The 61,249-nt window shown below is 51.4% G+C and overlaps 1 protein-coding gene and 1 long non-coding RNA gene across 6 annotated transcripts; one reads left to right on the top strand and one right to left on the bottom strand.

Annotated features, from left to right (window-relative positions):
• The first annotated feature begins 1,293 nt into the window (after positions 1 to 1,293).
• On the top strand, positions 1,294 to 46,460 carry PDE4A (phosphodiesterase 4A). Of its 5 annotated transcripts, none has more exons than XM_036313529.1 (16): positions 1,294 to 1,370; positions 2,025 to 2,227; positions 31,760 to 31,951; positions 32,791 to 32,827; positions 32,926 to 32,996; positions 33,788 to 33,837; positions 34,024 to 34,136; positions 37,592 to 37,685; positions 39,376 to 39,593; positions 41,265 to 41,363; positions 41,476 to 41,640; positions 41,820 to 41,919; positions 42,101 to 42,255; positions 42,476 to 42,598; positions 43,114 to 43,296; positions 45,744 to 46,460. In XM_036313529.1, exons 1-16 carry the CDS (start codon positions 1,335 to 1,337, stop codon positions 46,422 to 46,424), a joined length of 2,520 nt encoding a protein of 839 aa, XP_036169422.1. In that variant the 5' UTR covers positions 1,294 to 1,334; the 3' UTR covers positions 46,425 to 46,460. The 5 variants fall into 5 exon arrangements, with proteins under 5 accessions (XP_036169422.1, XP_036169419.1, XP_036169420.1 ...); XM_036313526.1 differs by lacking the exons at positions 1,294 to 1,370; positions 2,025 to 2,227 and adding exons at positions 5,115 to 5,428; positions 13,441 to 13,494; XM_036313527.1 differs by lacking the exons at positions 1,294 to 1,370; positions 2,025 to 2,227 and adding an exon at positions 5,115 to 5,428.
• LOC118658267 lies at positions 45,654 to 51,407 on the bottom strand. Its single transcript, XR_004968263.1, has 2 exons — positions 50,448 to 51,407; positions 45,654 to 46,519 (listed from the first exon to the last, which is right to left on the bottom strand). It is a non-coding gene; the product is annotated as an uncharacterized LOC118658267 (long non-coding RNA).
• Positions 51,408 to 61,249: the final 9,842 nt, after the last annotated feature.

Here is a 61,249-nt window from a genome sequence, read left to right on the forward strand (position 1 = left end):
AAAAATAGAGCAAGATAAGGGGGTTAGGAATCCCGAGGGCATAGCAACTTTAAACAGAGGTGCAGGAGAGAAACGCCTGAAAAGGTGAGCTATGAACAAAGACCTGAAGAATGTGAGGGGCCTGTGATTAGTCAAGGGTAGAGAGTTCCAGGCAGAGGAAACAGTAAGTGCAAAGGCCCTGAAGCTGGACAGTGTCTGGTGTGTCCAGAAATAGCCAAGAGGCCAGGGTGGACGGATGAGAGTGAGCCAGAGGGAGAGTAGGAGGAATGTGAGGGCAGGAAGGGGGTTGGGCACATCTGACAGGACTTCGTGGGCCTCCTGGTGAGTGAGAACTTTGCCTTTTTCCCCTGAGTGAGGTGAAAGCCATGGAGAGCTCTGAGCAGAGTGGGACATGATCTGATTTGGGTTCTAACATGCTCTTACAAGTTCAGATGTTACCAGCATTCATTAAGCACCTACTGGGTGCAGACACTGTTTTCTGAGAATTCAATACGGTCTGATCTCATTTCATTCTCACATGGACCCCGTAGAAATTATCATTCCATTTCACAGAGGAGAAAGTGAGGCTCCGAAGTGTTTAAGTCACTGAGTCACAGCCACACACCCAGCAGCAATTTGCAGCCTTCGGGTAAGAAGTGAGCGAGCCTTTCCCTCCCCCAAGATTTTAGCCAAGGATCGCTTGCAGCAGAGCGCACTCAACATCCGGAGCTGCGTCTGTGTCCCTGTCTGTTTCTATTTCCACGCGTCCCTGTCTGTCTCCGTGCGCCTCTGCCTGCGCGTCCCCCATCTGTGCCCAAGCCGGCGTCTCTCTGCGCCCGGCCCCCGCACATCGGAGCTATTTCGGGTTTAGGCTTAAAGGCCCAACAGCTCGGAGGCGACGCTTCCGCCAGCCTTTCCCTTTCCTCTCCCGCCACCTCCCCCCCCCCCCCCCCCCCCGCTCAGATCACGAGCTGCGTGCGGCCGAATCTGGGAACTCCGGGTCTGCGCTGCGGAATAGATCAATCGATCCCCTGGCCGGGGTTAGACCCCACGGGAGGAAGGGAGCCGAATGTGTGTGCTTAGCGACACCCGCATTGACGCAGTCTGGAGCCTAGAAGTGCGTCAGCTGTCGCTCGGGCAACGGGCGAAACGTCACAGACGGGCAGTGCGTCAGCAGCCTCCTGACGTCACTCCCCGAGAGAGGCAATTGACGTAAGGCGGGGCGGATTCCAGGCCCGGCCGGCAGGGGGAGCCCCAGCTTGCTAATGGTGGATGCTTTTGTCTTGGTCCTGCAGGAGGCGCTGGCTCGGGCCGGCATGGTCCCCGCAGCCCAAATGGAGCTCTAGGTTGGCGGGATGAAGAGGAGTCGCAGTGTCCTATCCGTGGACGAGGTGTGAGGGACGGGGCCAGGCTGGGGGCGGGGCTTGGGCAGCGCGAGTTGGGGGGGGACGGGCGCCCTCTAGTGACCACAGCTGTTTACTAAGTGGTCGCGAGGAGTCAAGACTCCTCGTGCCTCAGTTTACTCCCTTGATTCCATTATTCTCCTGCCGCCAGGATTGAGTCCCTCTGCCCAAAGGCAGAAGGCAGGGGCTTCCAAGGGGCTTCTGAAGTCGCAAAGGATTGTGGGTGGAGTTGTGGGTGAGGTCTTGTGGGTCTCAGATGTGAGAGGGCCCACAGATATTAAGACAAAGAGGGGGCTGCTTAAACGTGGAAGTGGGAAGAGATCCTAAAAAGGGGATGTGTTCGAGGGAGCTCATATGAAGGACAGGGTACAGTCATGAGGGCCCAGAGCCACAGGGCTGAAACTTCAAGAGGGACCCCCACAAAAATTGTGACTGAGAAGGGGAACCCCTCAGAAGTAAGGGATGGGAAAGCATCTTCTGTGGGAGGGATCAGCGAGTGGCTCCGATTGAGTGGAGGACACAGGAGCCTATACCCCCATGAAGCTCTCCCAGGTGGCGAGGGAGGGGCAATATTGTGGGGAGGGGCTCACAGCTAGCTGCCTGGCCAGGCCCTGCACCCATCCCGCCTTTGTCCCTTCTTAGAGGCCAGGGGAGACCCCCGAACCCAGCCATACGAACATGCTGGGGGCCGACCTCCTACGACGCCCTCGCCGTCGCCTCTCCACTGGTCCTGGCCTGGGCTGGGCGGACCCTGAGCTCTGGGACCCTGGGGTCCCTGTGCTCCCACGGCCCACCACGCTGCCACTTCTGATCCCTCCGCGGATTTCCATCACCAGAGCCGACAGGTAGGCAGGAGGGGGAGCAGGCTGGAAGGTAGGGTGGAGGAACAGGGCCAGCTGGGCTAGGTCCAGTCAGCAGCCCTTTCTTGTGCTCCAGGCTCCCTGCCTTTTGCAAAATCAGCTGAACCGTCTCCTGGCGTCTGGTGGGTCAGGCTGTGACACCCCTCCCCCACGGTGCCCCATTACAGCCTCCAGAAAACCTTTCTTCCATTTTGCAGCTGCCTGAGTCAGCAAGGGTTTCGAAAAGGGCTTTCAGCCCTAGTTCCCAATGGTGCCCCCACATTCAGAGAGCTGGGTCAGGCCATGGAGCAAGCCTCTGATCAGTCTGCTGTGCACCTCTATGTACCCTTCTAGGAAGATTCTGTTTCTTCCAGGACTTGAAGGGGAAGGTGGGATCCTGGAGGAGGCCTGGCTTGGCATTTTTCTTTCCCTTGGGGAGATGTGAGAGGTATCTTCGAAACTTTACATTGCACTTTCTTGCTGTTTCTCATCGGGGATCCTCCCAGGGCACTCCAACCCCCATTTTGGCCCAAGGATGAGTTCAGAAGCCAGACAGCTGAGCTGGTCCTGGCTGCTTTCCGGCCCCTGACCCCACTGCCCTCCCCAGGCCACAGTGTTCTGCAGCCTTGATCTCCCCACCCCTTTCATCTGCTCAGTTGGAAGATTTGGAGACTCTGCTTGGAGAATGGTACAAAGGTTCATTGACAAGAGGGAGGAAGAAGTGACTGTCATTCCCCCCTAAGGTGGTCTATTGTACCGCGCCCCACCCACCCCAATCCCTCTCACCTCCATACTTTAGGAAGCTGATCCACCTCAGCCTCAGGCTACAACTCCGACTACAGCCTGGCCTACGGGCTTGTGCTCTCCTTCTGCAACCCCCTGTGGCCTGACACTCGCCCCCCACCCCCACCCCCATCCTACTGTTGCCTCCAGAGCTCTGGCCCCATTCCCCAAACTTCGGCCCAGCCCAGGAGCCTCAATTGATCTTGGAAGGACCGGCAGCCTTTGCAAATCCCCTAGAGGCCGTTTGAGTGTATACTTGCGGGAGGGTCCCTGTGGGGAGTGGGAGACACACTCTGACCTTTGGGATACCCACTGCTGCCGATGGGGAGCCGGTTCTTGCTCCACCTTCGCCCACGCCTGGAGCCCCCTCTGGTGGGGGAGAAAAATGGCTGTGGAGGTTGGAGACAGGCTTTTTTTTTTTTTTTTTTTTTTTTTTTTTTTTTTAATATAAGAACAGTGCGGGGGTGGGGGCGGTGAAACACGGCACAGCCAGCCTGGAGGAGCCCGGGAGGGGGGCTCACGGGGGCAAGGGTCTGCTTTCACGGACTCGCACCTAAGTCGGTTAACGTGTGAGTGCCTCTGCCAGGCGGGTGGGGCAGCGGGGTCCCCCTGCGGGGCTGCCACCAGGGCTCGGCAAGGGCCTGCCAGGGCGGGGTAAGGGGGGACGCTTGGATCCCGCTTGTTCTCAGCTCAAGCTCGCTCGCTCCGCGCGGCGCTTGGGGAGGCGGGAGCGTGAGTCACGGAGACTCCCGATTTAGGTGCCGGAAGGGGGGCTCTGCCGGCGGGGGGCCGCGGGGAGGAGCTTGGCTGTTTACTCGCCTGAAAAGAGCATGGGGGTGCGTTCCGCGGCTTCTGGAGACCTGCCTCAGTTTACCTCCTGCAGATGCGCTTTAAAGAGGCAGCGGAACTTAGAGCGGTGGGCGGGCAGCTGGGGTATTGGCCACAGGATGTCCTCTTGGAGCCACACGGGAACCAAAGAAACACATTAGAAACACCCCAAAGCGGCCCCAGGCCAACCACACACACACACACACACACACACACACACACACACACACACACGGACTCTCTCAGACACGACAGTCAAACAACGGAGGCTGAATCCCGGAGGCTGAATCCCGTGCACAACTCCGCGAGCACCGTACACACCCAGAGGCGTGGGAGCACATGCAGAACCCCAGGCCACCGGGACGGACCGCGCACTTTCCAGCAGGCAGCACATGTGTGCGCACAGCCTTCACCCACAGACACGCAGACACACACACAGAGAAATCCAAAGAAACAGGCAGCCTTCGGCAGCCAACCACGTGCGCGCACACACTTCCAAGACAGCAAAAACACAGACAACCCTCGGAAGGGGCCGCCTGCCTGCACATCCCGCCCCGGGCACACGCCATCCCCATTCTCCGACCCACCGACAGGAGATCCCCCGCACTCCGCCGCCGCCCGCCGCAGGGACCGCGTCTGTGGCACCGGGGCCACGTCCCACTCGTTTGGGCCCCCGGCCAGGGTTAGCGGCGAGGACACGCCAGCACCGGGCTCCGCCCCGCCAAGATGGACGGACTGCCTGACGCACCGGCAACCACTCGGATGTCTTCCCGATCGGATTAACCGTTTAACTCCTTCCTGTCGGTGCGCGCCGCTGCTAGGCTGGGCACTCTGGAGAGAACCGCGCTCCCGCGCCCCCTCCCAGCCCCGAGCCGGGCTCTGCGTGGGCGGGAAGGGGCCCCCCCTCCTCGGGTGACTGCCCCCCACTGGTCGGGACCGAGGAGGAGGGGGGCGGTGCTGACAACCGCGGCGGGCGGGGAGCGGGGAGCGGGGAGGGGCGGGACGGGGCGGGGAACCGGGGCCGGCGCCGAACCCGGCGCCAAGCGCGGAGAGCGCTGCCGGGCACGGAACAGAGCGCCAAGCACAGGCTGGAAGCTTTGGCGCCCGGCCCGGGGGCGATCGGCCCTTAGCGCCCCCGGGTCTGATCCCCGGGGCGCCATGGCCCCACCGAGGCCGGGCGCACCCTCGGGGACCCGGGCACTTCGGCTCTCACGCAGCTGAGTAGGGTGCAGCGTGGAGAAGAGGCCGGGGCCCCCTGGGGTGCAGGTGGGGGGCCGGCGACATGGAGCCCCCGGCCGTCTCCTCGGAGAGGAGCCTGTCTTTGTCGCTGCCCGGGCCCCGGGAGGGTCAGGCCACCCTGAAGCCGCCTCCCCAGCACCTGTGGCGGCAGCCGCGAACCCCTATCCGTATCCAGCAACGCGGCTACTCGGACAGCGCGGAGCGCGCAGAGCCGGAGCGGCCACCACACCGACCCATAGAGCGCGCCGACGCCGTGGACACTGGCGACCGGCCAGGCTTGCGCACGTCTCGCATGTCCTGGCCCTCGTCTTTCCACGGCACCGGCAGCAGTGGCGCGGGCGGAGGCAGCTGCAGGCGGTAAGACTACCGGCGATGTACGCGCGCGGAGCGGATAGGCGCCCAGGAATGATGCAACCCGCCCCGCTGGCCGCAGGGGGCGCTGTGATGCGGCTGGGGGTCAGTGTGACTGGCGGAGGTAGGGGTAGGAGAGTTCTACTGCGGAGTAGCTGGGACCCGGCCCCTGGTAGTGCACTGTATCCGAGAATTACTGAAGCCCATCCTCAGGTTGATTTAGGGCGGCCATGCTGCGTGTGGTAATAACAGGGTCTGGGTTGAGAGCTGCAGCTTTAGGGGCCTGTATCCCTAATTGGTGGCAGTGCAGGACAGTGGCTAGGCTGGGCACCACTTCAAGGGACTTTCCTGGAAGCACTGTACTGAAAGCTAGTGTTTGGGGGTGTCCTAGGGGCACTCTTTAGGGGGGCACCTGCTAGGACCAGTGTTTCTTCCAGGCTGAGGGGCTCTCAGGGTTCTAGGGGGTGGAGGACTATATGGAATGGGGGTATTTGTGGACTCACCCTGCAGCAGATGGAGTAAGAAATCCAGAGAGGGCCTCTTTGGGGAGCACGGTGTTGAGGACTGTGTGCTAGATGGAGCCCCCTTCTCAGGGCAGGAGAGAGTTAGGTTCAGTAGCTGTGCAGAGGAGGGAGACATGCCCAGGGGGTGCATGGTCTCAGCACAGGGTGAAGGAACCCTTGACTCCCCTGGTGACAGTGCTAGTGAGGGGGTGTGTTGGGCTGTCTCTGACTGTATCCTCTCACTGACCTGACATCGCTCCAGCTGTTGGGGTATGACCAGCTGTGGCTGCCTTGGCCGGCTAGGGCTTCTGAGGTCCTGTGATTGTAACCTGGGACTGTGTGGCCTCCCAGGACAGTGCTTTTGTGACTGTGTGCTTCTGGGACGGTGCCTGTGCTACTGGAATACTGTGACTGTGTGGCTGTGTGTGCTCCCCGGGTGTGGTAATTGTGTTACTGACTGTGTTGTTGGGATGCTGTGAGTGAGCCTGCTCCCATTACAGTGATCGTGACAGTGAGTGTGTGTGCTGCTGGGACAGCGACTGTGACCATGTGCATTCCTGGGGTGCAGTGATGGTGGCACTGCAATGTGTACACCCCCAGGACAATGTGATTGTGTCAGCAGGACTGCCTGTTCTCCCTGAGGAAGGAGATTGAGACATTGTGACGTGCTCTCCGCTGCCCGTGAGCCCCGTGTCCGGGAGTCAGTGCTCTGACTTTCGGGTTTGTTCCTGAGTGCCTGATGTGCTGTCCTCTACCCAGCTGGTGTTCTGATGGTGCTTGAGGTTTCACTGTGTGCGCTCTGGTGTCACGTGTGACTGACAGCTGTGACTGTGTGGTTTGCTTGCCACCCCCCCCCCCCCCGAGTACCCTTTTGTTTGGAACATCACTAAGACATTTCAGCCGTGATCTCACTCCAGGAATTCCCAAGGGAGGTCCTTTTAGGCTATTGCCCTGCTATTCTAGCTCTGGGGACCTCTAGCAGGCACCATCGCCCCCAAGGCCACCTCCACCCACCTCAGTGTGGGACACATCCAGCCATAGAACCTTTTCCCAGGAAGCGATTGTCATAGGCTGCACACACAGCCTGCTGTTTCCCAAAGGGAACTGGAGAGGAGCTGAAGGAAAACAAAACTGAATCAACAGGAAATGCCAAGACCAAGGGCAGCACGCCAGCGGTCACTGTCCTGAGAGACCAGGGAGGGGGTGGGGTGCAGTAGGAGGAACTGGACCCTAACCCCCCCCTTTTTTTTAAATCTTTAAATTCTTTATTAGTTAAGGAATTACAAATGTGTCCTCATTACCCCCCTATTAACCCCCATCCTCCCCCCCCATGGACCCTAATCCCTTTTAAGGCCCCGCACTAGGACTCCTGCTAGACTGGTCACTGGGGTATTGACACTCGGGGGATGGGGACCGTGGCTAAGTGCTAATAATCATCATCTTAGTGGCATCTGTTTCCTACTGGCTCGCTCTTGGGCAGGCTCCATGTGGGGGAATTTTTCACAAGTCCTCATCCCCTGTGCCTTTTGAGGTATTCCTGTTGGACAGATGGGGAAACTGAGGCTTAGAATGGCAAAGACCCTTCTTTTTGCCCAAGCTCACATAACCAGGAAATGGTAGAGCTGAGATGCCCGTACAGGGTCGGTCTGACGGCCTGTGCATCCTGGTACAAGGCCTTGCCCTCTCTGAGCCTCAACTTCCCCATTTGTAAAGTGGGACTGTTGTCAGCACTGCCCTCTGGGGGTTGCTTTAAGAGGTCTGTGAGATTGAGGATGCGTGTAAAGGACTCAACATAGTGAGTGCTCAGTAGCTAGTTACTCAGGGACCTGGATTCCGGAGCGGAGGTGGGGCCTGCATAGAACCTGCTCCAGGATGGGAAGGAAAAACAGGAACCTCAACCGCATCCCTCAGAGGCTCAGGTTTCTGTTTCACTGTGGCCTGTGTAGCCTCCAGGGGCTGTGGCAGGAGGGAGGGCACTGGTGCCAGGCAGAGGGAGGAAGGGGGAACTGAGAAGCCTCCAATGGGAACCTCGCTTTTTAGAATGGGCCTTCGGCCAGTCCAGTTCTCCAGACAGGGGAGTCTTACCAGTGCACACACAGGGGTTCCACCACTTTCCACGTTGGAGTTCATGCAGCCACCACAAAGGGGGTCCAAAGAGCCTTCCAGACTTGAGTCATAGGAACCCCCAGAGAGAGGGCCCTGCCCCCATCCGAGATAGCATCCACACCCCACAGCCCCCTCTGGACCTGGGGATGTATGAGACTGTGCTCCTGGCGCCCTGCGGGGCTGAGTCATGGCACCGCCACGATCTGTCAAGAGGCAGATGGAGCTGGAGGAAGAGAAGGACTCTGGTGGTTGGGGGCGGGGGGAGCTTGCCTTAATTGAGAGTGGAGCCAACGTCTCGACTGCCCCACTTTGCGCCCTCAAACATTCCCCACCGAGGGAGTCGCTGCCTGGCTGCCTGGCCCCTGGAGGGGGTGGAGGCAGCCCGACTGGGGTCTCTCTCTGGCCGGTGGTCTCTGTGCCCATTTGGGTCCTCGCCTCCCCTTGTCTCCGGCGCTCCCAGGTCCCTGGATGTGTGCTGGGAGCACATGTCTCCGCGCGCCCCCTGCTGGACGACGGAAAAGGCACAGGCAGGCTAAGCGTGCGCTCAGAGTCCGGACCTGCCGCTCGCACCTGTCCCTGACGAGCAAAGTCGCCGCCGCCGCCACTGCCGCGGCGCCCCGTATTATTATTTCATGCTTATTGAGCGCCTCGGAATGCGGGCGCCAAGCCGGCCGACCGCAGGCTACCGATGAGGTCTGCTCCTTCCCCGGGGGGGTGGGACCAGGCCGCCATCCCCATCCTCTACCCTGAAGCCGAGCGCGTTGGACACCGCCGCCTGGCGGATAGAGAGGAACTTGGCGGAGAAGTTGAGAACCCGGAGCTCCGGTCTGGCCTCCGCGGGCTTGTCCACATCCACGTCAGGGCCTCCTAACACCAACTTGCGTTTTAACTCCCAGCATCTTTGGCTTTCCATTCCTGCCGAGGAAACAGAGACGAGGTGGCTTGCCCAAGGTCACACAGCCAGCAGGGGCGGGATTGGGGTTAAAAACCAGGTCTCCTCGGCTCCAGACCAGTGGGTGAGATTCAGATTGTGCCCCTGCCCTTTTGCTCTGTGTGACCTGGGGCCAGAGATCAGGCCTCTCTGGGCCTCCGTTTTGTTATCAGCAAACCGGCTGAATAAGATCTGCCGTGTTAAGGCTGAGATGGCTGACATCAGGTCTGGGCGATCAAGAGCTGGTGTTTTGAGAACTGCACTTCCTTAAAATGACTTCAGCAAAGAGAAAGGGGGTGTTCTCCACATCACAAGCCCAGGCCCTGGCTGCCAGGGTGTCCCCTCTTTAACCAGTAACAGGTTGACTGCAAGCCCCTCTGAGTTGCAGAAACCAGGGCTTTTGGGTCTGCAGGAGCCACAGACTGGCAGGGTGAGGACAGAGTTTGGGGGGCGGGGAGCATCTGGACCCACTGTTTTCACTCTCGAGTAAAAAGTTCAAATCCAGTCTTTGCCCTTGACTTGTGACCTTGGGAAAGGACTTAACCATCTGAACCCCAGTTTCCTCATCTGTAACAGGGCTATTGATGGAGGATCTTCAGGCTGTGACATACGATATAAGAGACAGATGCAGTGGCTCCAGTTCTCAGACTAGTGAGTGAGGAAGACATAGCAAATAAAGGAATAATGATAATTCCAGATGGTGACACATGGGACATGAAGAAAAGGGGGACCCTGGGGACAGGGAAGGCCTTTCTGCAGAGATGACATTTGAGCAGAGACCTAAGTGAAGTGAGAGGGGGGATGGTATGTGGCTGCCTGAAGGATGAGGGTGATAAGCAGAGGGAACAGCCAGTACAAAGTTCCTGAGGTAGGAATGTGTCTGATGATATGTTGGAAGCAAAGTAGTGAGCAAGGGGTGAGTGAAGGGAAATGAGGCAGGGAGGAGATGGGGCAGCTTGTGTCAGGGCCTTGTAAGCCGGGTCAAGGTTGGCTTCAGGCCTCAGTTTACCTCTGACTTCCTAGGAAGGGAAAAGTTCACTGGGCTGGAAGGGAACTGACCTGTGAAGGACCTAGTGGCTAAAATTCCAGTTCAACTGAATTTATATCCCAGGTCTGTTCCTTCTGAGCTGGGTGATGCTGGCCAAGTCAGTTCCCCTCTCGGAGCCTTGGTTTTCCCATCTGTGAAATGGGCCTGTAAGGAATCTATTCCCAAAGTCTGATGTGCAGGATCAGCAAAACAATTCAGGGAAGTCTAAGGGCAGGTAAACGTGAATGTCTTTCCTAGTTCTGTTTGTACTTGGACCAAGAGGTACTGGTGGCCAGTGATGGGTCTTCATGGGTTTAGAGCAGGAGTTCTCAGCTAGAAGCAATCTGTCCCCCCAGGGACAGATTGTGGCAATGGCTGGAGACATTTTAATTGTCATGACTGAGAGGGTGCTTTTGTCATCTAGTAGGTAGAGGCCAGGGATTCTGCTTCTACTACAAGCACACAGGACTCCCCCCCAGGACAAGAGATTAACAGGCACCAAATGTCAGTAGTGCCCAGGTTGGGAAACCGTGCATTCCCAATGAGATATCACATCCATGGGTGTAAAATTTGGTTCTTGGGGTGGATGTTTAAAAAAAAGTATATACAGCTCTGGCCAGTGTTGCTCAGTAGTTAGAGCGTCAGCCTGCACACTGGAGGGTAAAGGGTTCAATTCCTGGTCAAGAGCAGTACCTGGGTTGGAGGTTCCATCCCCAACCTCCAGTCGGGCATGTGTGAGAGACAACCAATCAATGTGTCTCTCTCACATTAATGTTCCTCCCTCTCTCTCTCCCCTCTCTTCACCTCCCCCCTTTCCACTCTTACTCAAAAAAAAAAAAAATGTACAAAGCCCCCATATTCACACAGTATATAAACAAATATACAGTATATCTGTGGTATTAGCATTTTATGGAGGAGGTGAAGGGGGGATGTCTAAAAAGGCTACTCCTGCCATAACCGGTTTGGCTCAGTGGATAGAGTGTTGGCCTGCGGACTGAAGGGTCCCAGGTTCGATTCCGGTCAAGGGCATGTACCTTGGTTGCGGGCACATCCCCAGTAGGGGGTGTGCAGGAGGCAGCTGATTGATGTTTCTCTCTCATCGATGTTTCTGACTCTCTATCCCTCTCCCTTCCTCTCTGTAAGAAATCAATAAAAAAATAATAATAATAAATAAAAGATTTCTTTAAAATAAATAAATAAATAATAAATAAAATAAAAAGACTACTCCTTAGGGAAGCAATAATAAAATACAGGGTGACAAACACTGGTCTAGAGCCTGGATCAGCCACTCACTGACTGTGTGACTTAGAGCAGGTTTATCTCCCCAAGATTCAGTTTTCCCATCTGTAAAATAGGGACAGCACTAGGATCACTTTGCAGGTGTTTTGTGAGGATTAAATGACATCATGGCTAGAGGCGCTGAATCTCAGGAAGCATTCTGAAGGTTTGTTGCTATGACTGGCATCATCATCATCATCACTGGCTAGTACAGCGGCTGGCACATTATAAGCTCTTCATAAATGTTTTGTCAAATAATAATAATTGTAACTAGCATTTAGTGAGTGCTTACTACGTCTAGAACCTTTTACTTGTCCATCCATGAGATGTGTAGTATTATACCCATTTTACATATGGGAAAACTGAGGCTTAGTGAAATGAAGTGACTGTCCCAAGGTCAAATGGCTAAGTGCCAGAGGCCAGACAAGCCTGGGCCATCTGACTCTAGGCCCCACGACAGTGGAGTCAACAGGTAGAAAGCTATTTATAGAGGTGGTAGCCTAAGACAGAGATTTGCCCACTTATTTAAAACAAGCTTTCCCAACCCCTAAGAGCCACAAACACATCGGAGTAAGCTCCAGAATCATAACCAGTTGCCTGACTTTGTTCAAGGGTGTTCACCTCTCTGACTCTCAGTTCCTTCATCTGTGAAAGGGGGTAATGAGCCCCCCAAAGTCAAGTGGTTGGGCATGCAGAGCCACCTGGAGTGGTGGTGGGAGAAAGTCTCTATGCCTGTGTACTACTGTGCCTGCGAGGGAGTCAGCACTGAGGGGAGGCTGGGTTCTTGGGGCCACCTAATGAGCTGTGGGGGCCCCAATTCTAAGGGGTGCCTCAAAAATTCTAAGGAGTGTCTTGGGGCTGTGAGCACACTCAGATCTCCTAGGGATGCCATAAATTAAGGGAGGTATTCTGGTGGGTTACCAAGGATTATGGTGCATCTTGGTTCTGGGAGTAGCCTAGGGTTGTAGAACTGTCTTAGAAGTTGTGGAGGAATCTAGTTGTACTCCTGGGTTTGGGGGGCACCCCAGGATTTTTGTGGCATCTCCATGTTATAGGATCACCCCCTGAGTCTAAAGGTACTCCTGAGATTATGGGGGGGAGGTCTCTGAATTTGTAGGAGCATCTCAGGGATGCTGTGGAGCCACTCAGGGGTTGGGGGACCACTGAGGGACTGTGGAAGCATTCCTGGGGTCTGGAGGGACCCTAGGCTTTGAAGCCCCTCCTACCCATGTCTGTGGGAATGGTTAGTGACTAGAGGATTCCAGTGGTACTCTGGGGGTCTCTGCATGAGTCAGAGATGGTGGGAGTGTTCTATGGGGTGTGGGGGGACATCTGGGGAACTGTAGCAGTGGTCCTGGGATCTAGGTGAAGGGGTTTCTCAGGGGTTCTCAAAGCACCACTGTCATTTGTAGGTGCATCCTGGGATTCTTGGGGTGCCCTTGAGGTTTGTGAGGATGTCTCACTAACAATGAGGACACTACTAGGGGGCATCTGGGTAGCTTTGGAAGTGTCCCCAGGGGTCTGTGGGGGCCCTCTCTGAACCCAGGGATTTGGGGGTATCCTTGGGTTGTGTGGGGGCATCTCGGGGATATTGGGGGCACTCTCTGGAATTGTGGAGGTGGCTGAGGAACGTTGAGGACGCCCCTGAAGTCTGTGGGGTCTCGCAATACCGCAGGAAGTTGTGAGAGCACCCCAGCGATTGTGGGGGCGTGCCAGGTGTTTGTAGAGATGCTTCCGGAGATTGTGAGGACAACTGAGGGACTGCGGGGGGGCGGGGGCCCTGAGGTCTGTGGGGTGTCCCCGCTGCAGCCCTGCGGGCGTCCCCGTCCCGCCCCGCCCCAGGGGCGGCCCCAGCGGGAAGCCGGAAGGGCCAAGGCGGCCAGGCGGGGTGGGCCCCAGGGCTGGGCGGCCGGCCTGCTTGGGCCACCGGGGCGGGCGGCGCTGCTCCCCAGCGCCCACCAAGGCCGGGCCGCCCCGCGTCCCCTGCGGCCATGGCGCGGCCGCGCCGCCTGGGCTGCATCCCGGAGCTGCAGCTGGCAGCCTTCCCGGCGGCGGCGGCGGCCGAGGACGAGGCGTTCCTGCCGGAGTCCCTGGCCCGGCGCGCGCCCCGCTGGCCACGTTCGCCGCCCTCCTCGCCCGTCTTCTTCGCCAGCCCGTCCCCAACTTTCCGCAGGCGCCTCCGGCTTCTCCGAAGCGTCCAGGATTTCGGCCGCCAGGCGTGGGCTGGGTAAGTGCGCCCAGGTGGGTTCGAGTCTCCATGTCGGGGTCTGGAGTCCGCAGCTGCCTCTGCCCAGCCTCATCTTTCCTCTTCCGTCACAAGGCAGCGATAAACATCATCCCTGCCCGCGGGGTTGCCGTGGAGACATCTGATAGGGCATGCAGTAGGCGCTCAATAAACGCTACGTTCTTCCCACTTCCTATGCAGACCTGAGTCTGCGGTCAGACTTTGGGGGAACCAACCTGCCACGCAGGCTGATCTGAGGACGCTTGTTCCCTTGCGTTGGCCTCAGTCTACCGGCCTGTGAAATGGGCCAGCGATGCACTCGCGGTTGCTTTGCCGTCAGGCTCGCTGGTCAATGCGTGCACCCGGCGCGGAGGGCAAATTGAAGTTCCCTTCCCGGCTATACCCGGGGGGGCTGTGGGGCTGGCAGGCTGACGACCCATCCGAACTGGCTTCCCAGCGTCCCTTTATCCTGGCAGCCCGACGGCGGGCACTGGCTGGAGCTGGGGGTCCTCCTTTATCCTGACTCTCCTTGGGCACTCGTTTAGAACCACAGTCCGGAGACACAGGCTGGGAGAGGGCATTGCGGGGACAGGACGGGGACCCGGCGGGAGAGACGGGGGCAGGGAGAGACGAGGAGGAGGGCCGGGGCCGCTGGGAGCCCCTGTGGGGCCGGGGAGGGCGTAGGGGCAGGGAATCAGTTCCTCTCTCTGGTTTCCCTCAATGTCTCTGTCTCCCCTTCTCTCTGTCTCTTCTGTCTCTGTGCCGACCCCGAGCTCCACCCCCGGCATCCGTCGTCCCTCCGCCTGGTTTTTGTCCCCAGACCCCGCACTCCGCCGGCGCGGGAGGGCGTCTGGTCCCTCCAGGAGCGCCGGGCGCTCTGAGACTTCCCGCGGGCACAGCTCGACGTCAGGATGGGGAGGGGGTGAAGGCGGGGCCAGAGGCAGGGGCGGGGTGGGGGCGGTGGGCCCGGAGCCTGGGAAACCAGAGCTGGGGCGACCCGCCCCGCCCCCCCGCCCGGGCCCGGGGGAAAGGAGGCAGGCGGGAAGTGTGCGCAGAGCTGTGCCGGGCTCACAGGAGGAGGCAGGCGCCGAGCCCAGCCCCGGGCGCTGCGGACTGGAGGACACCCGAACGCCCATGGCCTGGGAAGTCACCCGGAGGGCGGGTGTGAAGGCGGTGCCAGCGCCGCCGCGGGCGGCCCGGGACACCTCGGGCCCGGAGAGCAGCGTCCGCTGCCCCGCGGTGCGTGCGGCCGTCCCCATGCGCGCCCGGAGGGCGCTCGGCAGCCCCGCGCTCCAGAGCAGCCCGCCGCCCGGCAGGCCCCGGCGCCCTGCCCTAGCACTGCCCTTCGCGGGCCCTGAGTCCCTGGCCCACTTCTCCTTCAGTGACGAGGACACCTGTTGGCACTCTCCGGGCAGATCCGTCGTCAGGTGGGTGGCCCGAGGCCAGTCCCCTGCTTTCCCACCAGAGGGCTCTGGATGCGTTGGTGGGGGTGCCCAGGCCGCCTTCGGGAGTCTCCAAAGTGGTTTGCAGAGTCTGCCCGAGCTCCCGCCCCTTTCCCTGTTTCTAAACGTCTGGGTGCCTCTGAGGGCTTCCTGCAGGTGGTGGCTCTGAAAATAGGTGCTGGGTCCTGCCCCCTTTCTGCCCACTCCAGATGGGATCCCTTCACTCTCTTTGTGCCCCTAAACCTGGACTTTTGGCACTCACCCTGGTAGCCAGTATGCGTGTCCAGCGTCACCTGGGCTCCACTCCCAGGCCGCGGGCCTCCAGCCAGGTCCCTCAGGCCTTACCCTTCCTCCCTCCTTGCTGGGGCTGCCAGGCTGAAAGCCAGGCGGGTGGGTGTGGGAGGAGCTGGAACTCCTGGAGGGCAGTGAGAAGCTACTGGACAGGGGCAGAGGAGCAGCTTGTAAATTCTCAGAATTCTTGGGGTGCTCCAGCAATGTTCTTGCTCCCCTCCAGCACCCCCTTCAGATACCTGGACACACGCATGCTCCCCAACAAGGCACATACACTCCACATACACGGCCATACATGACATAAACAGCACACCCACACGCAGGGCAGTCGGGGTTGACCCATGGCCACGGTGACACACAGACCACAGAAACCCTGGCCTTTTAAACCTTGTATAGACTACACTGCTTGCAGGAACACACTCTCACTGCAACACATACCCAGGCCTGACTCCCACCTGCACACCTCATACCCCTCAGGAGTCAGGCACAGTCTCGGCACGTGTGCACCGCACACAGGTACACCCTCCCAAACCCACAGGACTCGGAGACACACAGACCCACACAAGTGCTGTGAACACCCAGACCCCACTCACACACACAGATGTGTAAATCCACACGGACAACCTACATGCACACGGGTGCCCCTGAGCACCCCCTCTGACTCACACATGCACAGACCCACCTGCAACACTTAACCCCACTAACAACTGTGTCACTGGCACCACGCGCCTGCCTGGCAGATACACACCAGCACCCGCCCTTAACCTCCATGTGACCTTCACAAAGCAAATGCCAGGTCCTTCCATAAAGGCTGCCTGGCACCTCCGACAAGGGTGTCAGTTGGCGTGGGGCAGAGCCTGGGGAGCTGCCAGGCTGCCTGGGGGAAGACAGACACCCAGTGACTTAGCATGCTTTATAGCTTTGAGCCCGGCTCCCCGGGTTCGCATCCTTGCTCTGTCACTAGTCACGTTATTCATCCTCAATGTGTCTCAGTTTCTCTCTCTCTCTCCGGAAAATGGGGATGAGTTCGTGTCCAGGCAAAGCACAGTGCTGGAGCATGTGGCATTCCAGAGCAGCTGGCTACTGTCATTGTTGTTATGGTTTTTACCAACTGGGATATGTCCCCTCTCATTGCCACAGCCCTACCCTCACCCCAGCTTGTTTGCTTCCGATTAGCTCCTGCAGCAGGACTTTCTGATCTGCCCCTGGACTGCACAGTCCTCCAGAGGCCCAATTTGATGTTTAGAAGCCCAGGGGGACAGGACTAGAGGCCCCAGAGGGGTGGAAGCAGGTAGCCACGTCACCTGAGAATGCCACCAAGCGGTCAGCCTATCCCAGGGGGAGTCTTGGGCAGGTCATTTCCCTTCTGATGGAGTGTCTGGGCACGTGGCTGTGATGTCAGGGCCTGTTGGCTGTCCTTGACAACACTAGTTTGTGGCTCTGGGCCCCATTGGGACATCTCCAGTGCAGCCTCTAGCCTGATTTTGGGTCACCCTGATCAGTAGCAGGCCAGGGAGGGGTGACTCCCCACAGCCTGGGGGTCTAATTCTGGGGAGTAGCTGAGATCCCCTTATTCGCAGGCTGCAATTCAACAGGCCTAATCTCCTATATGCCCTTCTGCAGCCTCAGGGACATCGCTCCTGGAAGCACAAACAGTGGGGCCCCAGGGAGCATCTTCCCATCCCTGCCCCTGGGCTCCTGCTTGCAGTGAGTTGAGTCCCCTGGGGCTGCCATATCTACCCAAGATGCTAGTTGGTTGTCCTTTGGGGCTTGGGTCTCACCTTCCCTAAACAGCACTTCAGTTCCTGGGGCAGGGGAGGGGTCCTCTCTCCATAGGAATGCTCCGCCCCCCTTCACAGTGGCACTCAGCAGAGTCAAAAAATCCAGCCTGGGCCTTGGGAGACAGGACATGATTCTCAGGTAATGAGGCCACCAATCCCTCGCCACCCCTCTGTGCCTGTCTTTTCATTGAACCAGGAGGTAAACAGAATCCAAATCGCGGAGTTGGTAGGAGTCATACTGGGTTCAGGTATATAAAGCACTCAATGCCACAGCAAGAACTCAGTGTCTTGTTATTATTACTATACACCTAACAGGATTTAACCTGGGACCCAGTACACAGCAGGTGCTCAATAATGGGCATTATCATCAGAGGCTCAAGCTCATGATTAGGTATTCCATCTTAAGAATGTGTTTTTTTAAAAAGATGAACACATATTAAAATTTTTTTTAAATATATTTTATTGATTTTTTACAGAGAGGAGGAGAGAGAGACAGAGAGCCAGAAACATCGATCAGCTGCCTCCTGCACATCTCCTACTGGGGATGTGCCCGCAACCCAGGCACATGCCCTTGACCAGAATCGAACCTGGGACCCTTCAGTCCGCAAGCCGATGCTCTATCCACTGAGCCAAACCGGTTTTGGCGAACACATATTAAATTAACCCTTTTCATATACATCTTCATGAAGTTCTTTTGCAAATTGTTTTTTATTTATTTACTAGAGGCCCAGTGTGCGAATCCGCGCACGGGTGGGGTCCCTCGGCCTGGCCTGTGATTGAGGCCTATGGGGGAGGGGCCAGCAGGCGGGGGCGAGGGGGGGGGTAGCTGGGGAGAGAACATGGGGTTTGGCTGTGGGAGCACACTGACCACTAGGGGGCAGCTCCTGCATTGAGCATCTGCCCCCTGTTGGTCAGTGAGCATCATAGCACTGCTCGACCGGTCATTCAGGTCGTTTGGCGGTAATGGTTGCTTAGGCTTTTATATAGAGAGATTTATATTAACATTTTTTAATGTTAACATTATCGTGGGTGTCTCCCTTTTTCCCCTCTTTGCCCACCTCCACCACTCCCTTTAGCCTTCACCAAACTATTGTCCATGTCCATGGGCTATGTATATATGTTCTTTAGCTAATCCCTTACCTTCTTTATCCAGTCACCCCACACTCCTTCCCTTGGGCGCCAGCCAGTCTGTTCCATGTATCCATGCTTCTGGTTCCATTTTGTTTGTCAGTTATTTTTGTTCATTAGATTCCACATATTAGTGAGATCATATGGTATTTGTCTTTCTCTGGCTGGTTTATTTGCTTAGCAAAATACTCTCCAGGCCCATCCATGCTGTCACAAAGGGTAAGAGATCCTTCTTTTTTATAGCCACATAGTATTCCATTGTGTAAATGTTCCATAGCTTTTTTTATCCACTTATCTGCTGACGGGCACCTGGGCTGTTTCCAGGTCTTGGCCATTGTAAATAATGTTGCTATAAACATAGGGGTGCACATATTCTTTCAGATTGGTGTTTCGGGATTGAAATGTTTTAAATTGTGATAAAATATAAATAACAAAATTTCACATTTTAACCATTTAAAAATATATCTTTTTATTGATTTTTAGAGAGAGGAAGGGAGAGCGATAGAGAGATCAAAACATTGATGAGAGAGGAACATCATCGATCAGCTACCTCCTGCACAACCCCTACTGGGGATCGGGCCCGCAATCCAGGTGGGGGATTGATCCAGTGACTTTGATTCCTGGGTCAACGCTCAACCACTGAGCCACACTGTCTGGGCCCATTTTAACCATTTTTGAATGTACAATTCAGTATCATTAAGTACATTCACATTGTTATGCAGCCATCACCACCATCCATCCCCAGAACTTTTTCATCCCAAACTGAAACTCTGTCCCCACTAAACACTAACTCCCCTTTTCCCTCCTCCAGGCCCTAGCACTCACTATTCTAATTGCTGTCGCTATAAATCTGACTCCTTCAGAGACCTCATATGAGTAGAATTTCACAATTACACAACAAATTGCATCATTTTCTGAAAAGACTGTCCTTTCCCATTGACTTGTCTTGGCACACTTGTCAAAAATCATTTGACCATATATGTGACAGGTTTATTTCTGTGCTCTCTAAGCAATTCTAATGGTCTATTTGTCTTTTGTATTTGGCTTATTTCATTTAGCATACTGTTTTCAAGGTTCATCCATCATTCACACACACACACACACACACACACACACACTGAGTGGCCAGATTGTTATGACTACCTGACGTTTGTAGGCAAATTAGCTATAATTTCGCACTGAAGTTGCTAGAGGGCCAGACCATTATAAATAGGGAAGCAGGTTGTTTACCATGACAGTAGAAATGATTTTTTTCTGAAGATATGGGTAAACAATGCAATTTAACAGCCTTTTAACGTGGGATACACACACACACACACACACACACACACACACACACACACACACTGAGTGGCCAGATTATTATGACCACCCCATCAGTACTTCGTTGGGCCACCTTTTGCCTTCAATACTGCAGCGATTCTTCTTGGCATGGACTCCATGAGATGTTGAAAGGTGATGCGAGGAATCTGACGCCATGCTTGACGAATAGCACTGTCCAGTTCTGTGAGATTTGATGGTTGTGGAACCAGCTGCCTGATGGCTCTTTTAACTTCATCCCACAAATGCTCAATCGAATTGAGATCTGGTGATTGTGGGGGCCACCTAAGCAAGGTAAAGTCTCCCTCATGTTCTTGAAACCACTCCTGCACAATACGAGCACCGTGGCATGGCGCATTGTCTTGTTGGAAGAAGCCATCTCCATTGGGATACACCATCAACATGATAGGAGGAACTTGATCAGCAACGATACTTAGGTATGTTGTGATATTCAGACGTTGTTCCACACGAATTAAAGGGCCCAAATCATGCCAGGAAAACATGCCCCAAACCATAACACTGCCCCCACCAGCTTGAAGGGTTGTACTCATGCATGTGGGGTGCATGCTTTCATGCTGTTTCCGCCAAATTCTCACTCTGCCATCATCATGATGCAACTGGAAACGTGATTCATCGGACCACATGACTTTTTCCCAATGCTCGACTGTCCAATCCTTGTGTTCCTGTGCGAATTGGAGAGGTTTTATCTTGGTAACTGCATACAGCAAAGGTGATCGAACAGGCCTTCGGCTTCCACATCCCATACAATGCAGTGTACAGCTAATTTATCTACAAATGTCAGGTGGTCATAATAATCTGGCCACTCATAATAATATATATCCCACACTCAAAGGCTGTTAAATCGCATTGTTTACCCACATCTTCAGAAAAAATCACTTCTACTGTTGTGGTAAACAACCTGCTTCCCTATTTATAATGGTCTGGCCCTCTAGCAACTTCAGTGCGAAATTATAGCTAATTTGCCTACAAACGTCAGGTGGTCATAATAATCTGGCCACTCAGTGTATATATATAACTTTATCCATTCACCCATTGATGAACATGAGTTGTTTCCATTTTTTTAGCTTTTGTGGACAATGCTGCTATGAACATCGGTGTACAAGAAACTGTTTGAGTCTTCGCTTTCAAATCTTTGGGGTGTATATAATTAGAAGTAGAATTGCTGGATTACATGGTAATTCTATACTCATATTTTTGAGGAGCTGCCAAACCATTTTTCACAGTGGCTGTACCATTTTACATTCCCAGCAGCAATGCACAAGGACTCCAATCTCTCCATGTCATCACCAACACTTAATATTTTGCTTTTCTTAATAATAGCCATCCTCGTGGGTATGCAGTTGTATCTCACTGTGGTTGATTTGCATTTCCCTAATGACTAATGGTGTTGAGTGTCTTATCATGTGCTTATTTGTCCATCTGTATATCTTCTTTGGAGAATTGTTTACTTAAGTCCTTTACCCACTTTTTAATGGCTTGTTTTTTGTTGTTGTTGACTTTTAGTTCTTTTGTATTCTATGTATTAACCTCTGATCAGATATGTGATTTGCAAAAATGTTCTCCCATTCTGTGGATTGCCTGTTCACACTCTGAATAGTGTTCTTTGAGGCACAAAAGTTTTTAATTTTGATAAAGTTCAATTTATTTTTATTTTGTTGCCTTTGCTTTTGGTGTCATATCCAAGAAGTCACTGCCAAATCCAATGTCATGAAGTTTCTAAGAGTTTTATAATTTTAGATCTTACGTTTAGGCCTTTGGTACATTTCGAGTTAATTTTTGTATATGGTGTGAGGTAAGGATCCAACTTCATCCTTTTGTATGGGGTAACTAGTTTCCACAGCATTGTTCGTTAAAAAAGACGGTCCAAGCTATTTGGGGTATCAGAACTAATGAGGAAACTGCTGTTTCTTTTTCACTCTCACAGAACACTTTTGACACCAAATGTGTGTAGGTTCCCCCACCATCACCACCACCACCACTACACACACCAACCAATGTCCTCCAGTTCTATGCAGACACCAACTGGGCAAACTACAGTTTAGTTCAATTCTGACACTTAACTGCCTGGAGTTAGTGCAGATCCCACAGGTGAAGGGCTCAGTCCCACAAGAATGCCCCCACTGCAGACATCAGTCTCAAGTCCAGGTTGTCACCTGTGCTTCTGACCGACTGGCTCTAAATCAGAGGTTACCACGCCCTCCTCCTCAGGTTAGGAAATTTGCTAGTATGGCTCATAGAACTCAGGAAAACAGCTTACTTACTAGGTCACTGGGGTTTTTTTTTAAATGTCTTTATTGATTTTTAGAGAGAGGGAGAGAGAGAAACATGGACTGGCTGCCTCATCCCCTACTGGGAATCGAGCTCAAAGTTTAGTCATGTGCCCTGACTGGGAATTGAACGGTGACCTCTTAGTTCATGGGTTGACACTCAACCATTGATCTACACCGACTGGGCAGGTTACTGGTTTATTATAAACAATACAACTCAGGAGTAACCAGAGAGAAGAGATGTATAGGGAAAGGTATGGGTAGAGGAACATGGAGCTTCCGTGCTCTCTCCAGGTGTGTCACCCTCCCACTGCCTCCATGTGTTCACCAACCCACAAGCTCTCCAAACCCTGTCATGTAGGGATTTTGATGTCGGTTTCATTGTGTAGTCATGACCAATTAAGTCAGTGGTTCTCAACCTGTGGGTCGCAACCCCTTTGGGGGTCAAACGACCCCTTCACAGGGGTCGCCTAAGACCATCGGAAAACACATATATAATTACATATTGTTTTTGTGATTAATCACTATGCTTTAATTATGTTTGATTTGTAACAATGAAAATACATCCTGCATATCAGATATTTACATTACGATTCATAACAGCAGCAAAATGACAGTTATGGAGTAGCAACGAAAATAATTTTATGGTTGGGGGTCTCCACAACCTAAGGAACTGTAGTAAAGGGTCGCGGCATTAGGAGGGTTGAGAACCACTGAATTAAGTCATCAGCCAATCCATTGATGATTAACTCAACCTCTCTCCCTTCCATGGGGCTCCGGGAGTGGGGCTGAAAGTTACAACCCTCTAATCACATGGTGGTCTCTCCTAGCAAGCAACCCCCATCCTGAGGCTATCTGGGAGTCCTTAGCAGGCAGTCATCTCAGTAGCTTACAAAAACACATTTTTCACTGCTAAGATTCTAAGGGTTCCGTTTTCTCCACATCCTCATCAGCAATTGTTGTTTGATTTACGGTAGTGATTCTGACAAGTGTGCAGTGAGATCTCATTGTGGTTTTGATTTGCACTTCCTTGATGACTAGTGACGTTGAGCATCTTTTCATAGGTCTACTGGCCATCTATCTGTATGTCCTCTTTGGAGAAGTGTCTATTCAGGTCCTCCGCCCATTTTTAAATTGGATTGTTTGGGGGACTTTTGGTGTTACGTTGTTTAAGTTCTCTCTATATTTTGGATATTAACCCCTTATCAGATGTATCATGGGTGAATATTTTCTCTGACCTGGTAGGTTGTGTTTTCGTTTTGTTCATGGTTTCCTTTGCTGTGCAAAAACTTTTCAGTTTTAGTTCCATTTGTTTATTTTTTATTTTGTTTCTCTTGACCAAGGAGATAAATTTAAAAAATTACTAAGAGCAAAGTCAAAGAGTTTGCTGCCTATGTTTTCTTCTAGGAGTTTTATGGTTTTGAGTCTTAACATTAAGTCTTTCATCCATTTTGAGTTTATTCTTATATGTGGTGCAAGAAAGTAGTCTAGCTTCTTTTATTTTTTATATGTATCTGTACAGTTTTTCCAACATCATATACTGAAGAGACTGTATTTACCCCATTGTATATTCTTGCCTCCTTTGTCACAGATTAACTCACCATATAGGCAGTTTATTTCTTGGCTATCTGTTCTGTTCCATTGATCTGTGCGTCTGTTTTTATGCCAGTACCATGCTGTTTTAATGACTAGAGCCTTGTAGTATAGTTTGATATTAGGTAGAATGATACCTCCAACTTGGTTCTTCTTTATTAAGATTGCTATGGCTATTAGGGGTCTTTTGTGTTTCCATATAAATTCTAAGATTATTTGTTCTAATTCTGTGAAAAATGTAATTGGTATTTTGATAGAAATTGCTTTGAATCTCTAGATTGCTTCGGGTAGTATGGACATTTTAACAATGTTAATTCTTCCTCTCCTAGAGTACCGTATATGCTTCCATTTATTTGTATCTTCTTCAATTTCTTTCTTCAATGTCTTATAATTTTCTGAGTACAGGTCTTTTACCTCCTTGGTTTAAATTATTCCTAGGTATTTTTTATGTAATTGAAAATGATTTTTTTCCTTAGTGTATCTTTCTGATAGTTTGTTATTGATGCACTAAATGCAACTGACTTTGAATATTAACTTTTGTAACCTGCTACTTTACTGAATTTATTTGTCAGCTCTAATAGTTTTTCGGTGTAATCTTTAGGGTCCTCTCTATGCAGTATCATGTCATTTGCAAATAATGACAGCTTTATTTCTTCCTTTCCAATTTCCTTCTATTTCTTTTTCTTGTCTGATTGCTGTGACCAGGACTTCCTACATTATGTTGAATAAAAGTGGTGATAATGGACATCCGTGTCTTGTTCTTGATCTTAAGGAAAACACTTTTAGCTTTTCACCATTGAGTATGATGTTAGCTGTGAGTTTGTCATGTGTGGTCTTTATTATGTTGAGGTATGTTCTTCTATTCCCACTTTGCTGAGAGTTTTTCTCATAAATGGATGCTGGATTTTATAAAATGCTTTTTCTGTATCTATTGAAATGATCATACAGTCTTTATCCTTAATTTTGTTTATGTGGTTGTATCACGTTAATTTGCATATATTCAACTATCCTTGCATCGAAGAATAAATCCCACTTGATCTTGGTATACGATCTTTTTAATGTATTGCTGAATTGGGTTTGCAAATATTTTGTTGAGACTATTTGCATCTATGTTCATCAGAGATATTGGCCTGTACTTTTTCTTTTTTGTAATGCCTCGTTTCGAAATCGAGGTAATGCTGGCCTTGTACTAGTATAATGAGCTTGGGAGCCTTCTCTCCTCTTGAATTTTTTGGAATAGTTTGAGAAGGATGTTTGAATGTTGGGTAAAATTTACCTGTGAAGCCATTACTTTTAGGACTTATTTGTTGGGAGTTTTTTATTTTTTTATTGCTGATCTGATTTTAGTAGTTATCAGTCTGTTCAGATTTTTTGTTTTCTCTTGACTCAGTCTTGGAAGATTGTATGTTTCTTTTTAAATATATATATATATAATATATATTTATTGATTTCAGAGGGAGACAGACATAGAAACACCAATGATGAGAGAGAATATTGATAGGCTTCCTCCTGCATGCCCCCTACTGGGCACCAAGCCCACAAACTGGGCATGTGCCCTGACCAGGAACCCAGTCAGTAACCTCCTGGTTCATAAGTTGATGCTCAACCACTGAGCCACACCTGCCAGGCAGATTATATGTTTCTAAACATTTATCCATTTCTTCCAGATTTTCCGATTTGTTGGCATATGATTGTTCATAGTATTTCCTTCTTGTAAACCTTTGTATTTCTGTAGCATCAATGGTCATTTCTCCTCTTTCATTTCTGATTTTATTTATTTGGCTCCTCTCTTTTTTTTCTTGCTAAGTCTGGTTAAAGGCTTATCATTCTGTTTATCTTTTCAAAGGACCAGCTGTTGTTTGATTGCTCTTTTGTGGGTTTTTTTTTTTTTATACTTTATTTTGTTTAGTTCCACTCTGATCTTTATTATTTCCTTCTTTCAATTCACTTTGGACTTTGTCCTTCATTTTTGAGTTTCTTTTGGTTGAAAGGTTAGATTGTGTATTTGAGATTTTTCTTACTTCTCGAGGTAGACCTGTAATACTCCTGGGACTTCTTTCGCTGTGTCCCATAGATTTTTGGACCATTGTGTGTGTGTTTTAAAAAATATGTATTTTCATTGATCTCAGAGAGGAAGGGAGAGGGAGAGAGAGACAGAAACATCAATGATGAGAGAGAATCACTGATTGGCTGCCTCCTGCAAATCCCACCCCCACCCATCCAGGGATCAAGCCTGCAACAGGGATATGTGCCCTGATGGGGAATAAAACCACAGCCTCCCAGTTCATAGGTCAGTGCTCAACCACAGAGCCTCACCAACCAGGCCATTGGGCCATTGTGTTTTATTTTCATTTGTCTCAAGGTTTCTTTGATTTCTTCCTTGATCTCATTGTTAACCCTTCATTGTTTAATAGCACATTATTTAGCCTCCATGAGCTTGTGTTTTTCTGTGTTGTTTTTTCTTGTAACTGATTTCTAGTTTCATACCTTGTGGTCAGAGAAGATGCTTGATATGATTTCAGTCTTCCTAGATTTATTGAGACCGTGACCTAACATGTAGTCTATCCTGGACAATGTTCCATGTACGCTTGAAAAGAATGTCTATTGTGCTGCTTTGTGACAAAATGTTGTAGAAATATCAATTAAATCCATCTGGTCTAAAGGATCATTTAAGGACACAGTTTCCTTGTTGATTTTCTGTCCGGATAATCTACCCATTGATGTCAATGGGGTGTTAAAGTCTCCACAATTACTGTATTTGATCTCTCCTTTTGTATTCATCAATATTTACTTTACATACTATTTAGGTGCTTTACATTTGGTATGTAAATGTTTAGAAGGGTAACATCCTAGTGTCGGATTGATCCCTTTATCATTATGAAATGTCCTTCTTTGCCCGGCTGGCATGACTCAGTGGTTGAACGCTGACCTATGAACCAGGAGGTTACAGTTCGATTCCTGGTCAGGGCACATGCCTGGGTTGTGGGCTTGATCTCCATTGGGGGGCGTGCAGGAGGCAGCCTGTCAATGATTCTCATCATTGATGTTTCTCTCTCTCTCTCCCTCTCCCTTCCTCTCTGAAATCAATAAAAATATTTTTAAAAGAAATATCCTCCTTTGTCTCTTGTTATAGCCTTTGTTTTAAAGTCTATTTTGTCTGGTATACATATTGCTACCCCAGCATCTTTTTTGTTTCCATTTTCATGTAGTATCTTTTTCCATCCCTTTACTTTCAGTCTGTGTGTGTCTTTTGATCTGAAGTGGGTCTCTTATAGACAGTGGGTGTTGTTTAGGTCTTGTTTTCTTATCCATTCAGCTACTCTATGTCTTTAGACTGGAGCATTTAATCCATTTACATTTAAGTGATTATTGATAGGTACGTGGTTATTGCTATTTTATTATTCATATTTATATTCTTTCCTCCCTTTTTCTTCTTAAAGAAGTACCTTTAACATTTCTTCTAATACTGATTGGTAGTGATAACTCCTCTACCTTTTTCTTGTGTGGGGAGCTCTTTATCTCCTATTTCAATTCTAAAGGATAGCCTTTATGGATAGAGTAGTCTTGGCTGTAGGTCCTTGCTTTTCATCACTTTGAATATTGTGTGGTAATCCCTTCTTGCCTGCAAAGTTTCTGTTGAGAAATCAGCTGGCAGCCTTTTCTTTTTTCACTTTTAAAATTTATTTATTTTAGTGAGAGAGAGGCAGAGGAAGAAGCAGCGATTCACTGTCCCACTTATTTGTGCATGCATTTGTTGATTCTTGTATGTGCCCTGACCAGGGATTGAACCTGGAACCTTGGTGTATCGGGAGGATGCTCTAACCAACTGAGCTACCCAGCCAGGGCTCAGCTGAGAGTCTTATGAGAGCTCCCCTGTAGGTAACTGCCCTTCTCTTGCTGCTTTTAAGATTCTATCTTTGTCTTTAAACTTTGGCACTTTGATTATTATGTATCTTGTTATGGGCCTCTTTGGGCTTATTTTGTTTGAGACTCTCTGAGCTTCCTAGACTTATATGTCTATTTCCTTCGCCAAGTTAGGGAAGTTTTAAGCTGTAATTTCTTCAAACAGGTTTTCAATTCCTTGCTCTCTTTTCTCCTCCTGGTACCCTTGTGATGTGAATGTTGAAATGGTTGATGTTGTCCCAGAGGTCTCTTAAACTGTCCTCATTTTTTAAAATTCGGTTTTCTTTTTGCTGTTTCAATTGGGTGTTTTTCTCTATTTTTTCTTCCAAATCACTGACTCGATCCTCTTCTTCATGTAACCTGCTATTTGATTCCTTCTAGTGTACTTTTCATTTTTGACTGGTTCTTTTTTATGGTGTCTATGACCTTATTTATGCTATTTATACTATCTCCTTGTTGAAGTTCTCACTTAGTTCATCTATTCTTCCTCTAAGTTCTTTGAGCATCCTTATAGCCAGTGTTTTGAACTCTGCATCTGGTAGCTTAGTGGCCTCCATTTCATTCTTTTTCTGGAATTTTCTCCTGTTCTTTCCTTTGAGGCATGTTGCTTTGTCTCCTCGTTTTGGCTGCCTCTCTGTGTTGTTTCTATGTCTTAGGTAGATTTTCTATGTCTCCCAGTCTTGGCAGGTGGCCTTATGTAATAGGTGACCTGTAGGGCCCAGTGGAGCAGTCTGCCTGGTCACCTGAGCTGGGTGCTCTAGGAGTGCCCTTGTGTGGGATGAGTGTGCCCTCCTGTTATAGTTGAGTAGGCATGTCTGAGTAGGGTTGTCTGACTAGGGTTGACCCTCAGGCTGACTGGCCACAACCACAGAGCAGGATTCACCCCAAAAGGGCTCTGGTGCTTGCTGAGACTACCCTTTGGGGGGGCCTTTTGTGGAGATAATCAGGGATGCTCTGTTGTGGTCTGGAGGCAGCCACTGAGTGTGTTGGTGCTGGGGCCTCTTTGGAGGGCCTCCGGTGCAACCCCGGGTCAGCGGCTGCCTAGGCAGGAGCTTCCAAAATATCCGAGGTTGGTAGCTGCCTCTTTTGGTCTGGGAGCTGCTTGGGAGGGGTCACGCTACAAACTGATGCCAGCTACCACCAGTGCCGGCCCGGGTGCTCAGCAGGAGGCACAGGGCAAGCTGAGGCCAGCTGCCACCTGCCCGGGGCCTCTGGACCTTTGAGAGTGTTTAGGAAAGTCTGTAGCACAGGCCAAGGCTGGCTGCCTGGAAAAACGGCCCTTGAAAGTGGCTCGGGTGATTGCTGAAGTGTGCTTTTTAAAAAGTTTGAATTTTGTACTTTAATATTTCAGGTTTCTTTACTAAAATTGGAATATCTGATTACTCAGGGCTCCAGCCCCACTCTGCTTCTTGTGTTGATTGTCTGGCCCTTTTGAACATCTTATTTATTATTATTATTTATTTTTTAAAATATATTTTATTGATTTTTTACAGAGAGGAAGGGAGAGGGATAGAGAGTTAGAAACATTGATGAGAGAGAAACACCAATCAGCTCCTTCCTGCACACTCCCCACTGGGGATGTGCCCGCAACCAAGGTACATGCCCTTGACCAGAATCGAACCTGGGACCCTTCAGTCCACAGGCCAACACTCTATCCACTGAGCCAAACCGGTTAGGGCTATTATTATTTTTAAATATTTTTTTATTGATTTCAGAGAGGAAAGGAGAGGGAGAGAGAGATAGAAACATCAATGATGAGAAAGAATCATTGATCGGCTGCCTTCTGCACGCCCCCTACTGGGGATTGAGTCTGCAACCCCGGGCATGTGCCCTTGACCAGAATTGAACTGGGGACCCTTCAGTCCACAGGCCGACACTCCGTCCACTGAGCCAAACCAGCCAGGGCTGAACATTCTATTTAATGAGAATAATATGCTCTGATGGGGTCAGGTAGGCAGAGGGCAGCAGCTAACGCAGCGGTTCTCAACCTGTGGGCCACGACCCCTGGAAAAACATCCTGCAGATCAGATATTTACATTATAATTCATAACAGTAGCAAATTTACAGTTATGAAGTAGCAACGAAAATAATTTTATGGTTGGGGGTCACCACCACATGAGGAACTGTATTAAAGGGTCGCGGCACCAGGAAGGTTGAGAACCACTGGAAGGAGTCACAAGACTTCTGGTTTCGAATTCTGACCCCATCATGGTCTTGCTGTGTGACTCAGGGCCAATCATTCTCCTCTCTGACCCTGGTTTTCATCTGTAAGAAGGAGTCAGTGAATTCCCTCTCCACTCTCCGCACCGCAGAAGTAGCCTAGAAAAAAGGCTCCATAATATGGTTGCCGTTGTCCGGTTCTAAGAGATTTCAGACTTGTTTCTTAGCAGAGGGACTATTCAAATAATGATCTTAGGCTGGTTTGCAGTAGGTAGGGCCGGAAAATGGAGGGCCCCGTTTCCTCCCCCTTCTCCTTTGGACCCCCCCGCCCCCAGCATAGCATGAAATCTGCCCACTAGCCTAAGCCCCTCACTGTAGCAGTGGAGTAAGTGACCAGAGGTCAGAGGCCTTCCCAAAGCCACAGCGCATGTTGCGGGCACACAGCTCCCATTCTCATACTCAGTTCTCCGCATCGCCTGCCTTGCTGAGGCCGCTCCCCAAGTGGCACATGTGGGGCTGACAGACTTGGAATTGCCAATGTTTTTTGAACTCTGTGCCAGACATGGTTCCGAGCATTTCACCTGCGTTAATGCTGGTCACCTGGATGCCCTGAGGACGTGGTGGTTTTGTTCATCGTGCGGACAAGGAAACAAATTCAGTCACTTTCTTCAAGTCATACAGCTGGGCAGTGGCATGGCCAGCGTCCCCCTGCCTCATCCCGAGGGTCTCGGTCTTGCCAGTGCCCCAGGCCGGGGTCCCCTTGTCTCCCTTCCCTGTAGCCGTGTCTCTGTCCTGGTCTGCATCTCCATTCCAGCCGCCCCAGCTTCCTCGCTGGCCTTCCAACAACACTGAATCCTGCCCCAGGTCTTTGACCTTGCTGTCCCCTCACCCTGGAGTGCTTCCTTCTGACCATGGTCTTCCTTCCTCCTTGTCTTTCTGGCCCTGCTCGGATGTCCCCTTGTCAGGCTGGCCTGCGTCAACCACAACAGCTAAAATCAGCTCTCCAGTAACGTGCCGTCATCCACCTACTTTTAATTCTCTGTAGGCCACAACCCAGTCCATGGATTCACTTATTCATTCATTCATACATTTTATTATCCATTCAGTAAACATGGACTGGGCGTCCATTATGTGCCAGGCGATGTTCTTGGCCCAAGGGGTACAGCAGTAAACAAAGCAGGCAAAAATCCCTGATCTGCAGTACTTACTTCTTGAAGACAATGCAAACAGTAAAGAAGCAAAATATACATTATGTCCAATAACTAGTATTTTTAAAAATATATTTTTATTGATTTCAGAGAGGAAAGGTCAGGGAGACAGAGAGAGAGAGAAACATCATTGATGAGAGAGAGTCATTAATTGGCTTTGGCTGCCTCCCTCACGCCCCACCCTGGGGACTGAGCCCGAAACCTGGGCATGTACCCTGACCGGGAATTGGACTGTGACCTCTTGGTTCATAGGTTGACGCTCAACCACTGAGCCATGCCAGCCGGGCAGCAGTATGCTTTTAAGAAAGGGAAATATGAAATATTATGACAGCGGTTGGTGAGGGGAGGCCTTCCTGAGGAGTCGACTTTTGAGCTGAGGCCTGAAGGTGGAAGGGGAGCCACTGGGATCTGGGCAGGATAAACAGCCGGTGCAAAGGCCCTGAGGCAGGGATGTGTACGGAATGTTTAGGGAACAGCGAGGAGGCCACTGCGGCTGGAGCACAATGGGTAAAGGGTAGAGAGGGAGGTCCCAGGCAGGGCCTGGGGGGCTGCAGCGAGGACTCTGGCTTTTCCTCTGAGTGAGTTGGGGGCCATAGAAGGTTCTGAGCAGAGGAGGGATAGGGCCTGACTCAAGTGTTTACAGGCTCCCTCTGGCTGCTGAGGGGGAAACAGACCGAGGGGCAGAGACAGGAGCCAGGGACCAGGGCAGAGGAGAATGCACTGGTCCAGGCAAGTGATGAGGGGGGCTGGCCACAGACGGGCTGAGAAGTGGGCCAATTCTGCATAGATTTGAGCAGTGAGGCTGATGTGAGGTACAGTGGGAAAGGCAGGGTCAATGAGAACCCCACCACTTGGCGTGTGCGGTGTTACTAGGCCAACGTGTTGAAAGTCCAGCCCTCCCATGTCATCCCCGTGAAGCACAGGTCATGTACCCCAGCACCTACCACAGAGCCCGGCTCACAGAGGCTCTCAGTACTGTTGATCCCTGCGATTCTTTGTCTGCCATCTCTTTTGGGGTGTCTCTCTCTTTTGTGTCCTCTACCTGTCCCTCATTTCTGCCAGGAATTCCCTTGCCTCCCCCCCCAATCCCGTTCCTCTTAACCTCCCCAGTGCCATCTCAGCCCCCCTGACCCCGGTTCCTGCCGCCCCTGCAGCTTCGAGGCGGAGAATGGGCCTGCACCGTCCCCCGGCCGCAGCCCGCTGGACTCGCAGGCGAGCCCGGGCCTGGTGCTGCACGCCGGGGTGGCCGCCAGCCAGCGCCGCGAATCTTTCCTCTACCGCTCCGACAGCGACTATGACATGTCGCCCAAGACCATGTCCCGGAACTCTTCAGTCACCAGCGAGGCGTGAGCACTCCCTAACCCCACCTGCCAGCTACTCCAGGCCTGGCCCTTTCACAGGCTGCCCTTCCCAGCAAGGAGGGCGCACGCTGCCTGAGCCCCCAGGGGAGGGCCAACGCCCCCTTCCCCCTGTCAGGAGCTCAGTCCCTTATAGCATGTCCATCCCGTGAGTGCCCATCCTATCTCTGCCCCCCACCCAGCCACACCTAGCCCCTCCCTCAGTTCAAGCCCCTATCCTTGTCCATACAGTCCCCACCTACCCAACTTGCCCATTGGCTGCTGGGGCCGGGCCCCACCTCAGCCTGTGTCTGTAGCAAGGAGGGAAGACCCCCCAGTTGAGCCCCCACCGCCGCCACTGCTTCCTCCCAGAGTCCACTTCTGCTGAGCAGCCTCTCCTCCCCTCTGCCAGCCTTTCCTAAGCCAGCTTCCCTCATCATTGCCACCTACGGAGGTGTGAGCACCCCCAGACCTGCTCAGCCCCCTCCCCTCTCATTGGATCCTCCAGCCCTTGCCCTACCCACCAAGGTACCCATCTCACACACCCCCCAGGCCCCTTTCTGCCCTACTCCCCTCCCCACCCACTGCTCTCACCTGCCCCCACCCACCTGAGCCCTTCTCCCTACCACCATTTCCTTCAGGACTGGCCCCTGCAGCGTGTTCACTCTTGTGAGGTGTGAGTGCCCCCCTCCCCAGGAGCCCCTCCCTGCCCACCAGCCTCCCTGGGCCCGGCCCCCACAGAGTGTCCCCCAGGAGAGTTGCTTCTCGGGCGCCCCACCCCCTCCACTCCCAGGCCCTTTGGCGTCCCACTGTGCAGACCCCTGACCTACCCCTGTCCTGGATTACAGGTATGCTGAGGACCTCATCGTGACGCCATTTGCCCAGGTGAGACCTCGCCCCCAAGGAGGGGAAGGACTCCAAACCTCCCCCACACTTGGGGACAGGGGCCCAGTGCCCTCTCCTCACTGCCGTCCTGATCCCAGGTGCTGGCCAGTCTCCGGAGTGTTCGCAGCAACTTCTCACTGCTGACCAACGTGCCCATTCCCAGCAACAAGTAAGTTGAGCTGGGCCCCAACAGCCACGATTGTGAACTAAGCACAGCTGGGTCCACGCTGGGTTCTGCCTTGTGACCTCAAGCAGGCACTTGATCGGTCCGTTCAGATAACAGCTCCCTCTGAGCCAGTAAACTCTTGTCATTCAAATGCCTAAGACACAGAAACCTTTATACATAAAGACTGAGGGTCCCAGATATAGAGTGGTGAGACCATAGGCGGCCAGCCACCCCAGCCTCGGGGCCACTCCTGCCCTTATGCTAACTTGCTGGACAGATAGGATCCTGTGGTGTATCTGCTCCCCCTTCATAAAATAAGAATTTAATAGCTGCCCCACTAGATGGCTGCTGTGAGGAGTCTAGAAGATGATAAATGGAAAGTGCTAAAACATTGCCCAGCACATAGTAAGTGCTCACTGAATAGGAGTACTTCTTCTTTTGGGTCAGGGGTATGGCTGAGAGCAGCTGGTCCCTCTGGGAGTTCTGGAGGGCGGGGGGGGGGGGGGGGGTAGGGGGCGGCGCACATGGAAGGAAGCAGAAACTTTGAGACACAAGACCTGACCCTACTGCTGATCAGCCATGTAGTCTCCAGGAAGCTGGTTCACCTCCTTGAACCTCAGTTTCCCTGTCTGTAAAATGGGTTCTTGTGGGTTCTGTGAGAGGCTGCAGAGTACATGGCAGCGTGCCTGGGACACACTGAGCGCTCAGCAAAAGGAGTATCGGCACCACTCAAGGAGAGGGGGGCAGGGATCTGGAGGGGCCCAGGCCGGCACTGGAGCCCCATTTGTTTGCAGGCGATCCCCACTGAGTGGCCCAACCCCAGTCTGCAAGGCCACACTGTCAGGTAAGCCCAGGGGTAGTGGCAAAGGGCCCCTCTTACTGCCCCAGTGGGGGTCCCTGGCCCCGGGTAGTTGATTCATCCCCTTTCCCAACACCCCACTCACCTGGCAGACCCCATCGCCACGGGCCGGGGCCTGTGAGGGCCTGCCTGTGGGTCCTCCCCGTCACCACCCTGCTGCCCCTTCTCCAGAGGAGACATGTCAGCAGTTGGCCCGCGAGACGTTGGAGGAGCTGGACTGGTGTCTGGAGCAGCTAGAGACCATGCAGACCTACCGCTCAGTCAGCGAGATGGCGTCCCACAAGGTGTGTGGACCTCGCGTGTGGACCTCGCTGGCCGGCAGGGCGGGGCCAGTCCCTGGATGGGGCTGTGGGTGGGGCTATTCCTAGGCAGCGCCTGTGGGGCGGGGCCTGGGGCGGGGCTAGCAACAGGGCGGTCCCAGTGGGCAGGGCCAATCTGTGGCTAGGGCTATAGGGTGGGGGCACAGCTTCCATAGATCTTTACTTCTCCTCAGGACCTAGGGAGCCTGGTGTGTGTGTGTGTGTGTGTCCGTCCGTCCATCCTGGTGTGTGTGTGTGTGTGTGTGTGTGTGTACATCTGTCCATAGACAATCATGTTTCTTGGGGCGGGTGGTGTGCTTGTATCATCTATGGGTATGTACCTGTGGCTGAGTCTGTGTGGCTGTCCATTTGTTGGCTGCACATTAGCAGTGTGGGGTGGGGGTGTGTTCCGAGAGACGGCCAGGCGTGGAGTACAGATGTGTACCTATGGATGGTGTGGGTGTGTACAGGCGATTATGCAGGGTTGTGTGTGGGTCTGTGCCGGGGGGATGTGTACGTCTACAGGTGTGAGTTGGTCCACATTTGTGGTGTGTGTCTCCATGTGTTTGTGACTCTCCGTGTGTGCTTGCACACGTATGCGTGTGCTTGCAGGGCTGCAGGGGAGGGTGCAAGGCTTCCATGGACAGCTGGGCAGACCGTGCCCTGCACAGCTCCAGGGTCACCGTTCAGAAAGTAGGCCGAGTGCCTGATGTTTCCTGGAGTGTGAGGCTCAGTGGCTGCCCCTGTGGGAGGAAGCAGCTCAGGAAATGAGTGTGCAGGTGGGGGTGTCTGTTGGGGGCCGTGCATATGCCTGTGGGTGTTGTGTCTGGGAACATATAAGCCTGAGGGTGGTTGTGTCCCTGAGTGTGCGTTGAGCATCTGAGCATGTGACTGTATCTCTGAATGTGAATCTGTGAGTGTGTGTGTGTGTGTGTGTGTGTACTCCCATATGGATTTGTCAGGGTGTGTTTGTGTCTAAGGGCACGTGGGTATTTGTGTTTGTTTGAAAGTGTCTGTGGGTGTGTTGTGTGTTTATAAGTGTGTCCCGTATCTGAGTGTTTGTCCCTTGGCGTGTGTCTCCATGTCTGCGTGTGGGTCTGTGTTCTTGGAAGGGGCGTGTCTGAAAGCATTTGTATCTCTATGGACTCAGCTATAATACCTACAAAGGTGTTACCCGTCGGAGTTGTGACTGTGTGTGTGTGTGTGTGTGTGTGTGTGTGTGCGCGCGCGTGTGGTCAGGGTAGCCCTAAAAGCATCTGGATATCTGTTGTGTTCAGTGTGCCCAGTGTCTGGCTGTGTTAGCGTGGAAGGTGTGTCTCAGAGTGTTCGTATGTCTGTGAGTGTGGGGAGCATCTGGGTGTGTGTCTTTGTCTCTGGGTGTGTCCATGGAGGAGGCATGTCCTCGAGGGGGTGTGTGCTGCCCTGCCTATCCCGGCAGCCCCACTTGGGCCTGGCCGAGGCCTGTGGACTCTGATGCCCCTTTAACGCCCCCCCACCCCCGGCACCAGCTGACATCACATGCAGCCTGCCAGTGCTGCAGTGAGCACGCACACACAGGCGCACAAACGGAGCCCAGAGCCTCTGAAGCCGCCTCCTGGGACCCTCGCCCTGCCCCTCCATGGGCAGGGGTCCCTGGCCACCTCCGACCACTGCTGTGGGGGGGCCCGCAGAGGCCAGGGGCCTGCAGACCATGTAACCAGGGCTGCCACCGGGAGCGCGGAGGGGAAGGGAGCCCCCAGCCCTGCTGGGCCGGCCCAGGCCCCTCCGCGGCTCCCCCTTCCACTGCCCACCTGCCCAGCACCCCACCCCCACCCCAGACTGTGGCTGCCAACCCCAGGACTCCCCAAGCTCTGCCTCTGTGCGCGGCAGCCCTGAGCGGGGCTAGACTCCAAGATGCCCTTGGTGGATTTCTTCTGCGAGACCTGCTCCAAGCCATGGCTGGTGGGCTGGTGGGACCAGGTAGGGGGCCTCGGGGTGGTGGATGGGCAGGAGACCCTCTGACCTCTGACCCATCAACCTCTGGTCTGAACTTGTGTGTTCAGCTGTGCACGTGTGTGGCCTGGAAATGAATGCTTATGACTGTGTCTCTGTGCGTGGCCCAGGGCTGGGTGTAGATGGTGGGTGGCTGGGGGTGTGGATCTCTCTGGGTGTGACTGTCGGTACACACATGTGTGTCTGCAGTGGTGTGGGGCCACCTAACTATATGCTTGTTTGCCTGGGGCATGGTGTGGCCCTGTCTGAGATCCTATGGCTTCGATTGCATTGTGTGTTGGACGTGTTCGTGAGTCCAGAACTACATGATTTTTCTGGGGCATGTGACCTCGAGTGTCAGTGACCACCTTATTGTGTATGCCCCTTGATTTATGTGTCTGCGGCTGTGTGAACTGTGTAACAGAAATCTGTGTGCGGTTTGTGACTTTGTGGGTCCATCTTGCGTGTGCGTGTGCGTGTGTGTGTGTGTCTCTCTCTTTACGTGTGCCCAGGGTCTCTGGGCAGCACTGGGTGGAGTAAGGGCCCGTCCAGGGTGGGCACTTAGACTTACCCTTCCTGCCCAGTGTCCCTCTTGCATCTCTGGACACTGTAAGCTTCTGCTTTTGGGGTGCTTTGGCAGCTGGGGGGTGGGGAGCTGTTGCCCTTTCTCCTCCTTGCACAATGTCACCGCAGATGCTGTGTGAACTAGCATGGGGGCGCCAGGAGAGGCCCCCAAGCCCAGCGCTGGGTGTATTACCTTCATCTGTGCATCTGTCCGCCTCCTGGGGCCAGGGGAGAGGGGGCGATGATGGGGAAACCCCTCTGCCGGGTGACGAACTAGGGCTTCCTAAGCTCACCATTCTCCCCTGCTCCAGACAAGCCTTCTCTTCGCCCAGAACTTGGGAACTGTGTTCCCTCCTTCCCAGCTGGGCTGAATGCCGGAGGCCAGGACTCCCGGGAAGTGGGGTCCCTGTCTGGGGACACAGGGGCCAGGAGTAGCTCTGGGAAGGCAAGGGTTAAGGGGCCCGCAGCCTACCCCGCCTTTCCCCCAAGCCCAGAAGCTGGTTGGAAGGGGAGTTGCTAAGGAGACTCCCATCTCCATGGCAATGGGATTCTCCTGATACCTCATTGGCTCCCTGTTAGGAGCCCCTCCCTCCCACAGGTGCCCCTCTGGCTCCTCCTTGGGGGAGAGGGAGAGAGTATGGACAGGGGAGCCCCACTTCCTCAAGCAAAGAGAGATATGCCCAGTCTCCCCAAGCCTGGGGACTCCCCAAGCCTGGGGACTCCCGTCTGGAGCTGGAGGAGAGGAAGGGCTGACCCCTCCCCTCTGGCAGCTTGCTGGGGGCTCTGTTGGCTGAACAGAGAAGTAGGAGACACTCATGGAGTCTTCAGAAGTTTCTTGGGCGAGGCTGACTTCCCCCCTTTTCCTCGACTCCATCATTCCTTCCTTCTTGCCTCCTTCACCTTAGTTCAAGAGGATGCTAAACCGGGAGCTCACACACCTGTCAGAGATGAGCAGGTCAGGAAACCAGGTCTCTGAGTACATCTCCTCCACGTTCCTGGGTGAGTGAAGGGCAGCCCGCGCAGGGGTGCACACCTGGGCTGGAGGGCCCCCCCAGACCTCGGGTCCTGTTGCCCACCTTTGCCCAAGGTGGACTCTGACTCAACTCTCCAAAGCTCAAAGTCACCATGGTCAAGAGTTCCCATACTCATGATGCCCCCAAATCCAGTGGGACCCTAACTTCTGTAGAACACCACATTTCAACTGAAAAGCTCTCCCAAACTCAGGGGAACCCCCATGGAACTCTGAAACTCATGACCCCAAGAAACCCCCAAACTCAAATAGAATTCCTAAACTTGATAATACCTCCAGGCTGAGCCCTGGCCGGGTGGCTCAGTAGGTTGGAGTGTTGTCCGGATGCGCCACCGGGTTTGTGGGCTCGATCCCTACTTGGGCACCTGCTGGAGCCAACTAATGAACGATGAATGCGGGGCTTGGCAAGTCTATGTTCCTCTCTCTCTCTCTGTCTCTCTCTGTCTTCCTCTCTCTCTTCAACCAATACTTGTTTTAAAAAAAAAAAGATAAGAAAATGCCTCCAGGCTGAAAAGCCCCACAAAAGTCTATAGAATCTGCAAACTTGGAGTCCCCCAAATTAAGAAGAGCCCCCCAAATTCAAGAGAGATGTCTAAACTCAGTAGGGCTCTCAAATGTAAGGAAACTTCTGCCCTGAAGAATCCACAAACAACCTCCAAACTTTAAATAAAAAACCTTCAGGCTGAAAATTCCCCCACATTCAATAGTATCCCCAAACTTTAGGTAATCAAACTCAACAGACTTCTAAAGCTTAAGAACCGGAAGAGATTCCCCAAACTGAGGAGCATTTCCTCTCAGGGTCACCCTAATGCAGAGTACCCCGCCTTTATCGGAACCCTCAAGCTCCTGGGCATCTCCAGTTCACCCTACCCTCTGAACTCGAGTCCAAGCTGGGAACATTCCTCACAAACGAGGGATTTCACCCTCACAGTTTATCACCAGAGGTTCCCAAAGTCAGGAGATGTCTACCCCACCCCAAGTTTAAGAGAAGGTTCTGATTTTCAAATGCTCCCACCAGGGGGGATGTGGCTGTGCCAAGTTCTGAGAGCCAGCCAATGGGAGCATGGCAGGCAAATGACCCCAGTAGGGCCCTGTCATTGACTGGGGCGGGGGGGGGGGGGGGGGGGGGGCAGGTCACAATGGGTGGCCCTGACTGGGCTCTGGAGGCCCCTTGAAAGCTCAGGAAAAAGGCTCCAGGGCCTACCTGCCAGGCAGACTGGTGTTACCCAGTAGGGGTGGGGGTCCATGGAGCGGAAGACCATCCTTCTCTCCCTCCTCCCAGCACTGGCCACCCCCACCAGTACTCTCCGTCACCATGGAGCTGTCTTCCCAGCCACCTCCAATCAGGGCAGGCAGCCTCTCTAACATCCCCACCCCACTTCCTGACTTCCATGCCACCCCCCTGCCAAACCTTGCGATTGGACTGGGGCCACTTCCCAGCTCCTGGCAGGCCCCAAAGTCCCCACCCCAGCCCACCAACTTCCCAGAAAAATTCCTACCTCCCCTCTGGTTTCCAGCTATGAGTAACCAACAGCATGACACCCAGAAGGGGTCTTCCATCCTGGGCAAAACTTCCCAAAGCTAATGGGATGGGGGCTGAGGGCCAGATGAGGGGATCTCTGAGGGGGACCCATGCTTGCTCTCCTCCATCTTCTACAGACAAGCAGAATGAAGTGGAGATCCCATCGCCCATGATGAGGGATGGAGAAAGGGCACCTCGGCCGAGACCCTCCCAGCAGCCCCCACCCGCGGAGCCACAGTTCCAGCCTATGTCTCAGATCACGGGGGTGAAGAAGATGACGCACAGCAGCAGCCTGACTGACGCCAGCATACCCCGCTTTGGGGTGAAGACAGACCAAGAGGAGCTCCTGGCCCAAGTGGGTGGGGGCCCAGCAGGGGCTGGGCTGGAGAGGGGTAGGGTTTCCTGGGGAAGGACTGGGTGTTGGGTGAGCCTGAGATGCGGATTGGGGTGGATGGGTCCCCAGAGCATTCCTATGAAACCTTTCGTAAACTCACACGGTGTAAAATGAAGCCGTTGCCGTTAATTTATGTGTCTTTATTTGGTTTACGAGAGGCCCAGTGCACGAATTCATGCAAGGGTTAGGTCCAGCCGGTTCGCCCCGATCGGGGTGGGACCAGCCGGGGGGAGGGGCCTCGGGCGATTGGCTGGCCTGCCCTGCCCCCTGGTTGAACTCCCGGTCGAGGGGACAATTTGCATATTAGCCTTTTATTATATAGGATGATCAAAACACTTAATTACATCCAGTTTTACATGACGTGTAACACCCTTACAAGCTCTCTCAGGCTCTTCTGACACTTAGGACACATCTCGCTAATGGTTGCACAGGATGAACTGAGGTAAAGCACAGGTGCTCACAGACGCAGTTCACAGCTCGGGCGCCTGGATGCCCAGGTGCCCGTGCGGTCCTGGGAAGGAGCTTGGCAGGGCCGCTCGCTGCTCAGGGTGCTGCCGCCTGGGTAACCGCTGCTGCAGAACAAAGGCCAAGCACTGTTTTCTGCTTTGGCTTTTCACCTTTTTTTGTAAAGGCAAAAACCCTCTTTGGATTTCCTTCGGTGAGCAGAAACAGGTCCTAATGGAGGTCTGTCCTAAAAGCCAGGGGCATGACAGGAACTTTCTGAGACTCTTGGAAGCAGGGGCGAAAGGAGCTAAGCAAGGAGGTGGTCTCCGTTGGAGCCTGGCCTCAGCTGGGCCTCACGGGGAGCTGTGAACAGCACTGCAGAGGGGAGCCCACCTTGAGGGGAGCGCGCCGGCCTCTGTAGTCCCGTGTCATCACTGTCTGGGGGCTGCCCAGCGGGGGTGGCATCGTCCCCTCCATGTAGCTCCTGTGGGGGCAAAAGCAGTTTTCTGGAGAATGGGGCAGCCGTGAGCCTTAGAAGCATCAGTCCCAGCAGCGAGGAGGTGGGCCAGTGGCCGGGGAAGGGGATTTGGGCAGAACCCCAGCAGTGTGCACTGCAGGCCAGACCTGGGCTTGGCGTCTGACTCTTCCGAGAGACCTTGAGCCGAGGGGCCCTTGCATTGATTTGTACAGTAGACGTGCTGCTCTCTCAGTGGCTCACTCCTCCGACATTTACTGTAGCCCTCTGTGAGCTGACCCTGGCTCGTGCTGCCTTAGGTCCCCCCCCTCGCCCCTTCCCCATCCCCCCATGCGCTCTGCTGGGCCCCCTGCTGGGCCCCCATCCTCTTAAGCTGGCACTGTTCTGGATCCTGGGAAGACGTGGAAAATTAGCCCATGTTTCCTTCCTCCTGGCCCCCATGAGCAGTTTCGCTCGAGGCTACAGGGTCTTGGGTAAGTCACATCCCTTCTCTGCCCCTGTCAAATGAGACCAAGTGCCTAGTGCAGTGCCTGGCAGATGATCATCACTCCACAAACAGCCGCTGTGGTTGCTTTGCTGTTTCTCCGCCCAGTAGGCCCTGGGCTGTAAATTCGATACTACTGAGCATGCCACCCACGGGGTCAGCAATAGAGGCGCTACCTTCAGACCTAAGCCCTCACAGGCTCCTGATGTCTGGCCTCCATCTCCTCCAGGAGCTGGAGGACCTGAACAAGTGGGGCCTGAACATCTTCCACGTGTCAGATTATGCCAGGGGCCGCTCCCTCAGCTGCATCATGTACACCATATTCCAGGTAGGGGGGCGGGGGGCTGAGTGGGGCCGGGCGAGGGGCAGTGTGAGGGAGGGGCTCAGGGCGGGGAGCTAAGGGCTAGTGGGGGTCGCCGCCTCCCCATACCTGTCCTCAGGAACGGGGCCTCCTGAAGAAGTTCCACATCCCGGTGGACACGATGGTGACATACATGCTGACTCTGGAGGACCACTACCACCAGGATGTGGCCTACCACAACAGCCTGCACGCCGCCGATGTGCTCCAGTCCACCCACGTGCTGCTGGCCACACCTGCGCTGGACGTGAGCGCCGCCTCACCCCGCCTCCCTAACCGCCCCTCTCTGACTGCCCGTCTCTGACTCTGGGTCTCTGACCTCCGTCTCTCTCTGACCCGGTTCCTCTCTCTGATCCTTCTCTGTTTCTCTCTGAGCCCCCATCTTTCTAACCCTGTGTCTCTCTGACTCCCTCCCTCTGCCTCCAGGCTGTATTCACAGACCTGGAGATCCTCGCAGCCCTCTTCGCGGCTGCCATACACGACGTGGACCACCCCGGGGTCTCCAACCAGTTCCTCATCAACACCAGTGAGCGCCCCTCCACGAGGGGGGGAGGGGGGAGAGCCTGTTGGAGTGGAGGTGGGCGGGTGGGTTGGAGTGGAGGTGGGCGGGTGGGTTGGAGTGGAGGTGGGCGGGTGGGTTGGAGTGGAGGTGGGCAGGCCCACCTGTGCGCGCTCTCTCCCCCTGACCTCCCGCCCCGCCTGGGCAGATTCGGAGCTGGCGCTCATGTACAATGACGAGTCGGTGCTGGAGAACCACCACCTGGCCGTGGGTTTCAAGCTGCTGCAGCAGGACAACTGTGACATCTTCCAGAACCTCAGCAAACGCCAGCGGCAGAGCCTGCGCAAGATGGTCATCGACATGGTGGGCGGGGCGGGGGCAGACCAGGAAAGGTCGGCTTTGAGGGGTGGCACCATGGGAAGGTCTGAGTTTGAGACCCAATGGCCCCTGGTGGGGGCGGGGGAGTCTTTTGGCGGGACCTGTGGGGACAGGTTGTGCCCAGTGAAAACTTGAGAAGCTCCGGCCCGCACAGCGGTCTGGTGGGGAGATCCAGTGGCCCCTGTGACAGCCCCCTTGTCCACAGGTGCTGGCCACCGACATGTCCAAGCACATGACCCTCCTAGCTGACCTGAAGACCATGGTAGAAACCAAGAAAGTGACCAGCTCAGGGGTCCTTCTGCTGGACAACTACTCCGACCGCATCCAGGTGCCCCCTTCACACATCATAGAAGAAGACTGGTCCCCTCCCCTCCACCCTTCAGATCTGGGCTGCTCTCCAGCTCTCTTCTTGCCCATCTTCCTGTCTGCTTTTCTCTTTCCCCTCCCATCTTCCCCTTCCAATCCCCACCTCCCTTCCCACCTCCCCCCACTTCCTACCATCTCCCCCAATTCTTTCTTCCCTTCATCAACGCCTCCCTGCCCCTCCCTGCCCCCATCTTCTCCTCTCCCCCACCTTCCCCTCCCCTCTCCCCCATTTCCCCTACCTCTCTCCATCTCCCCCACACCTCCCTCCCTCCATTTTCCTCCTTCCCTCTGCCCTTTCCTCCATTAACCCCTTCTTATCTCCTCCCTCCTTCCCCCACTCATCGTCCTCTTTATTGCTCTGTCTCTCTGCATCTTCCCCTTACCCACTCTCCCCGCTATGGGGGAAGGTAAGGAAGCCCGAAGCCTCCCACTGGGTCAGGAGGAGCATGGCCTCTGAAGGTCCCGTGCCCCGTGCAGGTCCTGAGGAACATGGTGCACTGTGCGGACCTCAGCAACCCCACCAAGCCGCTGGACCTGTACCGCCAGTGGACAGACCGCATCATGGCCGAGTTCTTCCAGCAGGGCGACCGCGAGCGGGAGCGCGGCATGGAGATCAGCCCCATGTGCGACAAGCACACAGCCTCGGTGGAGAAGTCTCAGGTACAGTGCAGGGCACCGGCCTCCCCCCATCCGCCTGGAGCTTCAGGCCCAGAAGGTCCTGACCTGCTCCTCCACAACTTCAAGTCTTTGTTCTTTTTCTTACGATGTTTGTTTGTTTTTTAATATATATTTGTACTGATTTCAGAGAGGAAAGGAGAGGGAGAGAGAGAGAAACATCAATGATGAGAGAGATTCATTGATTGGCTGCAAACCCCACACTAGGGATCCAGCCAGCAGCCCGAGCCGGGAATTGAACCATGACCTCCTGATTCATATGTCAACGCCCAACCACGGAGCCATGCTGGCAGGGCATTCTTTTCTATCTTGATGGGAAATACGCAGCACTTTCTCCTCCACAGAACAACCAGACTGAGCCTCTGGCACACACATCCTCAGACAGTTCTAACTCATTTGCAGCAACTGCCATAGGATCAGTAATACTTAGCTGGCCCTTAGTTACAGGCCTTATGCTGATTCAGCCTGTTTCTGATATCCTAACTTGGCCAGTGATACGGTCCCCGACTTTTAGAGGATTTTGAAATAAGATGCACTGACTTGTCTACATGTGCTGATTAATTTAACAAGAGGGACAGGAGTGCTCTCTCATCAAAACTCAGCACTTAGGTGTGAATGTAAGAGGTTCTCACCCTCCCCACGTCTAGTCTCCTCCCAGTGAGACCCACCTTTTCCAGTTCGGTGTGTGTGCCCTTCTAGACTAGGATTACCCAGCTTGGCTGTGTTGGCAGTTGGGACCAGGTCATTCTCTGTGGTGGGGGTGTCCTGTGCATCGTATGGTGTTGAGCAGCTTCCTTGGCCTTCACCCACTAGATGCCAGGAACACCCTCCCCTTTCTAGGCATAACAGTCAAAAATGTCTCCAGACATTTTCAAATGTCTCCTGGGCCTGCAAATCATGCCCATCCTTGATGAAAGCCAGTTTCATAGCTTTTTTATGTAGTTACTAGAGGCCTGGTGCACGGATTCGTGCACTGGTGGGGTCCCTCGGCCTGGCCTGCGCCCTCTCGCAATCCAGGACCCCTTGGGGGATGTCAGAGAGCTGATTTTGGCCCGATTCCTGCAGGCCAGGCCGAGGGACCCCACTGGTGCACAAATCTGTGCACTGGGCCTCTAGTATGTATATAAGATCTTTGGTTAATCTCTTTCCATCCTCCCCCCTCCCCCTTCCCTCTGAGATTCATCAATCTGTTCCATGTTTCCATGTCTGTGTGTTGAGCGTCTGCCCCCTGGTGGTCAGTGTGCGTCATAGCTACCGGTAGAATGGTTGAACGGTTGCTTAGGCTTTTATATATATAGATTTTAACAGGCAACTTACCAGCAGTGGTTCGTGGGTTTAGCTTTTTGAAAAAGATAAATTATATCAATATATACCCATTTTATACAGCTTTCCTTTTCTTCTTAACAATGACTTGGAAATCTGTCCAAGCTATTACAAACAGATTTAGCCCACCCCTTTTCACTACTGTATAGTATTCCCATAGATGTATGTTGATAAAGGTTTGTGTGGTCATTTCCCTGCTGATAGACATTTAAGTGTTTAGGAGTTAGAAATTCACAGTGAGTCAAACAAAACAAAGCTTTCTTTTTTCTTTTATACAAGGAAAGTCTAGAGAAAGAGAATTTGGCTCTCTATGGCTCCACAAAATTGGCAGGTACCTGGAGCTTTCAGTGTTTCTCTTCTGCCATTGAAAGAATGGGGCTTCAATCCTCAGCGATGCCTCTCATGATCACAGATGCTGTCGACACCCTCTCTTTGCAAGGGAGACTGGGAAATGTAGTTTTCAGTGGAAGCATTGTGTCCCCCAAGAAAAATAATCCATTAAAAGTAGGGAAGATGATATTAGTCTCAGCCTGCAATGAAGTTATTTCCAGTTTTTCTTTGTTGCAAAAAATGCCATTATGAATATCTGTGGGTACCACATTAAAAAAAAAAACCCCGCCCTGACTGGTTTGGCTCAGTGGATAGAGCGTCGGCCTGCGGACTGAAGGGTCCCGGGTTCGATTCCGATCAAGGGCATGTACCTTGGCTGCAGGCGCATCCCTAGTAGGGGGTGTGCAGGAGGCAGCTGATCGATGTTTCTCTCTCATCAATGTTTCTAACTCTCTATCCCTCTCCCTTCCTCTCTGTAAAAAATCAATAAAATATATTTTAAATAAATAAATAAAAATAAACAATGACTCCCTAAAATAGCTTCTTTAAAAAAAAAAAAATCCCCAACTGATGTACATATGGAGGTGTTCCCAGTTTTTGTTTATATCTCATATGGTTCTTTTTTGTTATTTATGCAAGAATTTTTCCAGGGTGGATTTGGAAAAGCAAGATTGCTGGGTCACATGGTATCAACATTTAACTTTTATTAGATCCCTCAGCATGGCGGGGCCGTCTTTACCACTGCGGCCACAGGTTCATCCTTCTTCTCCCTTCCCCAGGTGGGGTTCATCGACTATATTGTGCACCCGCTGTGGGAGACATGGGCCGACTTGGTCCACCCGGACGCCCAGGAGATCCTAGACACCCTGGAAGACAACCGGGACTGGTACTACAGCGCCATGCGGCAGAGCCCGTCGCCGCCGCTCGAGGAGGAGCCGGAGGGGCCGGACCACCCAACGCCCCCTGATAAGTTCCAGTTCGAGCTGACGCTGGATGAAGAGGAGGAGGAGGCGGCGTCCTCTGCCCTGGGTGCAGTTGAGGTGCAGGAATTATTCATGGCTCAGCATGCATCCCCAGCGGAGGAACCGTTGGATGTCGATGGCCAAGACGCATCCACCGAGGTGGACGGAGAGGAAATGCCCTTGGCACAGCCAGCAGACAGTGTGCCTGTGGGCCAGGACGAGTCCGCATCCCCAGATGCGTCGGTGGATGCCATGGGCTGCAGCAGCCCCCACGCCCTGTCTCCGGAGAGGCCCGCTCTGCCTGCCTTGAGGACCCCACCCACTCCAGAGGCTGCCCCGGGCCTCCTGGGCCTCCCCTCCATGGCAGCCGAGGTGGGGGCCCAGAAAGAGCATCAGGCTGCCAAGAGGGCGTGCTGTGCCTGCACTGGGACATTGGGCGAGGACCCACACACACTCCCAGCCCCTGGTGGGTGGGGGTCTGCTGGAGGCCCTACCTGAGCCTCAGCCTCTACACCCTCTTACCCTTCCTGCCTCCTTTCACCACCATCGTCCCCCGACTGCCTCCTTCACTGCCTCAAAGACTCTTCGGCCTCCTGAGAAAAAAGAAAACAGAAAAGTGGGGTTTTTTTCTCTTTTCTTTTTTTCCCCTTTCCCCCCCACCCCCAACCCAACCCAGGGGGCACATTTTGGAGGTGGGGCCTGGGGAAGGAGGGGCTGAGGTTCTGGAAGGGGTTTTATTTTTGGAATTTTCATTGTTACATTTTTAGAAAAAAAAAAAAAAACAGGGAAAAAAAACAAACAGGATGAAACACAGCAACTGTAGATGCTCCTGTTCCCGGCTCCCCCCCCCCCCCCACCCCGTCCGTCTCCAACCCCACCCCACACCCCTCCCAGGCCCCAGGCTCAGTCTTCCAGCCTCTGTGGGCTCTCCACCTGAGCCCAAGCAGGCGTAAGGTCTCCTTCCAGGCTCTTCCTAAATTTGGAGGGTTTCTAGAATCCAGCCAGGGAATAGCCATTCTGGGCAGGGGCCCAGTGGGGCGGGTCACTGTGAGAGGCCCCAGCTCCAGCCCCTCTCAGGCTCACTGCCTCCCCGCCAAGTCTTCCACCTCATTTTGCACAAACCTGGCAATATTGACTCGGGGACAGGCTTGGGGATGCTGTACAACTTAGGATGCTGGGAGGGGAAGGTGTGAGGGGGACATTTGCACCACCGGCCTGGGGTCTGCGCTCTGAGGAGGGCCTGATCCACTTGCCACCCCTGTCCCCTTCCACTTTGGGTTCCGTTTGACTTTTCTCCATTTTGGGGGACAGCTCCAAGCTGCACCCCCTTCTTCCAGCTGCTTCTCCTCTTGTTTCTGCCTTAATGATTCTCATGGCCATAGGAGAGGGTTGCAGTGGCTCCCACTTGCATCTTGGGTGGGGCGGGGCCAGACCCAGAGCCCCATCCTAGGCATCCCCCCAGCATCCTCCTGCCCGCCTCCCTGACCCTTTGCCCTAGGAGGAAGCAATAATGGTGTACACCCACATTCCCTTTCTGGGCCTCCTTCCCTACCCTGGCACCAAAGTCATTTCTCCTTTGTTCCGCCTTGCCAAGCCGCGCCCTCTCCCTTAACTATTCCCCAAGCAATATGACAGACAGATGCAAGGCCATTTCTCTCCAAGCCATGGGGGACTGTTTGGAAGGAAGGACCCCCTCTTCCCTTGCCCCTACTCCTCGTGGCCTGGTTCTGTAGATGGGTGGGGTGGGGCTTCTCTCACTGCCCCCACCCCTTCAATTCTGAGCACATGGTACTGTAGCCCCCCCCCCCCCCCCCCCGCAGCCTTCCATCCGTCTGTCTATCCCACTGGGGAGTACTACCCTCTCCCACCCTCATGATACTGTACAGGGTTCATTTTTGTAGCGAAAGTAGTTTCTGTCCTAGCCGGCAACCGGAGTGGGCCTTTTTTTGTTTGTTTTCTTGTTTTCCTCTCTTCCTTTTTCTTTGTACATACTGTAAGGTTGGTTTGTAAATTTATTCTACAGAGGCAAAAAGGGAAAATAAATGTGCCCTTCCCCGGCTGACCCAGTCAGGGAAGGAAGGGTGGGGATCTCCCAAGAGGGAGAATTCCTATTCCTGTTGTATTATATCAACTGTACCATAGACCCCAAAAGGGTGGGCTCGGCGCTGTTTGATGGGGAGTCGGTTCATCCAGGGGGTAAGGGCTGGGCAGAGCCTGTCCCTCCCCCTGCCCAGGGCTGGGCTCGACTGGCAACAGTTGAGATGGACCATCCCACCCCCAATCAGGGCTCCTCTCTCCATGGGGGGTGCACAAGTCCCCCGGGAGGTACTCCAGTTTATCCACTTTGATGGTCAATCAATCAGTCCATTGATCGATAATCTTTCGATCTTGTCTCCAATTAAACCGAGGCTTTCACCGATCTTCCTGGCTAATGTGGCTTTCTTTCCCACCTGGTCCTTGAGGTGCGCCTCTCCAGCACTGCCTGCCTGGGGCGGGAGGTGAGGGGAAGGGGGCTCTGACCCTATCCCTCCCCAAGGACATAGAACTTGAGGGGGTTGCAGGGAGCTTGGCGGAAAGCAGCTTCCAGGCATGGGCTAGGGCCTGGCACAGGGAACTCCAGATTGTAAAACGGAGGTTGAGACCAGGCCGTCTTTGGAAGCCAGCAGACCCAGGTGACCTCGCTTCCGCCACACAGAACATGTCTGACACGACTCTTGGGTTCTTCTGGAATCTCAAATCACCCCTGGAAGCCTCCAGGAGGCCTGATTGACACCTTCACCATGATTGACACCTTCTGGCTGCCAGGTCATGATAAAAGGTTTCGGGGCAAATTCTGCCGTGTAGACGTTAAACTTGATTAGCAAGCACAAGAGCATCGACACCTGTAAATCCCATGAATTCCCAGCATTCTGTCCATGTTGGTGTTGCAACCTTCATGTTGCATGAAAACAAAACCAAGGAACAAACCTGAACAATTTTAAGGCAGGATTCTGTATTGCTTTGGGCCTGTTAGTCTTATGGGAATCAGGCAAGCAGATTCCTCCAAATTAATGACTGGACAAAGAACAGGCTTGGGTTATAAACTGTTTTCTAATTTGTTCATACAAGGTTAGGGAGTGCACCTCATATTTTAACCAATCCACATATTTTAATACTATTAATTCCACCCATGGGAGCCCCCTTTTCCCACCTTTATCAGGCTAATTAATGAGCCCCCAATTTCACCTATTCAATGGTGCTGCATTGTCTCATGTACCTAAAGGTTGCTGGTTCAATTCCCAGTCAGGGCATATGCCCAGGTTGATCGATGTTTCACTCTCACATCTATATTTCTCTTTCTCTTCCTCTCCCTTCCTCTCTTCTCTGAAAAATCTTAAACAACAAAATCACAAGCGGTGCTGACATTCATTATGCTAAAGAACAAAACTTCCCAGGTAGATAGAGATATGGATAGGGGAAGTGTTTGTGATGTGGGCTTTTGGATTAGAATACTGGCTGCCTCTGGGATATAATAAGCAAATACACACACACACACACACACACACACACACACACACACACACTGAGTGGTTAAGCACCATGGGATCAGTAGATGTATATATTACAGCTTGTGTGTTTTGAAACAAAATGAGGGCAGCTTCTTTGAATCGAAGGAAAAGCTGACACCTGCTCTGCCATCCATCACGAGCACCAGAGACCAGTTTGGACCCCAGCTCTCGCTATGTGCCTCAGGTATGATCTCTCTGACCTCAGTTGTCTCATCTGTAAAATGGGATAAAAATCTCAGACTCATGGAGTCAGTCTTGAGCAGCGCTGTCCAGCTGAAACTTTCTAGCATGGGAACGTTCTATGTCTGCCCTATCAGCATAGCAGCCACTAGCCCCATGTGGCTATTAAGCACTTGAAATATCACTAGTGCAGCCCTGACCGGTTTGGCTCAGTGGATAGAGCCTCAGCCTGCGGACTGAAAGGCCCCAGGTTTGATTTCGGCCAAGGGCATGTACCTTGGTTGCGGGCACATCCCCAGTGGGAGGTGTGCAAGAGGCAGCTGATCGATGTTTCTCTCTTATCGATGTTTCTAACTCTCTATCCCTCTCTCTTCCTCTCTGTGAAAAATCAATAAAATATATTTTTTTAAAAAGAAATATCGCTAGTGCAACTGAGAAACGAGTTTTAATTTTCCTTTACATTAAATAGTCACATGTAGCCAATGGCTACTGTATCAGACTGCACAGTTCAGGGACTTACATCTGAGAGGGATGTGGAGGATTTAGCGCATCAAGGTTTGTATGCTTGACTGCGGTTTAAAGATTCACAGTAGATGTCCTGGCCCAGAGGAGTGGAGGCAGCCTGGACCCAGAGTGGAGCAGCAACGCTGGAAAACTAGCGAGAAGTTTCCAGAGAATCTGAACTTTGTGCAAGAAGCAGAGAGGAGACCAGCTGTTTCCCCAAGGGTGTTTCCAAGGGAGGCAGAGTCGGGGAAAGGGTATCAGGATGGGGGTCGGGGGCAACAATACTCACCCCCGGTTGCAGGGGATGGCCAGGTGGGCCCGGCAGCCTTCTTCCTCCAGGCCTCGGTCTCCCCCAGAGTGAAAGGGCAGGCGTGATGTCCCAAATGTCTCCAGTGTCGGACAAAGTTGACAGGCTGAGAGTGTTGGTCAAAGGGCAGAGGTGGCATGTGACCATCACTGGCTCTTTACAGCCCTCCTGATGGGTAGTTCAGCTTTCCTCGGGGCGACGATGGCCAAGGGCAGGGAGGCCTTGTAATCTGAATAGGGCTGGGTAAACGGGACAAGGGGTGGAGTCAGTTTATTCTCTGAAGTTGACACCAGCCGCTGGCAGGCTGCAGAGTCTTAAGCAAACAGCTCCGCCTCTCCCAGCCTTTCCAGGGCTCTGATCTCATTCGGAGGATTGTTTTATTCACTCTCCAGCAATCCTGGAGGTGTGTACTCTCATAGGCTCTATTTTGCAGAAGAGGAAACTGAGGCCATGAAAGGATTTCACAATGTTGGGAAAATACAGGGAAATAAGGCCAGGATCTCACTTTACCTGGCGACTGTTCCACAATGATAGCTCCGTGATACTTTTATATTATTACCGCTATTTTATTTCACACGCACAAAATCTTGAGATGTGGGTAATATTTTTCCCTCTTTCACAGCATAAAACTATAGGGAAGTGCAAATGAAAAGCACTGTAGTTCCTTTTTTTATATATTGGCAAATAATGAATATATAAACCGTTCTGGGGTGGGCAAAGCACTTTTATAGCTCGTTAGTGCTAATGGAAGTTGACACAGAGAACTTTCCAGAAGTGATCTGTCAATATTTATAAAAAACATAACAACTGTGCATGCATTTTGATCCAGCCATTGCAGTTTTAAAAGTACTTATCCTAAAGAAACAGTTGGATGAAAACCATAAGATGCGGGTACAAAAGGCCCACTCTGGTATTGGTCAGAATATTGAAGAATTATTAAAGACCCAGATGTCCAACCTAGGGAGTCATTAAAGTATGCTTTGCCGGCACAATGGAATAATATGCAGCCATTAAGAACAATAGGTAAGTGCTGGCCTGTGTTTCTCAGTAGTTAGCATGTCAGCCTGTCCCTGAAGGGTTGAGGGTTCGATTCCCAGTCAAGGGCACGTACCTGGTCTCTCTCTCTCTCTCTCTCTCTCTCTCTCTCTCTCTCTCTCTCTCTTTCTCTCTCCTTCCCTTCCTTCCTTCCACTCCCTCTAAAATGCAATGGAAAAATATCCTGGGGTGAGGATTAAACAATAAGGTGAGTCTACATTGAAATGACAAGATGTTTAACGTGAGAAGGGCAGGTTTCAAAAGATTCTCCCTTATATATGATCCTACTAAAAAATATGTGCATAGAAAAGGCAGCTTGTCCATCAAAATATTAACAGTTCGCCAATGGGAGGATTAAAAGAGATCTGTGCTTTCTGTTCTGTAATCTTAGCAGTGAGCGTGTTTTAAGTATTTTTATAATCCAGGGGAAAGTTATTTCATAATCAGAAGAAATAAAAGCTGGTCGTTGTTACCTGGGAACCACAAAGGCCTGGTAGATAAGCACACGGGCTCTGGATTCAGCTTGCCGGGGTTCTAGTTCCGACTCTGCCAGTTAATGATTGGGTTAGTCTGAGCGGGTTACTTACCGGCTCTGTGCCTGTTTCCCTCGTTGTAAAATGCAAATAATAACAGCCCAGGTTTTCCAGGCGATTACTATGTACTGTTTGTTTTACGTAAATTATTGCACTTAATTCTCACAAGAGCCTATAAAGTAGATAGTGTTGTTATTATAAAATGGGTCATGGACAGGGCACCCGATCTGCGGGAGCTCGTTCCCGAGCGCCGAGCGCCCCTAGAGCAGCGCTAAGGCACTGCAGCAGGACAGAAAGTCGCGCACGCGCAAACCGGGAAGGAGGCGTGGCGAGGCCGGCGGGAGATTTTCCCGCGACACGATTGGCTGGACCGCGAGGGGCGGGCCGTTTCGCCTTCGGAACCCGAGGGCTCTGCGAGCGGAGGGGCGCGGACGGAAGCAGGTGAGACGAACACCTGCGGCGGCGGAGGGGACCGGCTGTCAGGCGTCACTCCCTTCCGGAGAGTGACCCCAACGTCGGTTCCACTTTCTTAGAGGGACCCCAGCGTCACCCCCCTGTCCTCAGAGTACCCTGGCGTCATCCCTCCCCCTTCTTGAGGGTAACGCCGGACGCCGCCCCCTTTCCTGAGAGTGACACCTGAGACGCCCACCTTTCCCAGGAAGGACCCCGGCGTCCTCTCTCCCTCCATCGGTTCTTCCTCCTGAGAGTGACGTCAGAGTCGCCCCCACTTCCTTCGGCGTGGACAGCCCTTCCCAAGGGGACCCTGGTCTCAGTCCCCTTCCTGAGGGGTCCCCTCCCGTGACTTTATCTCTCCCCACGGGGACCGCAGGTCAGACCGCTTCCTCCAAGGTCCCCAGGATGGTTCCTCCTTCCTGGAAAGTGGCGCGTCTTTGCCCCCCGCCCCCTTTCCCGAGGCTTCCTGTCACTGCCATCCTCACCCCCCGAAAGGCCCCGCTGTCCCCCTGTGCTCCGAGGTGTCCCCTCCTCCCTTCCAGTTTGAGGTGCTCCGTGCAAAAAGGCTTCAGTGGTCCCCACATATGAGAAGCCCCCACCCCCACCCCGCGCGCCCCCTTCCCGGCTGGGGCCTGGGCGGGGGTGAAACCAGCTCACGGAGGAACTGGCCGTGTTACACAGAAATCGTTTCAGGAACTGGGGCTGTTTCCCCTGAAAATGGAAGCCGCAGGAAGGATCTAAAGCTTCCCGACACTATGTATCAAGCACTTCTCACCGTTTGACGATTGAAAATGTGTAATTTTTCCATTTTACCTGGCAAATTGAAAAAAAGTAATTTTTTTCACCCCGGACAGGCATTACTTTGTTTCATGAGGTTCCAAGAGATGGTAACAGCTAGAAGGAGGTCACAGGGGCTCTCTCGTGTTGAACTGAAATCCAGATGGCTGAGTGTCTTACTCCCGCACAGAACTGGGCGGACCCGCACCCTTGGAGAAACATCTAGAACAGTGGTTCTCAACCTTCTGGCCCTTTAAATACAGCTCCTCATGTTGGGACCCAACCATAAAGTTATTTTCGTTGCTACTTCATAACTGTCATGTTGCTACTGTTATGAATCGTCATGTAAATATCTGATTTGCAGGATGATCTTAGGCGACCGCCAAAGGGGTCGCGACCCACAGGTTGAGAACCGCGGACCTAGAAGATTTGGCCAACTCCATTCACTCACGAGAACGTTTCTTGCAAATCCGCTGTGACCAAGAATTCACCTGGAAATTGTTCCTCTTTTCGTTAACGTTCAAATACATGTGAAGCTCTTATCGTATGCCCGTAAATAAAATGGTGGACAAGGCAGAAAAACGGAAGGATAATGATGACTACAAAGCGGACAAGTGCATCATGACGTCTGCAAGCTACATTTTTCTGGAGCGCTTCTCAGGCTTTCCGGTTGCATGTTAATGACCAATCAAGCAAATATCTGTCTCTCTCCCTCCTTGGCTGTCGGCTGCCAGAGGGCAGAAGCCATGTCTTCGCTCCCAATTGTCTCTCCACTGTGCCTGGAACGTGGTAGGCAAGCAGTATTTGTTGTTCCCGCCCTAACTCTTCACGTGGTGAATCCCTAGAGGAGCTGGGCCATGGCCAGGGAGGGTGAAATATAAGAGGAAAGCACAGCTCAGAGTTGACAGGGACCCCACATGCCAGAACTGAGACTCAAGAAAGAAGTGCCAACTCCTTGGCTGATGCAATTCATCTTTCTTGACCCTGAAGCTGGGAGCGAGTGAAGGCAAAGAGGCGGCCGAAGTCGGCGTCAGGCTGCTGTGTTTCCAATTTACCACCAAAGTTGTGTAGATCGGCTGACTAAATCCCGGAGGGTCCTGGGATCTCTAGTCTGAGAAGTATTCCTGGAGGCCATGCTCAAACTGTGGCACAATAAAATCAAAGTTACCGCGCTGAGGTGTGGATGTGGTGCTGACGCCCAGGAGGAAGAAGGCCTTTAAGTAGGGAGCTTCTGGGATGCATTGGCAGCAATTGTATTGGATTTATAAAAAATATAGTTTGCCCAGAAGATTTGAAGAATGAACATTTAAAAAAATAACAAGTCAAGGTCAAGGGCATTCTACACCCTGGGGACTCATTCAATCTTGTTCCTTTTCTAACTTCTCTGGAAATAGTTCCTCTTTCCATGCAGAGGCCCACAAGAGGGTGCTGCACTCCTTCTAGAGTAGACCTACCTTCTTGTATCCGCCGGAGGCCACAGGGAGCTAGAAAACCATCCTCAAATAAGACAGGAAGTACTGATTTCCCACCGGTGATGACAGCCAATGAGTAATCAAAAGTAACCCAGGTAAAGGGCTCTGAGGACATTAAATGTTACCATTTATCATTCTAACTTTACCAACCTTGATAAATCAGATTAATCTCATGTTCTCACTACGTACCGCATTCCTAGTCAATAACACTACATTTATTGTATTTTTACTGTGTTTGCCAGGTACTAGGTACTGTTATCACCATTTACAGGTGAGGAAAGTGAGGCACAGAGATTTGCACTAAGTGCTAGAGATGGATCTCAACCCTAGTCTGTTGACTCTAGTGTATTATTTATTTTATTTTCTTAAATTCTATCTTCTGTAATATATATGTGCACTAACATTTATAATTTAAAACCAGAATACACTCAAAGAAGAAGATATTCATTGATGCAAAGGTACAATGTATCGTATAAGCAAGGGACTCTGTACATCCAGAAGTACAGTGCCTTTCACAGAGTTGAAAGTTACCTTAGACAACATCCAGTTAATTGAGTGTGGGGCGTTACTTGATCACCGTCACCATGAGTCCATCCTGTCTTTCCTCTTCACCTTTATCTCTTTGTGTACTGGAACTTCCCCTCAGCTTATAAATATGGTGTCTTCTGAATCTTAACAGCAGAACTCCAAACCCCCCATGAACCCTTTGTTCCTCTCCAGCTATCATCTGATCTTTCTCTGCCTCACACAAATGTCTCCAATGACATGTTCCCTTCCTCAGCTTCTTTCACTGACTCAGTGTTGTCTCCTTGGCAACACTGCCTTTTTTAAGGAGGCACTCAATAAATATTCATCAAAGGAATCTATTGCTTTACCTTCACTATTTTTCCAAAACAATGCTCAGTAAGGTGACTTCCCAGTCACCAAATCCACTGGGCATTTGAAGCTGTCTATTTTTCTGAACCTCTTTGCACTTAATAATCTTGTTCCTTAAAACATTTTGTGCTCAACGTTTTCTCTACTTGGCTTCTGTGACACTACTTTCCTTTAGTTCTCCTCGTAATGTTCTGCTGCTGTTATGTTTCTATTGGAGTTTTTCTTACTCCCATCTACTCCTTAAATGTTTCTCAGAATGTGCCTTTAACTCATTGTTCTTGTTCTACACTCCTATGTCTCGAAGTGTGTTCCCTGAACAGGTGGCATCAGCATCAACTGAGAACTTGTTAGAAATTCAGTTCTTTGGCACTCACCTAAAAGACCTCTGAAATAATAGACCTCTGAAAAATTCAACACCCATTTATGATTTTAAAAAATTAGGTATAGAAGGGAGCTTCTTGAACTTGATAAAGTTTTCAGCAAAACTTAAGGCATAGATTACAGAAAGTCTTTTGGCAAATATCAGATTTAATGTTGGGACATTAGAATCAGTTGCCTTATAGTTAGGAATAAAACAACTATAGCCTGGCTGGTGTGGCTCAGTGGCTGAGCATTGACCTATGAACCAGGAGGTCACGGTTCAATTTCTGGTCAGTGTTGCCAGCTCGATCCCCAGTAGGGTGCATGCAGGAGGCAGCCGATCAATGATTCTCTCTCATCATTGATGTTTCTATCCATCTCTCCCTCTCCTTTCCTCTCTAAAATCAATAAGAATATTTTTTAAAAGGAATAAGACAGCTATACCCACTATTTCCACCATTAATCAACATTACAGTGGGTCTTAGCTAATAGTAAGACAAGAAAAAACAATAAGTGGGTTACAATTGGAAAATGACATTATACTATCATTATTTGCTTGTGATTTTATTATCTACTGAAAATAATACAGACTAGTAGAATAAGGGAATTCAGCAAAGAGGTCAGTAGGAGAGCAACATATCTATATCAACAACTTTCATATATATGAGAAATATCAATTTAAAAGGATCCAGGAATAAAGATCCCATTGATAATAGCAGCAAAAATTTATAAAATTTCCATTAGCAAACACATTGCAAGCTCTTTGTGGAGATCTTATAAAAGTTTCCTGAGAAGAGCAAAAAAGACTTCACTAAACAGACAAGTATACTAAGTTCATGAATGGAGAGATCTAATATTCTAAAAATATTCTCTCTCCCCAACTCAATCACTTTAATGCAATCCAATACAAAATTTGATTTTCCATGGAACTTCATAGAGAGGAATAAATATGCAATAATAGCCCACACTGTTATTTTTTTTAAGAAAGAAAAATGGAAGAGGGAGGGGGGTACTTGTTCTATCTGATATTAAGACAGGTTATAAAACTAATAACAAACAAATTGGTGTAAAAAATGAGTATGTCAACAAAACAGAATAAAAATTAAAAAAAAAATAAAGAGTCCCGTGCATATACGGGAATTTAGTATAAAAAAGGAATAGCATCTGAAAACTATAGGTAGAAAATGAATTAGTCAAAAAATGGTTTGAAAAATACATGATTTGGCAGCAATCAGCTATCCTTATAAAATTCCTACTTTTTAAAAATATATATATTTTATTGATTTTTTACAGAGAGGAAGGGAGAAGGATAGAGAGTTAGAAACATCGATGAGAGAGAAACATCAATCAGCTGCCTTCTGCACACCCCCTACTGGGGATATGCCCGCAACCAAGGTACATGCCCTTGACCGGAATCGAACCTGGGACTCTTCAGTCCACAGGCCGACGCTCTATCCACTGAGCCAAACCGGTTAGGGCTCCTACTTCTTTTTTTAAAATATATTTTATTGATTTCAGAGAAGAAGGGAGAGGGATAGAGAGATAGAAACATCAATGATGAGAAAGAATCATTGATTGGCTGCCTCCTGCACGCCCCACACTGGGAATGGAGCCCACACCCGGGCATGTGCCTTGACCAGGAATCAAATAGTGATCTCCTGATTCATAGGTCGCCACTCAACCACTGAGCCACACCGGCCCGGGCTATCTTCCCACTTCTTATCATACATATCAATAAATTCCAGATGGATTTTAAAATAATGCAAAAACAAAGCAAACATATTTGAAGAAAAAATATATTTTAAAAAACTTCCTGATGTCTCTATTAGTCAGGATTCTTGGTTCTAACAGAACTAATAAAAAACCAATCCTGATTAATTTAGGCAGAATAATTAATTTATGGGCACGAGACAGTAACTTAACAAATGGAAATCTCAGGAACCACAAGTCGTTCTTAAAATGGAAAACCTATCAAAGAAAAGTCATAAATGTGTGTATACATGTGTAAGAAACTTCTAGAATGCATCGGGACTATGATTTGTTACAGCCACTTTGGAGGGCAATCTAGCAGCATCTAGTAAAGCTGTGCCTACCCTATGATCTAGTAAGTTCCACCTCTTAGTATCCACTTGGAGAAATACACACACTTGTGCCCAAGGAGACATGATTAAGAGTGGGCACTGCAGCCTTTTCTGTAATTCTGAGAAACTGGAACAACCTAAAAGTCTGTCAATCATGGAAGAGATAAAAACAAAATATCAGGGAGCTGATAAATGGAATATGACATTACAGATAGACTGAGAAGTCCTACTGAGCGGGGGAAAGCAAGATGCAGAATAATACAAGCAGCATTATGCTATTTATGGAAGTAAACAGAACGTTACAGCAATTTTTTTTTTAAGATGTAGAGGAGACTGAAATGGATAAATAGTAAGATTTCAGCTATGTCTGTAATGTTCTTTAAAAAAAGATTAGGTATTTAACAATTAAAGAGAAATGAGAGTGGACACAGGTCTTGTATGGTCTGGCCCCCTGCCAACCTTTGTTTAGCCTCTTCTGGCACCATGTTCCTCTTCTCGGAGTTTTATCTAGATTTGATTCTCAATGCTATAAGACCATTGCACTTGATGCTTTCTCTGTCCAGAATTTTGCCCCTTTCATCTAGCTTACACTCATCAATCCTTTGGATTTCAGTGAGAAAAACACTTCCTCAAGAATGTTTCCTTGGACCCTGTTGGTGTGGTTCAATTGGTTGGGCATCGTCCTGGGTACCAAAAGGTTGCCAGTTCGATTCCTGGTCAGGGTACAGCCCCAGTAGGGGGCATGCAGGAGGCATCTGATGGATGTTTCTCTTCCCCGCCCATCAACTCTATCTAAAAATCAGTAAAATTTTATTTTTTAAAAAGAATGTTTTCTTGGGCCCTAACTGGTTTGGCTCAGTGGATAGAGCGTCGGCCTGAGGACTGAAGGGTCCCAGGTTTGGTTCCAGTCAAGGGCATGTACCTTGGTTGCGGTCACATCCCCACTAGGGGTGTGCAGGAGGCAGCTGATCGATGTTTTTCTCTCATCGATGTTTCTAACTCTCTATCCCTCTCCCTTCCACTCTGTAAAAAATCAATAAAGTATTTTTTTTTAAAGAATGTTTTCTTGGGACCTCTGACCTAGGGGTCATGCTTTTGTCCTTTGGAGAGCTACCTTCGAACATGATTATGTAAACTTTATGCTACTAACTCCAGCTCTATGAGAAAGTGTCCTGCTTGCTCCTCACTGTGTCCGAACACCCCACTTCATGTCTGGCACAGAACAGCCATTCAAGAACTTTTTGTTGGGAGCATCAAAGACTGGGGGCTAGAGAAATCTGTGCGCTTTCCTAAAACAATGGTATCGTGAGACCTCAAACTTTACACACCCCAAGCCATTGTCACTCCCCTTCCATAACTAGCCTCCCACAAGGTTCCCTACTCCTAGCTGTTTAAGCTTGAAACCATCTAGGATGATTCCTGATTCTTCACTTTTCAGAGCCAGTCTCTTCACCTGTAGATTCTTCTTCTCTCCACTCCCATAGCCATTTGCCGAATGTTCCCCATCCACTCTCATCCAGCCAAACCTTTCCACCTAGCTCCCAGAGCCAACAACTTTTAAAATCTGAATGTAATGCCCTGGCTCAGTGGATAGAGCGTCGGCCTGCGGACTGAAGGGTCCCAGGTTCGATTCCGGTCAAGGGCATGTACCTTGCTTGCGGGCACATCCCCAGTAGGGAGTGTGCAGGAAGCAGCTGAATCGATGTTTCTCTCTCATCGATGTTTCTAACTCTCTATCCCTCTTCTTCTCCCTTCCTCTCAGTAAAAAAATCAATAAAATATATTTTTAAAAGATGTGAATGTAACTGTGACCCACATCTATTTGCCATTCAGCATGTTTGTAACATTGCTTCAGCATCTGGCTTTCCTTGAGAGTGCCCAATGGTCCCCGTTTACCTGAGAGAGATTTCTAGGATGCCAGACTTTCAGTGTCCAAACTGGGAAAATCCAAGCAAGCTGAGATGAACTGGTTACCCTACTCCCCTGCTAAGCTGTTATTACCATGAGGGCAGGGGTCATTTGGGGCTTGGTCACTGTCTAGGAGAGTCAGGATTTTTATTTTAAAGTTGTTTTGTGGATTTGGGAAGTGAATGTAAATACCTTTGCTGGTCCAGTTGCTCTCATAGGTAAGTACACAGTAGGTGTCAAAGTACCATTTTTGCAGATAAGAAACTTCACCTGACTGCTGATACCTAAACTGCTTTACTAAGTCAGCTAAACCGGACCTCAAGACCCGGGATCTAACCTCTCTGAAAGGAAACTCAACTCTGGGGTAGGTGCTGTGGCTTCTAGCAATTGCATTATGTGTAAATCTCCAGATCACTGTTTTTGGAACTTTCACTGCTATACACATTGACCCCACGGGAGCTCTTTGGTATTCATTCTCACACGCATATGGTAGGGTGTGTTGTGGCCGAGAATGGCTGCTTTGGTGTACCCACAGGTTGAATCTGAATTCCACCACTTAGTGGTCATGTGACCTTGGGCAAGTCACTTCTCTGAACCGGTTTCTCATCTGTAAAGTATACAGGCTTATGCTTCCTAGCTCAAAGCAGTATTTTTTTTTAAGGCCTGATGCTTTTTTAAAATATATATTTTATTGATACTTTACAGAGAGGAAGGGAGAGGGATAGACAGAAACATTGATCAGCTGCCTCCTGCACACTCCCTACTGGGGATGTGCCCGCAAGCAAGGTACATGCCCTTGACCGGAATCATACCTGGGACCCTTCAGTCCGCAGGCCGACGCTCTGTCCACTGAGCCAAACCGGTTAGGGCTCAAAGCACTATTTGACAAATGAGTCAAAACACTTTATAAATACTAAAAGGCTATCCAGGTATTAAGTTTACAATTCCTAGTCCTCCCCTATTCATTCAATGCAGCCAACATAGATGTATTTCCTTGTTCCATAAAAAACCTTGGAGCAGGACTAGAGAACTGAGCACAACTAAGGTAGCCTTCGGGTGAATTGAGTGAGTGAAGCCACAGACGGGAGGTATGAGGCTTTCCCTGGAAGGGAAGGAATCAATGTTTCCTCTCTAAACTACTTGGAGAACCTGTGAATTCCCCAATATAGGTATACCTTGTTTTATTGTGCTTCCCTGGCATTGCATTTTTTTTTTTTTTTTTTTTTTTTTTTTTTTTTTTTTTTTTTTACAAATTGAAGGCAAGGTGCTCCACCAGCAAAACAACAGTG

The sequence above is a fragment of the Myotis myotis genome, unplaced genomic scaffold (assembly GCF_014108235.1).
Source record: "Myotis myotis isolate mMyoMyo1 unplaced genomic scaffold, mMyoMyo1.p scaffold_m19_p_6, whole genome shotgun sequence".
Lineage (NCBI taxonomy): Eukaryota > Metazoa > Chordata > Mammalia > Chiroptera > Vespertilionidae > Myotis > Myotis myotis.

What these genes read in the sequence shown, in the direction of transcription:
- PDE4A (XM_036313526.1), top strand. Translation starts at nt 5,115, where the DNA reads ATGGAGCCCCCGGCCGTCTCCTCGGAGAGGAGCCTGTCTTTGTCGCTG. An exon ending in AAGAGGAGCTCCTGGCCCAA is followed by an intron (nt 39,594 to 41,264) that starts GTGGGTGGGGGC and finishes CATCTCCTCCAG; the next exon opens with GAGCTGGAGGACCTGAACAA. An exon ending in TCATGTACACCATATTCCAG is followed by an intron (nt 41,364 to 41,475) that starts GTAGGGGGGCGG and finishes ACCTGTCCTCAG; the next exon opens with GAACGGGGCCTCCTGAAGAA.